General features: G+C 28.3%; 15 protein-coding genes across 15 annotated transcripts; 9 read left to right on the top strand and 6 right to left on the bottom strand.

Annotated features, from left to right (window-relative positions):
* Positions 1-7,671: 7,671 nt before the first annotated feature.
* Positions 7,672-8,802, bottom strand: GO595_001274 (uncharacterized protein; the record flags this gene model as incomplete). The annotated part of the gene is made up of 1 exon (XM_067914054.1): positions 7,672-8,802. The coding sequence occupies one exon, from the start codon at positions 8,800-8,802 to the stop codon at positions 7,672-7,674; it is 1,131 nt and encodes a 376-aa protein (XP_067778574.1).
* Positions 8,803-12,020: 3,218 nt separating this feature from the next.
* GO595_001273 (prenyltransferase alpha subunit) lies at positions 12,021-12,878 on the bottom strand (the record flags this gene model as incomplete). Its single annotated transcript, XM_067914053.1, has 1 exon — positions 12,021-12,878. The coding sequence occupies one exon, from the start codon at positions 12,876-12,878 to the stop codon at positions 12,021-12,023; it is 858 nt and encodes a 285-aa protein (XP_067778573.1).
* Positions 12,879-14,738: 1,860 nt separating this feature from the next.
* Positions 14,739-15,398, top strand: GO595_001272 (uncharacterized protein; the record flags this gene model as incomplete). Its single annotated transcript, XM_067914052.1, has 1 exon — positions 14,739-15,398. The coding sequence occupies one exon, from the start codon at positions 14,739-14,741 to the stop codon at positions 15,396-15,398; it is 660 nt and encodes a 219-aa protein (XP_067778572.1).
* Positions 15,399-15,631: 233 nt separating this feature from the next.
* On the top strand, positions 15,632-16,282 carry GO595_001271 (ribosomal protein S3; the record flags this gene model as incomplete). The annotated part of the gene is made up of 1 exon (XM_067914051.1): positions 15,632-16,282. The coding sequence occupies one exon, from the start codon at positions 15,632-15,634 to the stop codon at positions 16,280-16,282; it is 651 nt and encodes a 216-aa protein (XP_067778571.1).
* A 1,758-nt stretch (positions 16,283-18,040) lies between these two features.
* GO595_001270 (WD repeat protein) lies at positions 18,041-19,027 on the top strand (the record flags this gene model as incomplete). The annotated part of the gene is made up of 1 exon (XM_067914050.1): positions 18,041-19,027. One exon carries the CDS (start codon positions 18,041-18,043, stop codon positions 19,025-19,027), a length of 987 nt encoding a protein of 328 aa, XP_067778570.1.
* Positions 19,028-19,351: 324 nt separating this feature from the next.
* GO595_001269 (pre-mRNA-processing factor 39-like) lies at positions 19,352-20,983 on the top strand (the record flags this gene model as incomplete). The annotated part of the gene is made up of 1 exon (XM_067914049.1): positions 19,352-20,983. The coding sequence occupies one exon, from the start codon at positions 19,352-19,354 to the stop codon at positions 20,981-20,983; it is 1,632 nt and encodes a 543-aa protein (XP_067778569.1).
* Positions 20,984-26,968: 5,985 nt separating this feature from the next.
* GO595_001268 (uncharacterized protein) lies at positions 26,969-27,562 on the top strand (the record flags this gene model as incomplete). The annotated part of the gene is made up of 1 exon (XM_067914048.1): positions 26,969-27,562. One exon carries the CDS (start codon positions 26,969-26,971, stop codon positions 27,560-27,562), a length of 594 nt encoding a protein of 197 aa, XP_067778568.1.
* Positions 27,563-29,538: 1,976 nt separating this feature from the next.
* Positions 29,539-30,360, top strand: GO595_001267 (Sulfatase-modifying factor enzyme 1; the record flags this gene model as incomplete). The annotated part of the gene is made up of 1 exon (XM_067914046.1): positions 29,539-30,360. One exon carries the CDS (start codon positions 29,539-29,541, stop codon positions 30,358-30,360), a length of 822 nt encoding a protein of 273 aa, XP_067778567.1.
* A 5,058-nt stretch (positions 30,361-35,418) lies between these two features.
* GO595_001266 (iron-containing alcohol dehydrogenase) lies at positions 35,419-36,648 on the bottom strand (the record flags this gene model as incomplete). The annotated part of the gene is made up of 1 exon (XM_067914045.1): positions 35,419-36,648. One exon carries the CDS (start codon positions 36,646-36,648, stop codon positions 35,419-35,421), a length of 1,230 nt encoding a protein of 409 aa, XP_067778566.1.
* A 3,962-nt stretch (positions 36,649-40,610) lies between these two features.
* GO595_001265 (vacuolar protein sorting-associated protein 53 A) lies at positions 40,611-42,758 on the bottom strand (the record flags this gene model as incomplete). The annotated part of the gene is made up of 1 exon (XM_067914044.1): positions 40,611-42,758. One exon carries the CDS (start codon positions 42,756-42,758, stop codon positions 40,611-40,613), a length of 2,148 nt encoding a protein of 715 aa, XP_067778565.1.
* A 303-nt stretch (positions 42,759-43,061) lies between these two features.
* Positions 43,062-45,758, bottom strand: GO595_001264 (vacuolar protein sorting-associated protein 11-like; the record flags this gene model as incomplete). Its single annotated transcript, XM_067914043.1, has 1 exon — positions 43,062-45,758. One exon carries the CDS (start codon positions 45,756-45,758, stop codon positions 43,062-43,064), a length of 2,697 nt encoding a protein of 898 aa, XP_067778564.1.
* A 736-nt stretch (positions 45,759-46,494) lies between these two features.
* On the bottom strand, positions 46,495-47,067 carry GO595_001263 (uncharacterized protein; the record flags this gene model as incomplete). The annotated part of the gene is made up of 1 exon (XM_067914042.1): positions 46,495-47,067. One exon carries the CDS (start codon positions 47,065-47,067, stop codon positions 46,495-46,497), a length of 573 nt encoding a protein of 190 aa, XP_067778563.1.
* A 619-nt stretch (positions 47,068-47,686) lies between these two features.
* Positions 47,687-48,700, top strand: GO595_001262 (uncharacterized protein; the record flags this gene model as incomplete). Its single annotated transcript, XM_067914041.1, has 1 exon — positions 47,687-48,700. One exon carries the CDS (start codon positions 47,687-47,689, stop codon positions 48,698-48,700), a length of 1,014 nt encoding a protein of 337 aa, XP_067778562.1.
* Positions 48,701-52,980: 4,280 nt separating this feature from the next.
* On the top strand, positions 52,981-54,195 carry GO595_001261 (sec1 family domain-containing protein 1; the record flags this gene model as incomplete). Its single annotated transcript, XM_067914040.1, has 1 exon — positions 52,981-54,195. One exon carries the CDS (start codon positions 52,981-52,983, stop codon positions 54,193-54,195), a length of 1,215 nt encoding a protein of 404 aa, XP_067778561.1.
* A 170-nt stretch (positions 54,196-54,365) lies between these two features.
* GO595_001260 (uncharacterized protein) lies at positions 54,366-57,707 on the top strand (the record flags this gene model as incomplete). Its single annotated transcript, XM_067914039.1, has 1 exon — positions 54,366-57,707. One exon carries the CDS (start codon positions 54,366-54,368, stop codon positions 57,705-57,707), a length of 3,342 nt encoding a protein of 1,113 aa, XP_067778560.1.
* Between the last annotated feature and the right edge of the window lie 1,230 nt (positions 57,708-58,937).

The raw sequence follows: 58,937 nt of genomic DNA, 5'->3' as shown, positions 1-58,937 counted from the left end.
TGATCCATAAAATGCTGCATAATCAATTAATGAAACATATTTATTATTAACAACTTGAAATCGTTCATATAATGAAGGGACAATTTTTTGATTAAAATCAAAATTCGAATTCATTGTAATTTGTTTTAACTTGTTTTCATCATCATTACGAATTATATTTAAGATTTCTGATGGATTAATACCTAAATGTGTTAATGTTCGATGTAATTTCCAATTATTGGAAGATAAATATTGAATATTCTTAAAAAATTCTTCCCAATAAGGATCTTTTTGATATAACTTTTTGATTTCATTTAGTTTTTTATAATGCGCAAAATATAATGTGTTTTGTTTACGAACAACTTTTGGTTGAATGATGTTTTGTTCAACCATTCGTTCTAATATAAAATTGGATTCTGGCGTTTCTAATAAATAAATAATGTGTATAAAAATTTCTGTTAATTCATAATTTATAAGCTTTAACTCTTTCTCTTTTTGTTCAAGTAATTGTAAATAATGGAAATAGACTTCTGGCTCTTTCTTTCGAGTAATAGCTGCTGCATGTGTTAAATGACATATGTTAAAATTAAAAGAATAAAGATATTCAAAATCAAATAATTTGATTGTTGATTCGACTGAAGAATTTATATTAGATTCATCGAGTCCAAATATAATGTCATGAAGTGATTGCAAATTTTTTATATTGTCTTCTGTTTGCATCTGATTTGGTCAGTAAACGCAGCCTGGGATAATAAACGGTCGTTAAAAAACTTAAAACACATTTTTCTTTTTGATTACAAAAAAAAACACTTTTTTAATATCATATTTTATATTTACCTATACGAAGATAATAATATATTTTATTAACACTGTATAATATTTAAGAAATTATTCGGAGTATCACATATTTTCAGATTAATTTCTCATGCAAAAAATTAAATTTAAAATGAATTTTTGAGTTCACACTAGCTTAAAATTAACAAAGAATAAAATAATTTATGATCAAGAGAAATTGATGAGTTGTTTTAGGAATATGGAATTCCGAATGTTTTGAATAGTTTATTGAAAATTTGATGAAAGGATATGTTTGGTTCAAGAGAAACAATCATAAATTCAAAATTCCTTTGCGGTGATGTTATGTGTGATGGAGTATGCCTTCACGACGAAGAGGAATTTGAAAATGGATCAATTTCTTCGAATTATTCAACTTGTTATCCATACAAATTTTCAGTATTGTGTTATTATAACTTTATTTCACTTTTTTTTGCTAGCATCGCTATTTTTAGCATATCAAAAATATTTCTTGGTTTAATTTATTTTTATTTTCATAAGCAACAGATCCTCAAAAACATTACCTTATCCAATCTTATCATGGTTTTTATTCTTGCTTTTATTAATGCCTTTTTATTTGGTATATTATTTTCAACTATTATCTGTTATCCTTTACCAGACTTTCCACCAATGTTTTATGGCCTTTTGCCTGCTTATTTAATATTTTTCTTTATTCGACTTTTAATGCGACTCCCATTTCGCCAAGCATATAAATCAAAAATATTTCCACCCACAAATAATTTGTTTCATCCTAAAGTTATCACATATGAAAAGCTCCGTGACATTGTAACTGATGTTCGTATTTCTCCTCCAACTTTTTCGGTATATTTGGAAAATGCTTCGAGTGATACCAAAAAAAAACTTTGCGATTTAGAGTATAACACATGGCAAGAAGAAGGCCCAGACATCAAATTGCCTTCCAACGTTCCTCTTTTTGTATATTTTTCTTTGGAATATGTACCATCGAATGAAATTGAAACAATGCTTAGAAATACACATCAATTAAGATCTTCTAAAAAGTTTGAAATTGTTACCGATGTTAATGTAAAATATGAGGAAACTATGATTTTAATGAATGGAAATGATATAATATTTAAAATATTGAACAAAAAGTTTATGACTATTTTTTACATAATTTCGATGCTTTTGTCATGCGATTTATTCCTTGATTTAATGTACTGGGCACATGTCGAATTTGTTGAAATTAGATGCATAAAGAGAGCGTCGCTAAGTAATGATTTGAGAGCTAATAAGGGCGAAAAGGACCTCGATGTGCAAGTAAATATACAACATGATGAAATAATAAAAGATGAAAATGTAGATCAGATGTTAGTCGATTTAATTGTATAAAACAGTTAACCAACATTATATCATATTTTCAATAAATTCGTGATTAATGAAATATTTTTTAATAAAAAGACATACATCAAGTTACATGATTCATTTAATCTTTGTGGAAATTTTATTCTTTTTCCTTGCATAATTTTTCCAAAATTTAAACTGACCATATTTATACAAATTGTTGTTGTCCTTATATTATATTATCCTCTTTTATTTTGCTTTATTGCACAATGAACTTTAATATGCAATTTCAAAAATTGTTTTTATGTGACTTTTCCGTAACCTACTGAAAAATGTGAATTGACTGGTTAATTCAGTACAACTGTAGCCTTTTTCCTTTCAAAACTGGTTGTTAAAAAATTGAATAATTTATTTATCTCAATTTGACCGATGCGACCAAAATTTCAGAAGTTTCAATATTGTTTGATCTTATAGAACAGAAAAATAATGATTTTTTTGTTTCCATATCTTTCTTATGCAGCTTTCGAAATTATAATCGATAAAAAAATTCATGTTACATCTGAAAGTTTAAATCAAGCGTATCATGAAGCGTTAAATATTGATAATTCGACAATTTTTTCAGATATTGAAATCGTTAGTGGTGAAATTGTTTACGATGACATTGACTGCGACCAATGGGGAATGATCCGCAGTCTTTCGATTTCTAGAGATGTCAAAGATACTTTTAATCAATTATATTTAATTGCTTATTATTTAATACGGATAGAAAGAATTTATTTTGGTATTACAATAGGAGCTAATTCCTATTTGTGCTTTGCAAAGAATGAAAATTTAAAATATATTTATTTTGCAAACATTTCCCAATTTATGTCAGAAATGTTTTCAAAGTGTAGTAACTTGATTGTAGTCGAAGCTCCTACTTTGACTTATATTGATAAAAAAGCTTTTCAAATGTGTATAAGTCTTGAATCAATTTCATTCCCAAATGTTATAGAAATTTCGGATTATGCATTTTCTTATTGCACAGCACTGCAGAATGTTAGTTTTCCTCAACTTAAACTTTGTGGATCCAATGCTTTTGAGTATTGTTTTATTACAGCAATCAATTTTTCATTCCTCGATGAAATTTCTCCGTACATGTTTTCTTCGTGTAGTTATATGAAAGCTGTTTATTTACCAAATGTTACTACCATTGGTGCTTATGCTTTTTTGCGCTGCTTTAATTTATGGATGTAAACATCACAAAAGTTGAATACATTTCTGACGCATTCAATTATGCGTATAGTCTCAGAAAACTCGAATTGCCTTCTATCATAGATGCAGGCGGGCCTTTTCTTGTTGAATGTTTCAGGCTTACTAACATTTCAATGCCTAACGCAGTACGTGTTCCAGATTATATGTTTGCTAATTTGACACATACGATATATCCATACATTCCAAAAGTTGTCTCTATTGGAAAACATTCATTTGAACAATGTATTCTTACTGAGAACATTTTTGAACAATTTAAAATCAGAGAAATTGATGATTATGCATTCTCGAATCTTTATTATTTCGGTGGTGAATTAACATTTAAATATTGTGAATACGTTGGAAATTTTGCATTTACTTATACAGCAATAGATCGTATTTCATTACCAAATCTTAAATCATGTGGAAATTATACATTTTATTCACTTTTTTACGTAAAAGAATGAAGAATTATATTTTCCGAATCTTGAAAGTTGTGGTGATTATACATTTTCAAGTAATGCTGATTTAATTAATGTTACGTTTCCATCATTAACTACAATTGGTAATTCTCCATTTGAAGAATGTCCAAGATTAGAAATCATCAATTTACCAAATTTAGTTCAAGTAAATGATTATTTTATGTTTAATGTTAATATAAATAATTTTGAATTTTTAAATTTGAAATATATCGGTTCGAATGCATTTACGAAAGCATGCAACAAAGTCGAAAATATTAATTTTCCAAATGTTATATCAATTGGTGATTATTTCTTGAAAGATTGTCAACGAATTCGAAGTATTTCATTACCAAATCTTGAAAATATTGGTAAATATGGATTTTATAATTGTAGTAATTTAGTTGAAGTTTTATTACCAAAATTAAATTCTTTTGAATCCGAATTATTTTATAGTTGTGATTTAATTGAAAATATTTCATTACCAGAACTTGAAACTATTGGTAATTATTTTATAAGTTCTTGTAATAAAATAAAAAATATAAATTTACCAAAAATTCGAATCATTATAAACACAGCATTTTATAATTGTAGTTCAATCGAAGAATTAAATTTAAATAAAACAACCAAAGTAAACGAAGGACCAATCGCTAAACATTGCAAATCATTAAAAATAATTCATATGAATTCACTTGAAAGTTCACCACGATCTTTATTTGCACATATGCAAAGTCTTGAAGAAGTTTCACTAAGAAAATTAAAGAATACGAAAAGTTTTTTATTTTATAATTGTACAAGTTTACGAAAGATTAATATGCCGAATTTTGAAAATATGAATGAATCTGATTCAGGTTATGAATTTGCATATTGTTCATCACTCGAAACAATTGGATTTCATACAATAACTGATTTCTTTGGTCGAAGTACATTTCAGAATTGTACATCACTGAAATCAGTTTATTTCAATGAAACACTAAGAGTTGTGGAAAATATGTTTTTAGGTTGCATAAGTTTGATTAAAATTGAATGTCCTAAAGTTAATGCACTTCCGTCATATTGTTTTAAGGACTGTTTATCATTAAAAAATATCGAATTGAATATAAAAAACTTTGATGGAGATGGACATTTTTCGGGATGTATAAAATTAGAAAATTTAACTTTGAGTTCATTAGAAAAAGTATCTGAAAATGCAACAAAAATATTTGAGAATTGCATAAGTTTGAAAATTATTTGGTTACCAAGTAACACACCAAAAACATTTAACGAAAATATATTTTTAGATACAACAAAAGAAAATTTAAGTATTTGTTTACCATACGAAGATGATTATAAAGATTATGAAAAAGATTGTAACTCTACAAGTTATTGGAAAGGAATCAATATTATGATTGATGATGATTTAAGAAAGAAATGTAATTTCAAAACATATCACAATGCCTCTAATTTTGATACCGGTTTTATACTTTTCGCTAATTCCATCTTTTATTGTGATAATTATTACCGTTTTGTTCTTTTATTTTTATAGAAAGAATAAAAAAGAAAAAGAATCACTTGAGAATATGCCGCGTTTGAATATTTCGATAATTGATCCTCTTTAAAGAGATTCATAAAATAATTTTATTGATGATTTTCCATGAGAAATACAGTGAATATAAATTATATAATAAACAATAATATGTTATGGATAAATTTTTATAAATTTTTATTTTAAAGTGAATTTAAGGACATATACATTTTCTTTTGTGGAAGCACAAAATGATAAGCATTATGTATAGATTGAAATAACTTTGGTGATTATCAAAAAATGTAATTATCTCAATTTAAATATTGATTTAACTACTGGTAATGTTTGAAGATGTTTCCAAGCTTGTGATTGAAAGAAGTATTGATGATTTACATTATGATATTGGTTCTGGATTACCAGAACAAGACAATTTTGATTTTGGTATAGCTATAAGTAATGAATGTGGTTCTGGCAAAAGGAAATTATGTGATGTCGTTTCATCACAGTTATAAATATGTAACAGTCAAATGGTTAAATAAATCTTATATTAAAATCACTGTTTTGATTTAATTCACTTAAATTTTTTTTATCACAATCCAAAACCTTTTAATGGATGATGTTTTCATTTTCTGTTCCAAAGTAAAGATATATTTATTAGTTACTTCATGAAACAAAACCTTTTCCACATCATTTCTTATGAATTCCCAATTTCTTCATAATTTTTAATAATATTTATGTTTCTTTATTTGTTGTAAGTGCTTTAATTTACATCGAAGTAATTATGAACGAAACCTTTTGCACACCCTTTCTTATTAGTTCCCAATATTTATTTGCCATTCCTTCATCTTTCGAAGTTGCCTAAATCAGTGTAAAATTTCTCTATTTGCTGTGAATTAGAGCGCTTTCATTTACTCATGGAACGAAACATTTGCGCACTATAGGGGGGACGGAAATGTTTCATCCTAAATATAATAGAATCGAAATAAAAGATTTTAATTATTTTTTTTAGGTTTACTTATGATAGTAGTTACCTTTGTTCTTTATCACCCATTGACATCTTTCAATCCATTCTTCAAAAACTTTTGCTAAAGTATCCTTTGAAATTTCACACAAAATTTCAGTTATTTTATCGTGCAATTGTTGAAAATCATCGAATTTTTCTCCTTCTAGTTGATTTTTTATAAAACCAAATAAAAAGAAATCTGAAGGAGCAAGATCTGGTGAATATGGTGGCTGTGGAGTTATTTTAAAACCATTATCAATTAAAAATTTAGTTGAAGCATTAGAGGTATGGGGAGATGCATTATCGAAATGTAGAACATATGGGTTTTCATTGGGCTTTTTTCTTTGTGGGTATACAATTTGTTTCAAGGGTTTAATTATATTATTAATAAAATACCTTGAGTTAAATTTTTCACCATCTTTCATAATATCAACTATAAAGAATTGATCAATATTCCATAATATAGTTACCATATATTATATCGTGTCGATTTTTGTATTGATAATTTCAGGTAAATTATCTCTTGATTGTGACCACATATGCTTGTGATCATATGATAAGAAAAACCATGATTCATCCCCAGTTATGATTCTATGGAAACCTTTTCTCTTACTACTAACTTTTAAGATATCAAGAAGCTCAGTTGCTTTTCGCACTCTTTCTTCTTTCATTTCACATGTCAGTTCATATGGAACCACTCTTAAATTATAATAATGGAAGCCTAATTTATTGAGGTGATCATTTATGGTGGATCGTGGTATAGATAAGGCTTCACTTAATGTATATGTCGAATGAAATGGTTCCATTTCGAGTGCAGCCAAAATTTTTGAATCAATGAAATCAAGTACTGGTCTTCCTGGACTTTGAATGTTTGTTATTTCAGATCTCCCTAATTTAAATTGATGCACCCAATATTTTATGGTATTAATATCGAGTGCATCTTGGTGATAAACATCATCTGACTCTTGTTTAATTTGGCTGAGTTTAAAGCCTTTTCTTTTCAGGAAAAATATGACTGCTCTTTGTTCGACTTCCATAAAAATGAAAAATGTTTAAATCGAATGACAATATGAAAGTTTATTTTTGACATTTTCTTGATATATAAAATATTTCTGATCTCAAAAATTATATCATTATTATTACAGTCTTTTGTATTTTTATATATATAATTTTTATTAAAAAAAAAATAAAAGGATCATATTTAGGATAAAACATTTCCGTCCCCCCTATATTTCACATTTCAATCACTGCGACGTTTCTCCATTTGCTTTGCGCTCTAATTACTTCGTAGTAAATATTAACAAAACGTTTTCCATTTCCATAACATTTACTTATTCAACAATTTTTATTTTTATTTTTCTTAGTTACACAGTGTACAGCAGCGGCATCATACCCGACTTACGGCTCAGTATGCAGCGCCTGATTAAGAATATGATCACAATGGCCACCAATATGACCACGACCACAATCACTGCGATTTCCGTCGACGACAGCTTCTTCCCCGGCGTCTCCGGCGCGGGCGTCACAACGTTTTCCCAGCACTTCTGCGACGGCCGCACCTCTGCCGTCATATCGGCTGCTCTTTGCTCGAATTTGTTCAATGCTTCGACCGCTTTTCCATTTGCGCCGAGTTTCGATTCGCAGTAATCGAACTTGAACTCGAACATTGAGTCGCGGAAAGTGACAACTTTCGATGTCGAACTAATTATCGTTTCCGAACTATCAGAGAAAACTCCGACTTGGAACATTTGGACATCGGACGACGCTTTGATGAGCGATTTGGCAGTGTTCGAGTTGAACTTAATGACTTGGATGGCACTGTCTGCAAATTCATTTGTCGACAAAGTGATATCGAGCATTAAGTTTCCGGAGTTATTCTCGAACAAAAGGTCTCTGAGGACAACTGTGGTTGATGAAGTTGTTATTAGTGAAGAACTATGACAATTGTTTGATTTGAATTCGGAATTTGTTATTGTGACTTCTTTGGCATTGATGCTGATTGATTCGGTGCCTTCGCATGATGTAAAGAAGCACTGCGTAATCGTCAGTTGGTTTGTTTGGATTGACTGGAGTATTGAATATTTGCTTGACGATGTTGACTTGTCAAAACAATTATATGTCATTGTTAAGTTGCTGGATTTGCAGTATATTGTGCCCGCTTCTTTGGCAAAGCATTGCGTGAATCCACTTTGCGAAATATCAACTTTGGAATCTGTGTTTATGTAAAGAGCACCGCCGACTTCGTTAGTTTTCCCGCATTTATAAAACCCACATTCGATGATAGTGACAGAAACTGCGTCAAATGCTTGTCTTGAGTTATATGATTTTCCTTTAAATTCATCTGAATCTATAACAATTGCAGAGTCTAAGATTTTGGAGAATTGCGTTTTGTATATTGCGCAAGAAGATAAAAGATTTGAAGAATAAAAAATCGGATGAAACTTATTCATGAAAAAAGAGTTGCGAATGTTGATACCTTTGTTCGATGCAAACATTGGGGAGTTGAAGTTGGACGTTGCACTCGTCAAAGCTAAAATCGTTAAGTTTATTGGCATTTGGTAAAAATGGATTTGAAAACAGCGGTTAACTCAACCACTCAAAATTTTGGCTTTGGTAAACGGAAACTTAGCAAACGGTCTCCAATAAAATTTTCGGTTTATAACGTGCTTCAGTTTTGGCATATGGAACAAAACACATTGTACGCAAATAAGTTGTTTTCCTTTTGGACAATTGGCATTTCCATGAATTTGTGAAATTGTTCTTTATATGTATCAGTGATTTTTTCCTTATGACAAACTTTATTTAGTTGCCATGCAATTTTTGCAATGAGTGAAATTAGTGATGAACCGAAGTTTTGAGTGATTTCTAATAAATAATTTAAAATTCCATTGTTCAATAAATTTATAGCATTGTTATTGTTAAGAGATGCGTTTAAAATCAATTTGAGAATTAATGAATTCGTTTTTGGATCTGATAAAATTCCTTTCTTCATTATTATTTGTACAGTTTGTAATCCGATTTGATTTCTAATTGTATCAATAGAGTTCAAATTAATAAGAATTCCAATAATTGGTGTAATTAATGTTGAATCATCTGAAGTTTCTAAATAATCAAATAGAAGCTGAAGAAATTCATGATTACTATATACTTTATCAATTGTTTCAATAGTATTTGTCACACTCCATATAACATTTAGAAGAATTATTGTTGATTCTTTGTTCATTTGCCCAATTTCTCCAATGATCATATTATCCGATTCCTTTTGTTTTATAAGCTCATTTTCCATTCTTCTCAACTCTTCCTTTAAAGCATATACATCATTGAGATTATCCATTAAAATTTTAATCATCACATCAAAACTTTTGATGCTAAATAACTTTTTAAATGCATATTTGGTCAGTGAGATTCACTTAATTTTGCAAAAAAGTTTTCGAGTTCTTGTTGTAAATCAGTTTCAAGTGAATCACTTTCTTTCATATCAATAAATATTTCATTTGCAATTTCCAAAATATTGTCGTCTAAATCTTGTGAATGTAACAAAAGTTTCAAAAACACATTTCCTGCATTTAATTTAATTTGATATATAAAATCAGAATTAAATGTTTCTGCAGAAATAAAAATTAAATTTCTATCAATAAATTGCAATGAATTTGGATAATTTGATATTAAAATATTTAAAATCATCCAACAAATAGTTAAAACATCATTTAACTTTGAGCTTAAACATTGTAAAGTATTATTAACAATTGCATTCATTTGTGATTCTTCAAAACAAAAATTCTTTATGATTAAATTATGTAAAAATTTAAGCGCTAAAATTTTTGTTTTAACATTAAATGAAATTGTTAATGAAATAATAAATTCAATAATAACAAAAGGAAAATTTAAAAAATCTTTGTGAATAAAAGAATTAAATATCTCTAAAACAGAATTTAAAATAAATTCGTTTTCATTTAGTAATTCATTTGATATATTACTGAAAATAAAATTTATTATTTTCGATATTTGTTCTTCTGTTATACCAAAATAACTTTTTGTAAATTTATTGAGGAATTCAATGAAAAAGACGTTAAAAACAGAAAATTGAAATAACGCGTCAAAATATTGAACTGAAATATTAATGTTGGATGAACTAGAAGAAAAGATAGAAAGTAAAAGATTAAAAGACTGAATACCGATTTGTGATTCTCTATTATTCGATAGTTCAAAAAGACAATTGAGAAAAATATCATCAATAATAAAATCAGAAAAAGTTAGGACCTTTTCTAATAAAAGATGAAAAATAGGGATTACATAAATTAGCAAGGGTTCGTTTTTGGAAAGAAGAATATTTATAAGAATGTCAAAAAAAGGTTCTGGAAAAAAATCAAATGTATAAGAAGAAATTGATGTTTTCATAAAATTTAAAAAGTTTGCTAGTTGAATTGCTGTCAGTTGTTCATTTCCTTTAGGATAATCATTGATTAATTCTTCGATTATTTCTAAAATAATACCATTTGATATAATATCATTTGAATTAATATCTACTTTAGGAATATATTCATCAAACCGAGGTTTCAAGATGTATGCAATTTGATCTTCAATGAATTTATGATGTGAAAAAGAAAAATCCATTAAAAAAAACGTTTAAAATTATTTTTAACGGACCAAATTAAAAACATACAGAAATTAAAATAAAATACAAAACAGTTTTATGGAGTAACAAAACACGCAAAAAACACGGCTACAGTTATCATAACAACTAAAATCCCAATGCACGTTAAAATATATCCAGCAAATATTAAACGTCTAAAGAAACTTTCGACCCAAACACCTACGAACATTTGCGGCACACTCACAAAATCGTTTGGAAGGACTTTAAGATCATGAAAAATAATTTTTCTTTCTGCATTAATATTTGGAAAGCTCATACTCCCAATTACAACATCTTCGAGAGGTTCCTTCAATGAGAAGAATGAACCATATTCTCTTTTACAATACGGATCAATTTCACTGGTGACTAATGTTGAGTATGGACAATAAACACGAAAATCACCATACTCTCTAAGACTTTGTGGAAGATCAATTGGATCAAATGTTGGGTGAAGTGGCGAATCAGAATCTCCTATGTTTATATTATGTTCTTCCCCAAAGATTAGTTTGGTTTCACCTTCTTCTTGAATAGTAACATTAAAATTGTATCCCCAAAAATTATGAAGGATGTGAATATTGGATGACTGAGCAGAAAATTGTGATGAATAATTAAATAATTTAAACGGAATTATTAGATCAGTAAGGGATTCAAGTGGGTGAACAATTTGAGAAAGGGATGTGTTTATACCTATATAATATGAGAAAGCATCATCTGTGGTTGGAAAAATTGGAATTGAAATTAAAGCATATGATTGAAAATATGTTGGATTAAGTACACCAATCACCCAACAAGTGACACCGGCAAAAATAGTCAAGAATCCGCAAAAGAGAAAAATAATTCTTAGAACATGGCTTTCCACCATGGTGGAAAAAAATGGTTTAAAATGTCAGTTTGAGCCCATAATTTTTAAATGCATAAAAACTATTCTGCTTTTCATCGCTAAAACAGCAAACAATAAATGATCATAAATAAACTTTTTTGGGTTAAAATTGGATTCTTGTTGTTCAAATAATGAAACGCTTAAATTTTTTTTTGAAGATTCAATATACAAATTAATGAAAAATGTTTACCAGATACATTTCAATCAAACCTCTTTGAGTCTGATTTCATCAGTTTCCAAAAATGAGATCTCACTGTGTCTATTGAAGCCATTTTATCCGCAAGCTCATCGTATCGTTCGACGTTTCCTTTCAATTTTTCAACGTACATTAAAAGTGACAGCGCAACTTTGTTGTTTGAATTAAGCTTCAAAACAAAATTAATCGCATCGCGAACATCATTTTCAATTGACATATCCAAACCTAATAAACCACGGATGTAGTTTGCTGTTGATTCACTATCAGAAATGAGTTGGAAATATCCAAGTGTAAAATCTATATCTTCTTGAACAGAAATTTGTCCTAACTTGAGAGCTTGAAACCTCGCACTCCAAGCACTGTTGTTTTTTGGATCGTGCTGTATCAAAGGAGTTGTCATATTGTATAACCAACGTCCTTTATTGTACTCCCTAGCATACCAAACGAAGAAACTCCATGCATGGAAATTTTTTTCATCTACTTTGATAACATTTTTAAAGAAATCAGTTTCATCATATTCACCATTTAGTTGTCTTGTTAACCACTTTTTGTGTGTCCAATATTGGAAATATTTGGGGAACCTAGTGGTAAGTTCATTTTCTAAGAAAGCTTCTTCTTCAATTAAATCTTTTTTTAATTCCAATAATAATTTTTCTCGGTAATACCAAGCAACCTGATTTGGAGGTACCTTTTTATTGATGAAAGTAACCAAGTCAAATGCTCTTTCAGAAATCTCATTTGAATTGAGAATATATCTAAATTGACCCATTTTTGTTCCATAAAATTCAGAGAAATGTATTTCAAATGGGTCTCCTTCCTTTTGTGGATGAGGGATTACGCCAATTTCGTCTTCATCAATCATTTTTTATATTTAAATGTTAAAGTGGTTTGCAATAGAAAAAGTTACTTTTGGGGTATCCCATCCTACACCAAGTCGATGATTGATTTCGAAACAATCAAAGACTTATTTCAGAAGACAAATGTTTCACTTAAAATAGATGACATTTCTAAAAATCTTCAAGAAAATGAAAAAAGCAAAAAAGAATTTGATTTATATATTATTCGTGCATTACATAAACTCAATATTGAACTCATAAACTCTGCAATTTCAGACTGTCAGTGTGCTATCTCTATTGATCCAAAGTCATCAATACCATATTTTATTCAAGGCATTGCATATCTATGGAATCAAGATGATGATTCAGCAATTTTATCTTGGCAAAAAGGTTTACTTTGTAGTTACCCTATTTCAAATCATGCTTTTATGCAATATCTGATTTTAGATCACAATCTTCGAACTCATTTATATGGTCTTCGATTTGATATTATTAATTTAATTGATTTTATACAACGGTTCAATCCCAAACGCAACTTTACTGATAGTGACATTCAGTCAGCCTTTTATGAACTATTCAATAATTCTATTCAAGAATCAATTGATCATTTCAATGATATCATCAAACTCGAACCTAACAATATCCAAGCATTTCGAGGTCGAGGAATTGCGCTCTGTTTATCCGGACAATTTCGTAAATCAATTAGTGATTTAACAATGGTCATAAATTCCAAAGTTGATATTTTGACCTGTAGCAAATTCCGAGCTATTGCTTACACTGCATTAGGTTATTATTCCACAGCCATTTCTGATTATTCAATTGTCATTTCCAAAGTACCAACTGATTATGAATCACGCATTGAACGAGCGAAACTTCAAATTATTCGAAAACTTTATTCACTTGCACTTGAAGACTTTGTTCAAATCCCTGAATTTTATCGCACAACCAAAATTTATTTGATGATGGCCGAATCATATTATGCAATTGGTGACATAGCACAATCGATAAAAATGCTCAAAGTGATCGAAAATGAAGTTAAAGACCATCGCTTTTATTATTGTTCATATTTAGTTTCAAGGGATTGTAATCAATATGATCTTGCAGAAGCAAATATTAGAAACGCATTAAATTCAGATCAATCACATGTCTATTTGCGTTTTGCGATTGACTTCTTTTATGATATTGGTCAATTAGATATTTCATTAAAATATTGTCAAAAGGCATTTGAACTAAATTCTAAGGATGCTGATATATTACGATTATATGCTTTGTTATTATTCCAATGTGACAATGAATATAAAGGTTTAAATCTGATGAAAAAACTCAGTGACACATCAAACGTAGAAAATAAAGTAGTCAATTTATGTCAAAACGAATATGACGGTTTGGTCGTAAACGGACCGTTTAAAAAATTCATTGGAAATTTGAATAAATCCGTTTTACAATCTTCAAAAAGTGATTATCATTTCATGTTGCACTTAATCGAAATGGCAAAGCAACCCTATATAAATGCTATCCGAAATGAAGACAATTTTAAGAATGATGTTGAAAAAGATTATAAAGATTTTTATTTCGAAAAAATCGAATTAACAAATGTTGAAAAGAAATTAATTTTGGATGCAGATAGATTAGGTTCCAGGTGCGTTTTTGAAAAGACCGGAAACAAACATTATATTCGTTGTTTAGGATTTTGTGTTTTATCTATAGCTTTTCATCTAAAGAAAAGTAACTTTTCAAGTTCAAATCTCTCATGGAACTCAATAATCACTATTATCCAAGCTATAATGCAACTAAGTGATATAAGAAATAATATCCAATGGATTTATGATAAAGTTGTACATGAAAAACTTGCTCCAACATATTACATACAAAAAAGTGTACGAAAAATGCCACTTTTCAGTAACGTATACAAAACTTCAATCGACCGTTTGCGTAAAGTACTGAATTCTGATGACCCAAAAATTGACACATTCGATAAGATTTTTGCTGAGGCACAACAAGATGATATTACATATTTTGGAACGTGGAAAACAAACTCAGGAAGAGACCTTCCTTGCCCAACTATAACTCTTCATTTTTTAGGATCATATGGTTTTGATGTTTTCATTCGACAACCATTAGAATCTAATAACTTCAAAGTTTACTATGACATGATGGATAAAACTTGGAATTTCATGTTACAACAACATGATGGTGAGTTTTCTCCAATGCTTGCATTATTTATTCTTCTTATCTGGATAATACAGCCGATCTCACACTTCCAATGTGAGATTGGATGGATTATAATGAACGCATTCGTTTTAGCTGCAAAGAATACAGAGCTAAAAAACATCGAAATACGTGAATTATTTCCAAGTCAATTAGTCCAGCCAAACATTGAAGAAATGAACAGTATAGTTTCTGAGCATTTAGCAAACAATTCTATTGCGTCTGAGGTTGATGAAGGAAGTTTGAAATATTGGGAAAATGAACCAACAGTTGAACAAATGTTAAACTTGATAAAATATGATAATACTGCTGATGACACTAAATCACAGACAATATAACAGATATGCGAAGAAATTTAACCATATATTTACTATCTTTTCATATTTATAAATTGTATTTTTGATCTTATTTTACTTTGTTTTTCAAGCTTAGCTGTTAAATTTTAATTTTATTTTGTTTAGAAGATCATCTTTTTAAAAGAGAAAAATGGAAATTTAACTTTTTGTTTAACGTTCGCTGATATGGGGCGTCCCGAATATCAAAAAGTGACGTCTGTGGTCTTCCTTTTGCAATGAAGGCACAACGCTGCACAAAGGTACGCCGTATCATCGAAACAGGTCTTTTCTATGCAGAACTTAACGAATTGTTCACACGTGAATTAGCCGCCGATGGTTATGGTGGTTGCGAAGTTCGTACAACACCATCCCGTACAGAAATCATAATCAAAGCTTCCAACACAAAACTTTTTGTTGACAACAATGGTCGCCGTCTCCAAGAAATCCGCATGATGGTTTTAAAGAGATGGCACATCAAGGATGATCAACTTGAAATCTTCATCGATCGTATCCAACGCCGTGGTCTTTCTGCCCTCAACCAACTTGAGTCCCTTCGTTTCAAGCTTGTCAACCGTATCCCAGCTCGTCGTGCTGCTTATTCCATCATCCGTTTTGTCATGGATGCAGGCGCACGTGGTTGCGAAGTTGTTATCTCAGGTAAGATGAGGTCAGCTCGTGCTGCTGCCATGAAATTCCGTGAAGGTTATATGGTTAAGAGTGGTGATGTATCACAAAAGTACGTATTGAAGGCTGTCGGCCACATCCCAATGAAGCAAGCCGTTGTTGGTATCCGCGTTCTCATTATGTTGGCACATGATCCACAAGGAATCACTGGTCCACGTGAGCCACAACCAGATGTCATCAAAGTACACGAAGCCAAAGATTAAACATTTAAATTTAAATTTTTTTTTTGACACAAATACGAATTACATAAAACGTAAAACAAAAATAAAAAAATTCCTTTGATATAATGAAAAATATCAAAAAGCAGATAGTAAACATGGTTAAGATTTACTTATTAAATTTCGGAGTTTGCTGTTTTATTTGAGAAAATAAATTGATTATTCAGTACTGAATAAAATTTATATATTAATTCCAAAAGATACTAAAGTAATATCTTTTGTAGCTTTGTTGACAATTTTTCAATCTGTGTTTATGAATTTTTGGATAGAACACATAACTTGTTTTGGGCTGAACCAAGTCGTTAGTGTATCATTTTATCCTTAAAGTCTATTTTCTAATTTCATTTCACTCAGCTCTGTAACTTAGACTAAAGGTCAGCACTGTGCATCGTGTATGTTTTCAAATTTTAATAATTTAAACTTAAAATATCGATACTAATAACGCAATGGCTATTACATTCTAGCTCGCACACGGGTTTTTGGGTTCACATGAATATATTTGAAAAAATTAAATTTTCAAATAATTACTTTTTTTCTTTGTTTTGAAGAAAAAAAGAAAAAACATGAATAATGCATAACAAAGTACCTTTAAAGGATTCATGAATTTGTTTTGGGTGAAAATAATGAGCTGAGAGTTTGAATCCAAATTGATTTTGAAAAGATACGAATGTGATCGTCTGTTTCTTCATGTGCAGATATTGAAAGCACTGTAAATAATGGAACCCACCAAACAAAAATCATTAGGTATGAAAATACCAGAAAAAAGTTTACTTGATTTTGTTTTAAAAATGCACGAACAAATTCAACGTGAGAAAGCAATGAAAGAATTAATGGAAATAGAAAATTTAATTGAGTTAATGTTTTTGGAGGGAATTTATGATTTAAAAAGTAAAGCCATAACAAATTTGTAACAAATACTAAAAGAAAAAGGCGAAATGGAAAGCTTGAAAATGGTATTAATAATGAAAAAATCAACGAAATTAATATTATTATTTTTGTAAATTTGATAAAAAATTTCATTTTTGCTTCAAAGAAAGAAATAGAATAGTATAGAAGACAAATTGAGTTGAATAACCAAAAAATAACCAGAGCAATTAATTCCAGAAACAATTTCTTCGGTGCTCCAAAAAACAAATATTTCAATACTCTACATATTTTTCAGTTCACTTCATTTTACATCAAATTGACTTATCCAAATTTCCATAAATAATATCATAATATATATTATATTATTAGATATAATACAAAATATATTAAATCAATTCAAATGTATATTAAAATGATAATTTCATCTATCAAGATATATTTATTCTAGTTTCACCTCACAATATGTCTTCGTTCGGGGTAATTTCACATCACACATCTTGAAAACCGTTTATTTATCACTAATTGAACGTTTATTTCTCGCACGTTAAATAGTCGCACCAAATGTCGTCCCAACCAAAACTAAAATCGATGCAAGTTAGATATTATCCACCTGCACTTCAATTAAAAATTCAAGTAGGTGAGGAAATTCAGGAAAAGCAAATTGCATTACCTTTAATTACCAATTTAACAGATATTTCGGCTCTTGCACAAAAAATTATATTGGAAAACAGTGAATTTCATCAAAGGCATGTTAAGAAGCTCGAAGAAGCACTCAAAGACATCCTTCATATGCAAAACATTAACTATTCATCATATTTTCTTCAACACGTTCACAAAGTCCACAAAATGCCTCTCGTTGACTGTCAGTTCAACAAAATGGGTGAATTGTTTTTAACAGCCTCATATGATCGCACAGCTCGAGTTTGGGATACTGAAAGTGGACAATGTATTACAACTTTTAATGGACATACAAATGCGGTTTACAGTGCATGCTTTAATCTACCTTATGGCAGCCTCGTTGGAACAGGCTCTTTTGATCATAATGCAGGAATTTGGTCTGTTAAAGATGGTAATAATCTTCATATGTTAAAAGGTCACACCAAAGAAGTGGTTGTTGTGAAGTTTAGCCAAGACACCAAACTTCTTTCTAGTGCATCTATGGATTGTACAGCTCGATTATGGGATGTTGAATCTGGTCAATGTCTTCATATTCTTGAAGATCATACTGCCGAAGTCATTTCACTTGATTTCCATCCTTCAGATTCTATTCTTCTAACTTCTTCCTTTGATAAAACAGCACGTCTTTGGGATATCAGAACGGGTGATTGCGTATCGTCTCTTAACGGTCACCAATCTGACATATGCGGAGCAGTTTTTAGCTCTAACGGTCGTTACATTCTCACAGGTTCATTAGATAAGACAGCTCGTATTTGGGATTCAAGGTCACCAAAAGCTCTTCATGTTCTTAAGGGACATTCAGGGGAAGTAATTAGTGTTGCGTTTTCATTAGATTCAACAAAAGTTGCTACTTCATCAACAGATACTACAGCTAAAGTATGGTCTGCAATTAGCGGTGAATTGTTAGCTAACTGTGAAGGCCATACAAATGAAGTTGGCAAGGTGTTGTTTTCTCCACAAGGAAATAAGATATTAACAGCAAGTGATGATGCAACGGCACGTTTATGGGATGTAACAAATGGTAATTGCTTGGAAGTTCTTGAGGGACATTCTGAAGCAATTTTTACATGCGCATTTAATTATGCGGGTGATCGAATTTTAACTGCATCAAAAGATAATACTATAAGGCAATGGAAAGCGGGCGAAGTAAGTGAGAATGATGCGGATGCTTTACAATTAGAATGAAAATGTTTGAGTAATAAAGGATACATAATTATGTACATAATTTTATTTTAAAAAAGGGAAATGTTAACATATCAAAGTGAATTAATGTTAATTTTAAAATTATAATTGATATGATTTTAATTTCAATTTCTGTATATAAAATTCTTTTTCATTAAAAAATTTCATTCATATTTCAAATAGAGGAGAAAGTTTCTCTGTATTTATTGTTGAAGAAGAATATTTTTTTCGTTGATGAAAGAATAAACGTGCAAAAAATTGAAAAAAGACAAAAAGTGCTTCACAACGGTTAAGCGTAAAAATTACCCTTTGGATCAAGCCAAAAAAATGTCCGAAACGAACCTGTGGGCGTTAGTCGATAAAAATCCATACAATCCTCATTTCTGGACAGAACTTGTTCAAGTAGCCGAAAGCTCAAAAAATTATGATGGTATTGTTCGAGCATATTCTGGTTTTTTACAACGATTTCCATTAATGCACATTTACTGGAATAAATGGGCTCTTGTTGTCCAACAAAACAACCCAACAAAATCAGTACGTGACTCCATCGAGATATTCGACAGAGCTGTTGCTCATGATGTTCTTGAATCAAGTGTTGAAATGTGGCAATTTTATTGCGATTTCGTAGTGAAGTACAATTTCGATATTACAGAGGATGATATCCGTTCAGTTTTCGAGCGTGCTGTTAGCCATATTGGAAATGATTATAATAGTGATAGCATTTGGTCACTTTATATCAATTGGGAAGAAGAACATCAAAAGTATGATAATGCTTCAGCTCTTTTTGCTAGAGTTTTATCATCACCAATTCGTAATCTTGATTCATTTTGGAAATCATTTGTCGAACATTCTTCACACCATTCCATAGAAAAGGCAGCTTCTCCAGCAGAGAAATCCGAAATTGATTTTAAGTTAAATGAACTCGCAGAAAACGATGTAACATTAGGTGCAGATGATTTTTCATCAAAAATGCAACAATTAATTTTTGATCTTCGTTATCAATCATATTTAGAAGCCGCTCGAGCTGCAGCGGTCACTGTTTATTTTGAGTATAAGATAATTCGAAGTTATTTCCATTTCCAAAAACCTGGTGAACTTCAAATTGCAAATTGGTATGAATATCTTGATTACATGGAACACAATGAAGCTGATGTCTCCAAAGTTTGTCATACATATGAACGTTGTTTAATTCCATGTAATTTATGTCCAGACATTTGGATGAAATATGCGATATATCTTAATAACTTTAATCCAGCAGCAGCAGAAGATGTTCTTCGTCGTGGTGATGCATCTCCTGTTTCTCGTGATCCTGAATATCAACGTCTTCGAGGTCTTTTTGCAGAATCGACATCAAACTTTGTATTAGCCCATTCAATTTTTAACGGTCTCGCCGATAAGCCTCATATCCCCGGTGAATCAGCAATAGCAGTAGCCTCTTTTATGCTTCGTGAAGGCATTCGTGAGAACAAGACAGATGAGATGAAATCTAATGCTGTTAATTTGTTATTGAAAGTATTAGATTATGCATCACCATATGAATATTCATCAATTTCTGCATTTTTAAGAATAATGAAAGAATCAATTGATATTGATCAATTATTATCTAAATGTGGCGCAATTCCACTTGCTTTAGCAATGGTTGTTAAAGCGTTTATTGAATCAGGTGATTTAGAAAGAGCTAAAAATACTTTTAGAAGACAATTAATGTCCGAGAAATGTGAATTAAATATCAATGATCAAATAACAATGTTAAATGTTTACGCTAAATTCTTAAGAGAAAATGATGGAAACATTAAAGAAATTAGAGAAGTAGAGAAAACAATAATTGGCAAACAAAAGGAAGCAAGAATTGAATTACTTAAAGAACGAAGAGAAAAATGCAAAGACACTAATAATTTACATGAAGTATTAGATAGATGGATTCTATATTTACAAGAAACAGATTCGCTTTCTCAATAAAATAATATTTTTTTGTAAATAAATTTTTTTTTTGGTCGCATCAAAATAAACCTCAGAAAGGGGCAATTCAAAAACTTCGCTTTTGATAAAAACCGTTTTAGAAGTGAAGTTGCGAGTGAAGTAGCATCAAATTCATTTATGACTGTAATCATTCCGCCGCGTAATGCTTTTGAATTCTTAGGCTATGGGCCATCACGTAATGATCTTCGAACAAGAATTATTGAACCAAATAAGTTAAGTTTATCACAACAATCTGAAAATTATAATTTAATTTTTGATTTCTTAAGTAATCCAGAATTATGTATGAATGAAGTAGAAGTTATAAATGCATTAAATGTTCTTCAAGGAATGCTTTTTGATTATGAAGTACCAAAATATTTTGATATCCCTCAACTTTCGAATCGAATATTAACATTTTTACAAAGTGATAACATTACAATTGTTCGATATACTATTTCTTGTATTGCAAATACATTTTCATCATTTCATAATGATGAATTAAAGAAGTTATTCATATCAAATAACATTTGTCAATTGTTACAATTTGTCTTAAACAAATGGGAAACACAAATATATCCATCACTCATTATATTATTATCAAGAATATCAGCGACTTCACCAATTGGTTTAATTCTTACTAATTTTACTATTCAACAAATCTTAATAATGATTAAAGACGTAACAAAACTTATTAAATATTCATATTGTAAAATTTTATTAAAAAATATAATATTAAATATAAACAATACTAATGAAGCAATCGAATTAATACAATTAATGATTCAAATTAAACCTTTAATGCCATTTTGGTTCATGGAATACATCGGATATTGTAGTCAAAAGATATCGAATTTTCCGGAAATAATACAAAACACTGATTTATGTCAAGAAGCATTAGCACATTTACAGAGTAATCAAATTGATGAAATTCGAGCGGCAATAATATTTTTAGGTTATGCGAAATTTGATGCATCCGAGATAATCATTAATTATATAACAAATGAAAACAATGATATATCATCAGCTGCGCTATGGTATTTAAGTCGGTATTTAAAAGAATCTAAAGGTAATACACAAATAAGAATTTCAAATCCAATTTTCATCAAAATGTTAGAACTCTCTTTCGTGAACTCGTCCTATCAAAAGCAATCGGAATGTGTTTATTGTATTTGTTATTTACTTCAATATTCAAACCACGACGAAGTTATTAACAACTTAGGAATGTTGGAGAAGTTATTAAATTTCTTGTTCGCAAATTCGCAAGTGCAGTTAACTGTATTGATATTGCAGACATTAGTCATTTTATTGGCAGATAATAACGAACAGTTCCATAAGAAAATTGTGGAATATTTGGACAAATGCGACATATTTTTGGCGATTTGTGATGATGAGTTTAATGAGAATCAGCAAATAGCAATGCTTTCGTCAAACGTTTTGAACCTGATGAACCAATAAAGTAAACTTTTGAATATTTTTTGTGCACTTTTTGTAACGATTACGATCAAATTATATTGAAAAAGTCTGGTTATATAAACTATTCAAATAATTTTTTGTTTGTCAGATCACTTCTTTATAGTGAACAAATCCATAAGAGAAAGACATCAAATGTTACAATCTCTTGAACAAGTAAGCAGTATATTGAATCTGTTGCATCTTCTTTAACATATTTTAACCAAGAATTTCCATATTCATTTAATTTTATGATATGTTCTTATTTTAGCAGGATGTTCTGATGAAATATTTTTAGAATATTTAAGAGAGAACTTTAAAATGCATCATATTACATGTTTAGAGATATTTTTGCTTGTTTTTTAAACTCAATTCATTTTATCTTTTTGAAAAAATTATTGTAAACGAATTAATTGAACCAAATTTATGTGAAAACTTAACAACATCATATTTTTTTTGTACATTATATATCAAAATCAATATACCAACTATATTTATGAAGAACTATCAAAAAACATTTATTTTCATAAGCAATATATTAAAGAAGGACATAATCCAAATATGTTATCGTTTTTGATAAAATTCAATAATTTCATTTATGTTAAAAATATCATTTTCGTGATCATTTTCATTTTCAAGTTTTTCCAAATTAGCTTGGATTGCATTCATAATTATTTCATTTTTTTCTTTAATATAATCCGGATTATTATCCCAATTATAAATAATTCCTATTAACGAATGTAAGAAACATTTACTACTTGAAAACTTTAACCAAATCAAAAAATTATTTTCATTCTTTAAAGTAATTTCTGGTGAATATGATACACATGCTGCAATAGCATCAGCTAAATTAATATCATTAATATTTGTTATTAATTCTAAAAAATGAGGAAAAACATTTTTTACTTGAGGAAATTGTTTAAATCCAATGAAAATGATTTGATACATTAATATCACAGCAGAGAAATCAAAAGTTTCTTTAGAATTTTGTACAATGATATCAAATATATTCATTATAATGTTAAAACAATTATTATCATTCATTAGATTTGGTGTTTTCTTTAATATACAAAAAATAATTCTAGAAATATAAATATAATCTTCAAGAAATGTTTTGTTAATAATTCCATTTAACATAATAAAAACATTAACAAATATTTCGTTAATTATAGGTGAATCATTACAAAATTTATATAAAATCTCATAAAAATAATTTAAATCATTCGAATCTAGTTGTAAAATTAGTAAAATAATTTGTGAAATTGATGTCGAATAAAATGAAATTGATTTATTTTTCATAAATTCCGAAAAATTAATAATAGTATTCTTATATTCTTCAATACAATCATCATCATTTTGTATTATTGAACCATAAAAATGTTGTAATAACTCATTAATGATATTATCCATAAAAGGAATTAATAGCGGCATAAAGTATTCAAATATCTTTCGCATTGAAAAAGTTATATCGTCAATCTGAAAAAGTCGATCGATTTCAAAAATCTTCGAAACTAAAACATTTATATTACTTGAAACATATGAATATATTTCATTAATTTTATCTGGAAATTGATGAATTAAATTCCCAAATGAAATTAATGCAAAATATTTTTTGATTAAACTTGATGAATCATTTATAAATTCATTAAAGCAAAAGTATAAAATTTCGATATCTTTCATATAATTACTAACAAAACTAATGAACATAAAAAAAGAAGTTTTAACAATTTCATTATTTTTTTGTGCATTTAAAATTGGCATAAATGATTTCATAATTATTATAATTCCATTTTTAATTAATTCTTCATTTAAATTAAATAATGAACATCCTGCAAAATACATAGCGCCATAAATATTTAAAACATTTTGATCATTTTCATTCAGAACTTTTGTTACTTGTTGAAGCATTCCTTGATATAATTCTTGGGAAAGATGATTCGAAAAAAGATTTAAAACAATCGTTGAAAAAATAGGAAACTGCATATCATTTAGAAATGAATGTTTATTGAGTATAAAGTTTTGTGGGTTTTCATTGATCATTTGGATATCAACATTTGTTAAATTAAAAAAATCAAATAAAAAATTAAAAACTAATTCATTAATATATGGTGAAATAATCTCAAATAAAAACGGCATTCGAATCATTTGATTTAAATATCTAAAGATTAAATAATTTAATGATTCGATGATTTTATTTTCTTTCTTCTTGTTTAAAATTAAATTGAGAATAGCCAGTGAATTTTGTTGAATTTCTTTTGGATGAATTTCAATGAGTGATACACAAATTTTGAGTACATCCTTTGAATATAACTCAAAAAGTGGGTCTGTGTTAAATATTACAACAATAACTTCAATGTAATTTAATGGAAATAAATAATTACAAAGACGATTAACTAAAAGAAGTTCTGAATGAATTGTTTGTGGAGGATGAGAGAAAAAAGTGGAAAAATATTTCAGAAGAATTTGATAAATTAAAATTGATATTTGTGTTAAACTTCCAATTCCTGGTATAATTTTTATTTTGAGATTAAAGATACTACGAAGCACTGAAATACCTATCAAAGAGTTTGATGAATCTGATAATAATTTATCCACAAAAATTATTAAATCATTAAATTGATTATTGTCAATAATATACTGTATTATTTCTTTAAGGATAGGAAGCAATTGTTTTTGAATGAGTGGAATGGAAAAATTAAAAATGCAAATAAATTTTTCAAGAGCAAACTGTCTTATGAAATCATAATTCTTTGAAAGAGATTTGAGTTGAAGTGATGCTGCAAACTGAATGTGATTTGGAAATTGATTTGAAGAAAGAATTGTAATTAAAAATTGTGGAAATTCAGGATCTTTTAACTTTTCTGAAAAAAATTGGCTTGATATTAGATAGGAATTTGGATCTCCAGAAAGAGATTCTTGAAGAAAATAACAAATTTCTTCCATTCAATCGAACGACATGTGAATCGAAAATTTGAATATGCACTTTTTATTTTTGTATGATTTATCACAAAAGGAATTACAAGCATAAAAATCAATGTGTAAACTTTAATCATGAATATACAAAAGAAACATTCGAACAAAATAATTTGATACAACATATATAATTTATTATATAAAAATTTAGCTGCTGGAATAATTATGTGAAAAAAGTTGTATCATATTGTATATATAAATTTTTACTGATATACCTCTCCAAGAGCATCTCGGGGATGTAATATAGAAATACCCCTTTGCTCTCATAATTCACCCTTTTTTGTACGTTAAGCCCAATTAACCTGTTTCTTCTTTATCTCCACGCCATGAATGTATTAATGCAATTCAATCATAACAATAGAACTCATGATTTGTTTTGAAGTTATATTTTGATACATCCTAGTTTTGAACGATATTTTTGTTTTTTTTTAATTTTAAATGATTTTTAGTTTCACTATAATAGAATCAAAATGCACATTAACAATATTTAGGAAAAGTATTTTATATCAATTAAGCAAGCCAAAAACAAAATTTCATGGAAAATTAAAATTATCATAATTATGATAAACAAAATTTCAAAGTCTCAAAAATCAATAATTTTTCAAAATTGGTTTTCGAAATTTTGGGGCTTTGTTTTTTACTTATTATACTACATTTTATTATATTGCATTTTTAAAATCATCATGTAAAAAAATTTTTCCCTAAATGTACAATATTTGTTTTATGTATAATTTTCGATGTGAACAATATTAGAACTTAAAGTTTTAATAAAATTTTATTATTTATAAAAGATCCTACAAAATTTTCTTGGTAAAGCAATATTTTCTCTTCATAATATCTCTTATTATTTGGCCGGCCAATTAATAACAGTTTTTGAGTTGTTTTTATTTTTAAGTCTTCTTTGAATTTTAGTGTGCAGTCCAGAAAATCTGTCCATAGCCCTGAAGTTTCTGTCCTTTCACAGGTTTTGACAATAAATGTTATTTTTAGTTTTTTTGCAAAAATGACTGTGCTTAACAATAGTGTTCAAGAATTTATCAGTTTGGATTGACATTGTGAAATCATAAATATTTAATCAGTTATATTACGAGCTTGTTTTTATAAATCTTGTAATAAACATTCTAAATGTTTTCCAATTGGATTTTTTGAAGAATTGATCAATTATTGGAATATGGGATTAACCATTGATGACTTATCTACATTCCAAATTTAAACAAAAAACTACTTGCCATTCTTATAATTCATATTTGTTTTTTTATAACAGTTTGAGGAAATGTGGAAAATCATTTATAAAGAATTTTCAAATTTTTCATTTTCAATGATTTATCTTCATCGAAGTGTTGGCTTTTTTATTGTTGGGTGGCATTTATTCACATTCAAATATTGTAAGTGTGATTCATCTTTTTTTTTTTTTTTTTGTGAAATGCTGTTCTTATATTTCTGTATTACTCCAAGTGTTTCATGGAAATTTCTTTACCTTAGTGAAATGTATGAAACAACGATGGAAATGTATTATCGTGAGTTGCCCGACAAATATAAAGGAGATAATTATTTTCGCAAATTATGCGTGATGCTGTAGCTGCAGTTTCTAATTTTAAATACGAATATGAGGAATATCCTCCACTTAATCTAAAACTTTCTGACCTCATTAGTAATTATTCATGCATTTTTCTTGATGTTTCAAAGAAAGATGAAATTCTAGATTTAGGAAATACTCATAATAAGCTTTCATTTATATTTTCACATAGTCTTGTGAACATAACGTCAAGCGTTAATGATATCTCAAATTCACTTCCTTTTGTATATCTTGATTTTTCTTATATTGGGACAATCAATTTTCTTGGCAATATAAAGTTTAATACATTATACTTAGCTACTTCATCTTCAAGGAAGCCATCAGGTGAATTAACAGCAAATAATCTTATTATGGATGACATAGAAATATTACAAGATCCAGAAAAGCATTCACCTAAGCAATACATTGATGTTTCAGGAATTCCAAGTAACATCAAATATTCATTGGAATATGACGAAATACTTGATATTCTTCCAAAGGAAGAAGGGGGCGGTGGTGATAGTGCTGGCATAAGAATGAGAAGCATAACATCTTTCGCATTAACAATAGTTTTAATTGCAACGATATTTGCTGTTGTATAACTTCAATTGAACTAAAAATCAATTTCAACTGACTTTTTTATTTTTTATTTTAAAATTAAAAGTTCTCTCTGAATATTACTAAACTATAGTAAATGCGTATGGTGCTTTAGGGTGTAAGTCTATAATTTTTTCTAGAACAGGATTTTTGCATTTGTATGAATAAATGATTCTGAACATCTTCTTTAAAGTATGTGTATTATGTAGGTATTAATTTGATACAGGTACTGAATGTTACAGATATGAAAAATTCTGGCAATATTTTTTTTACTGATTTACCATGGAGTTTACAGGTTACTTTCTATCAATTTATGTGTCACTTTAAGGTGAGTAGCCACCCTTTCAATTCCTATTGTATAAGTACCCAAATTCCCCATCCAGAATATGTTCGAAGCTTGTAATCCCTTTTCTGAAAAAATGATATAAAATATCAACAATTCCCAACAAATACTCAAAAAATTGGATGCGGACACACATTTATAATTTTCTCGAAAAATGTCTTACAATCACTTCGTAACGTCCCCGAAATAGTTACACTTTTTGCTGCTACAGCTAACCCACTCCAGGTTGTTGTTGCCAAATCATAACAAGGCCGTGGTGTAATGGGCGTAATTGATGGTTTTGCAAAACCAAAAGGTGTTGAAACAGCTGAGGATAAGGAAGGACGTATGCAACTTCTCCGTAAATTTGGATACAAACTCCATTAAACATTTCAAAAATTACTATTTTTGTTAATATGCTTTAATTACTTTTTTTAACTTTTAAATATATCAAATATATTTAAACATTATATAATTTTATAATACTATTAAAACGTTTTTTATGTGCATTTAATTTATGATAGTTAGTGATTACATAAATTTTGTTGGGAATTGTTGATAGATCATACTTACACGAAAATATTGAACAAGCGATGAGGTTTCAACGTTGTCGTATAGTCCGGACTAACATATTTTCAACGTCACTCAAAATTTTGAGGAAATTTTCAATTCAAATTTTTTCAATACATCAAAGCAGTTGTGCAAAGTGAAATCATTTGATTTTGCTTATGACATTTCATTAATTTTTTGCGACTTGTAAATAACTATTGCGGACTTGTACAAAATGAGTTTATTTATCAGTCTGAATTATATTGTATTAAATATGAAATATCCCACTTAATTTTCTCGATCGAGAAAACTGATCAGTTTTAGAAATTATAAATGCTTTTTGTCGATCACTCTTTGATTGCAACTGAAATGCATAATGTTTTTTGAGTTATTACCAATTTTTCCTTTATGTCGTTGGAATGAAATATCATTTACAAGATTGTATCTATTAAATCTTTAAATGTTAAGCTTAACATTTAACTCATTTCTTTTTAAAAATGCTTTATATTGTATTCTTTTGAAAAATGGGAAAGTAATTAATTACAAACTTAATGTTTCACCTTATCATCAAAACATATATTTTATTTCTAAACAACTTTCTATTTTTCTTTCAGTTGAGCAAGTCTTATAAATATCAAAAATTCTTTTCTAAATTATGGTCGTTTTCCTCAAAACTGTAAGCTAGAAATTTCTAAAAAATCTGTACACAAAAACAGTTCGTATAGATTTATATATCATGGAAAAAAAAAATCGTATAAAGGGAAATCTTGAAATTACCTTAATCATGAAAAAATTATTTTTGACTCAGAGAAGTACATTGACTAATTATCGAAATTTAAGTTCAGTGTATTAATGAAGATATGATACTTATACATATGCATAATGTAATTTAGAAAATTTTCATAAAATAATTGGAGAAAATATTGATGTCAATCGTCGAAATTTCGATTTTCCATAAGGGATCAATTTTTCTAGATACTATTTCGTTTCTTTAATATAATACATTTTTTGTGTTTAAATTTTGATGAATGTAGGCTCTATGAACAAATTTGGGATAAATATAAATTCGTTTCAAAAAAATAAAGAAGTTAATTCATTTCACATTATCTGATGGAAAAAGAAAAAAACATCGATAAACTTTATCTTCCATTTTTCGAAGAAATTCCAAATGAAGACAAAGTTAATGTATTAAGGCAAGTTCTACCAAATGATTTCCAAGTCAAATATGTTGAACAACATATCCAAGTTTTTTATCAAGATAAAGTTTTTATTTTTGTTCCTGGTTGTAAGGGGGTTGAGTTAGGCTGGTCGCTAGATGACAAAATACCAGAAGTAATATTAAATCAACAAAAAGAATTAATCAAATCAGATCAAGAAGAATTTGATAGAATTGAAGAAGAAGAAGAATTTTCAGAAAGGAAATTTGCAGAAGAAGTTGATCAAAGAACATCACCTCGAAGAAGAGTTGATATTGGACCAATGTTAGTTGAACCAAAACTTAGGCCAACCTTTCGAAAAGCACGTGAACATGAAACTCAACAATATGGACCTAATCCGCTTAAAGGACTTCCAGGTGTAATTTATTATTCACCTAAAACATTGAAAGAAGAACTCAAATTCCCATTTCGTCTAATGACTGAAGATGAATGGGAATATTTTTATACAGGAAATCATCGAGAATTTTCACCTAGTGTTCCATCATGGATTGAAATTGCAAATGATCCATATAAATTTGAATTAGTCGATAGCCCTTGTCGTGTCAAAGGAGGCGACGGCGGATGTTGTGTTTGTGGTGGAGAAGGTTTTGCATATCAAAGACTTGTTTTATCCCCTTTTTATAGAGATCAATTAAATTATTTTAAAGACTTTGACGGATCTCCGAGTTCTTATAATAATTATAGACTAATGATTCGGGTTTCTGATATTATTTAATAAAAATTCACAAAGTTTTGTTTATTTTCAGTAAAAAAAAATCAAATTTTGCTATAAAAATTTAGAATTTTGTTTGAAGAAAATGGTGTTTATATTTCTTCGAAAAGGATCGAATGATGAAAACATTATTCAAACAAAATATCATTGGAACACACAAAAAAAAGCAATAAAATAAAGGGGTGCACCCCTTTTTTGACTTATAAAAATTAACATTATTGTGAATTCTGGTAAAAAATGCCGCCTTGCAATATTTCGGATAAAAATGCCGCTCACAAGTTATGGAAGTTCCAAACAATTCTCATCAAAACGAAGGAAATCAAGAAATCGATAACAATGTTGATGAAGTAAATATATATTATTTACTGTTGTTTTAATGTTTTTGACATTTTATATCAATATTTCAAGTTTATTCGAGCTTTTTCTTTCAACTCTTTTTGATGCTTGCAGTAAAGGTCAAATTAATAATGTTAAAACGATTCTATCACAAAATGATTTTAATATGAATATAAAACATGTTTCTATTTTAATTCAAGAAGTTCATAACAAACATTTGGGATATGTTCTTTTTATTTAAAACATTACTTTTTGTCGCATCTGAGCATGGTCATACAAATATTGTTCAATATCTTCTGAAACAAAATGGAATAAATGTAAATGCAAAAGATTTTTATTTTAAAATTTTAAAATTTTTTGAAACATTTTAATATCAAAAAAACAAATATGGAAATTCTTGGAATTATTTTATACACCGCTTATGATAGCATCTTCTAAAGGATATATAGAAATTGTTGAACTTCTTCTCTTTCAACGTGGAATTAATATAAATTCAAGTAGTTTTTCATTAAGTTATTTAATATTTAATGAATTTTTATGATATTTTATTTGAATATTCAATGTTTTTTTGAAATATTTTGGATACATTAATACTGTTTAATACAGCTCTAATGCTAGCAACCTCAAACAATCATGAAGAAATTGTTCAATTACTTCTTGAACAAGAAGGAATTGATGTTAATGCAAAAGACATTTATTTGTTTTGTTTAAAATTTATTTTAATAATTTGATATTTTAAAATAATATTTGGGATTTATTGAAATTGTTTTTGACGGCACTTGATGTTGCGCTTCTTCATGAAAATATTATAATTGTTAAATTGCTTCTTGAAAATAAGAATATTGATGTAAATATTAAAATTTATGGAATTTTTTAAAAAATCAAATTTTTGGGGTACCACTTTCATATGCAGTGTATAAGAATAATATTGATCTTGTTAAATTACTTATTTATAAAAGTAAAATTAATATTAATGCTAAAGATATTTATTTGTTTTATTTAGAATTTATTTTAATAATTTCTTATTTCAAAATAATATTTGGAAATTATTTAAATTATCTAGAACAGCACTTATGAATGCATCTGAAAATGGTCATACAGAAATAGTTAAATTACTTCTTGAACAAAAAGGAATTGATATTAATGATAAAGATAAAATAAATTTAAATAATTTTATATTTCAAAATAATATTTGGAAATTATTTAAATTATTTCAAACAGCACTTATTAGAGCATCTGAAAATGGTCATACAGAAATAGTTAAATTACTTCTTGAACAAGAAGGAATTGATATTAATGCTAAAGATATTTATTTGTTTTATTTAATATTTATTATAATAATTTTGGTTTTCAAAATAATATTTGGAAATTATTTAATTTATTTTGGACAGTATTTATGCGTGCATCTGAAAATGGTCATACAGAAATATTTAAATTACTTCTTAAGCAAGAAGGAATTGATATTAATGCTAAAGATATATATTTATTTTATTTGATATTTATTTTAATAATTTTATATTTCAAAATAATATTTGGAAATTACAAAAAATATTTAAAACAGCACTTATGAATGCATCTTCAAAAGGTCATACAGAAATAGTTAAATTACTTCTTGAACAAAAAGGAATTGATGTTAATGCTAAAAGTATTTATTTGTTATATTTAGAATTTATTTTAATAATTTTGGATTTCAAAATAATATTTGGAAATTATTTAAATTATTTCTAACAGCACTTATGTATGCATCTAATAATGGTAATATAGAAATAGTTAAATTACTTCTTGAACAAGAAGGAATTGATATTAATGCTAAAAATATTTACTTGTTTTATTTAGTATTTATTTTAATAATTTGATATTTCAAAATAATATTTGGAAATTATTTAATTTATTTTGGACAGCACTTATTTATCCATCTTATAATGGTTATACAGAAATAGTTAAATTACTTCTTGAACAAAAAGGAATTGATGTTAATGCGAAAGATATTTATTTGGTTTATTTAAAATTTATTTTAATAATTTGATATTTCAAAATAATATTTGGAAATTATTTATATTGCATGAAACACTACTTATTATTGAAGAAAAAAATGGCCACTTTGATATTGTTAAATTACTTCTTAAACGAAAAGGAATTGATATTAATGCTAAAGATATCTATTTGTTTTATTTAAAATTCTTTTTTATAATTTGATATTTTAAAATAATATTTGGAAATTGTTAAAATTATTTAAAACAGCACTTATGATAGCATCTCAAGAAGGTAAATTAGAAATAGTTGAATCACTTCTTGAACAAGAAGGAATTGATATTAATGCTAAAGATATTTATTTGATTTATTCAAAATTTATTTTTATAATTTGATATTTTAAAATAATATTTGGAAATTATTTAAATTATTTAGAACAGCACTTATTTATGCATATGCAGATTTATATCACAATATTAATATAATAAGATTACTGGAATATAAAAAAATTGATATCAAAGGAAAAATTTTTTTATCTAATTTAATATAATTTTCAACAATTTCTTATTTCAAAATAATATCTGGAAATTATTTCAATTATATCGCACACCACTTATTATTGCAACTGAAGAAGGTAAAATAGAAACAGTTAAAACACTTCTTAAACAAGAAGGAATTGATATTAATGCTAAAGATATTTATTTGTTTTATTTAGTATCTATTTTAATATTTCATTAATTCAAAATAATATTTGGAAATTATTTAATTTGTTTTGGACAGCACTTATGGAAGCATCATTAAATGGTCACTTTGATATTATTAAATTACTTCTTGAACAAGAAGGAATTGATGTTAATGCTAAAGGTGTTTATTTTTTTTATTTGTTAATTATTTTAATAATTTTGGATTTCAAAATAATATTTGGAAATTATTTAATTTGTTTTGGACAGCACTTTTTTTGGCATCTTTAAAAGGTCATAAAGAAATAGTTAAATTACTTCTTGAACAAGAAGGAATTGATATTAACACTAAAAATTATGTTTATTTTAATAATTTTATATTTCAAAATAATATTCGGAAATTATTTAAAATATTTGAAACAGCACTTATTAAAGCAACTTATGAAGGTTATACAGAAATAGTTAAATTACTTCTTGAACAAGAAGGAATTGATATTAATGCTAAAGATATTTATTTGTTTTATTTAATATTTATTTTAATAATTTTGGATTTCAAAATAATATTTGGAAATTACAAAAAATATTTAAAACAGCACTTATGAATGCATCTTCAAAAGGTCATACAGAAATAGTTAAATTACTTCTTGAACAAAAAGGAATTGATGTTAATGCTAAAAGTATTTATTTGTTATATTTAGAATTTATTTTAATAATTTTGGATTTCAAAATAATATTTGGAAATTATTTAAATTATTTCAAACAGCACTTATGTATGCATCTAATAATGGTAATATAGAAATAGTTAAATTACTTCTTGAACAAGAAGGAATTGATATTAATGATAAAGATATATATTTATTTTATTTGATATTTATTTTAATAATTTTATATTTCAAAATAATATTTGGAAATTATTTAAATTATTTTGGACAGCACTTATGAATGCATCTTCAAAAGGTCATACAGAAATAGTTAAATTACTTCTTGAACAAAAAGGAATTGATGTTAATGCTAAAAGTATTTATTTGTTATATTTAGAATTTATTTTAATAATTTTGGATTTCAAAAATAATATTTGGAAATTATTTAAATTATTTCTAACAGCACTTATGTATGCATCTAATAATGGTAATATAGAAATAGTTAAATTACTTCTTGAACAAGAAGGAATTGATATTAATGCTAAAAATATTTACTTGTTTTATTTAGTATTTATTTTAATAATTTGATATTTCAAAATAATATTTGGAAATTATTTAATTTATTTTGGACAGCACTTATTTATCCATCTTATAATGGTTATACAGAAATAGTTAAATTACTTCTTGAACAAAAAGGAATTGATGTTAATGCGAAAGATATTTATTTGGTTTATTTAAAATTTATTTTAATAATTTGATATTTTAAAATAATATTTGGAAATTATTTAAATTATTTAAAACAGCACTTATGCATGCAAGAGAAAAAGGCAAAATAGAAATAGTTAATCATATTAAAGAAATGTTAGACAATTTTTCATCAACTCAATGCAGTTTATGTGAAGGGATTATCATAAAAGATTCTTAAAATCATTCAAATAAAAAATATAAACAATTTTTCATTATATATATTTGTAGGTGAATATTAATTTTTTGATGTGATTTCGACTTTATGATTGTAAATATTTGAAATTATCCTTTTCTTTAAATTTTTAACTCTTTTTTTAAATTTCTTCTTGAAGTCCTTATGAAGGACGGGTATTTTTTTTTTTTTTTTGGTATACATAAATTTGTTATAAATCAGGTGATGAAGAAAATGATGTAAGCAGTATAACTTCAAAGACAAACTCATCAAAACCTATAAAACAATTCCTTTTTGACAAACAAGCTTCATAAAATGAGCAACATTAATGTATAAAAGCCATATAAATTCAAGCAAATTTGGGTCCATTGTCCTCCTTTTAAAAATAAACATTATGTAAGATTCGAAAAAAAATTGCAAAATTTCCAACTCCACAATGTGTCTTCTTCTCACCAGTTTTTAAAATATTCACTTGTTTATTTGCAAAATCTTATTTCAAATAATACAAATGTCATTAACACATTATTTTTTTAACTATTGACTCGCAGTCTTTCCTGTTCATTATTTTCGGAACAGGATAAAGTGGATTACCTTCAGCCAACGCTCTATCCACTATATGTTTCACGTCCTCCGGCTTTATGAAGTCAAACTTTTCCGGGATTTCCATTTTCTTATTTAATTTTCTAATTTCTTCAATGAAAGCTTTTGCTTTCTCTTCAGCATCGTTACGATTACATTTAATTCCAATGATGTCCGAAAGTTTTGCTAAACTTTCATAAACACTGTCACCATAATACTCCAGTACATTCGGTAATATTACAGCATTCGCTAACCCATGTCCTGTGTTATACATTCCGCCAAGTGCATGTGCAATTGCATGAACATAGCCGACATATGCTTGCGTGAATGCAAGCCCTGCTTTAAAGGATGCCTTTAACATGTTCATTCGTAACTCAATGTCATTGCCATTGTCATAACATTTTCCAAGATTTTCAAATATTAATTTGATCGCATCTTCGGAATATTCTCTTGTTTTGCCCATGTTCCCGCGTCCAATGTACGCTTCAACTGCATGAGTAAGTGCATCCATTCCAGTTTCGGCTGTTACATGTTTTGGTAAGGTTAATGTTAAACATGGATCTAAGATTGCATATGGTGGACGTAAACGTGGATCAATTACTAACCCTTTCTTTTTACTAGAATGGTCAACAACAATCCCAGCAATGGTGGCTTCTGATCCAGTGCCTGCTGTAGTTGGAACAGCTATAACGGGAGGTAATTTGACAATAACTCGAATGACTCCAACAAGCCACCTGAGCGGGGTTCGTGGTCTGGCTATCCGACAGGCTGCAAGTTTGGTACAATCCATTGTTGAACCGCCGCCAACCGCTATAAATGAATCACATTTTTCTTTGAGATACATTTCTTTTGCTTCTTCAATGTTTTCGATATAAGGATTTGGTTGAGCTTCACTAAAATATGCATAATCAAATCCTTCTTCTTGAAGCTTTTCAAAAAGATCATTACACACACCAAGTCTTTTTAAACTTCTACCAGTAACAACGAGTGGCTTCTTGAGATCCATCTTTTTTAGGAGTTTTGGAATCTCCAAGATTGAATTTGGACCTTCAATTGTTTGAGGTGGATCCCAGTTAAGAATGTGTGCAAAAGTAAACATGATGAATTGAAAAATGCGACAATAGATCTTGTAAAAGAACTCGAAAATAGAAGACAGCAACTTCATGAAAAAAGGAGTGACTCATTCGTTGTAAAACAACCGAAATTGTTTCTCAAATTTGATAATCAATTTATTTTAACTATAAAATATCAATATCTCAATACAAACCAAAAAACATTATATAATACTGTGTAATTAGTTTTATCTACTATTCTTAAACACATGTTTTTCTGTTGTAATTCTAATAATAATGATAAAGAAAATTTTCTGCCTGTTTTCTCCACAACGAATAATTTATCGTTCAAAATTGAAACAATTTGACAACCCTTTCTGAGAAGACGTTTCATCGGTATGGCAAAAAGTGAGATGAGGTGACTTTTTATTGTCAAACTGTAAATAAACGATCATAATTCTGCGGTTTTGGCGAATTTTGTGTCTCGTAAACAAAAAAGTGATTATACGATACAAACAATAGAGAACGTTAAAATAAAAAAATCAAAAAACATGAATTCGACAGAAAATCAAGCAAATACAAATTCTTTAAACATACTACTACTTATTGAAAAAACTATCTATGAATTGACTGAAAACAATATTGAACCTTCAGTTCAAAAAATTGTATCATCGTTTGATGGAAACAACATATTTTCTTTTTGTTTTGTTATTTGTAGAATCACTTTTTCTTTTTGTTTCTCTCGAAGGTATGATGTAAATTTAATATTTCGCTTCTTATCAGAAGTTGAAAAACATTTCAACAAAAATAACATAAATATCTTTGAAATTTTTTCAATAATTTTAAATAATTTTCATTCACATGATGGAATAAATTATCTTCTTGAAATGATGCATGAAAAAGGTTTAATTTCTTCTAAAATAATTGAAAATAAGCATTCGTTATATTTTGTTCATTATCAAACAGAAAATGAAATCAATAAATTAAAACTTTCACCTCCAAACAAAGATGATATTGTTAATAAAGAAAACATTAAACTAATTTGGATAAATCTTATTAAAAACTATGAAGAACTTTCAAAGAATAATTGGGAACTTCATAAGCAATTAATTAAAGAAGGAATTAATCCAAATGAAGTTTCAAAAATAATTCGAAATGATGAAATCGAAAAACTTCAAGAAATAACATCACAAGCAAAATTTGATTTTAATCAAACAATTAAACCATCACTTTATGAAAGATGTGATTTTATTAATAATGGTGAAGTTTCATTAATTGATTATGCAGCATTTTTCGGATCAATTAAATGTTTTAAATATTTACTTATGAATGGTGCGAATTCAATAAAATCTTTTCTCTATTCTATCGCTGGAGGAAATATTGAAATTCTTCATATGTGTGAAAAAAATCAAAAAATTTTTGAAGGATTGTGTGAAGTTGCGATTATGTTTCATCATAATGATATATTTCATTATATTTATGATAAATGTAATGTCCAAAACTTAACTAAATTAGGAAATTCATGTATTTTATATGATAACTATGAAATTTTTTCGTTTTTGTTAAAAGAAGGTATGAAAATGAATAATTCTTTGATTTGTAAAATAGCATCAATTGGTAATTTTCTTCTTATTAAAGATTTTATTAAGGAAATAAATTATCCAAAAGATATTTTAGTATCTGTAGGTGCATCAAGAAACATTGAACTTATGAAATATTTTCTTGATCAAAAAGATATTGCCATAAATATTAAACAAACTGATTTAATTTTTTTGGTTTAATTGGAAATTATTAATAATATTTTATACAGCACTTATGATGGTTTCTGAAAATGGTGATGCTGAAATTGCTAAATTACTTCTTGAACAAAAAGGAATAGATGTTAATGCTATTAATAATATTATTTTTGATGATATAAAGTTTTATAAAAATATTTGGAATTTATTTAAAATATTTTATACTGCACTTATTATTGCTTCTTTAAATAATAGTATTGAAATTGTTAAATTACTTCTTAAACATGAAAAAATTGATATTAATGCTAAAAATATTTATTTGTTTTGTTTAATTTTTATTATAATTTTATAATATTTTAATATAATATTTGGTATTTATTGATATTATTTTGGACTGCACTTTTTATTGCTGCAGGAAATGGTCATACTGAAATTGTTAAATTACTTCTTGAGCAAAAAGGAATTGAAATCAATATTAAAGAAATAAATTTATTTCGTTTATTATTTATATTAATCTATTAATATTTCTAAAAAGTATTTAATGTTTTGTTAGTTGTTATGTGACGCCACTTATAATTGCATCTTGTAATGAATATCCTGAAATAGTTCAATTACTTCTTCAGCAAGAAGGAATTGATGTTAATGCCAAAGATGTTTATATGTTTTATTTCGAGTTTTTCCCAATAATTCGAAATTTCAAAATGATATATGGAAAATATTTAAATTATTTAAAACAGCTCTCGCTTATGCTACTCGAAGTAAAAATATAGAAATAGTTAAATTACTTCTTAAACAAAAAGGAATTGATGTTAATGCTAAAGATATTTATTTGTTTTATTTAAAATTTATTTTAATAATTTAATGTTTGAAAATAATGTTTGGAAATCGTTCAAAATATTTGCAACAGAATTTATCAAAGCAGTTGCAACAGGTTTCACAGAAGTAATTAATTTGCTTTTAGAACACGAAGAAATTAATATTAATGCAAAAGATATTTAAATATTTTGTTTGGTATTTATTTGAATGACTTGATGTTTCGAAATAATGTTTGGAAATTGTTTTAATTGTTTATGACAGCACTAATAGTTGCCTCTGCTATTAATCAAATAAAAATGGTAGAATTCCTTCTTACATTAAAAGGAATTGATATTAATGCTAAAGATATATAATTATTTTGTTTAATATTTACTTTAATGATTTAAATTTTCGAAATGATATTTGGAATTTATTAGAATTATTTATGACGGCACTTATAATGGCTTCAAGTAATAACAATTTTGTTATTGTTGAATTACTTCTTAAACAAGAAGGAATTGATATTAATGCTAAAAACATTTATTTGTTTTAGAAAATGTTAAATTTAATGATTTGAAATCTCAAAATAATATTTGGAAATTGTTTATAATTTTTCTAACAGCACTTATGTCTGCAGCTGGAAATGGTTTTGTAGAAGAAGTAAAATTGCTTCTTAAACAAGAAGGAATTGATATTAATGCTCAAGATATTGTTTATTGCAATAATTTAATGTTTAAATATAATATCTGGAATTTATTCAAATTTTTTTACTACAGCACTTATGTATGCAGTTTTGAATGGAGATGTTGAAATAGTTCAAATACTTCTTGATCAAGAAGGAATTGATTTAAATGCCGAAAATATTTTATTATTTTATTTGAAATTTGTTTTGATAATTTTTGATTTCAAAATAATATTTGGTAATTATTTAAAGCATATTGGAATGCTCTTGTTTTTGCTGCACAAACACGTAATTTGAAGATAATCAAATTAATTGCCGAAAAACAAGGAATTGATTTAAATCAGTTGTTTTAAATTTTAACATGATGAATTGATAAAATAACATACGAAAATTTTCCAAATGAAATAATTAGTAAAAATCAAGTATCAATGGAATTTATGTTAATTAGGTCTAATGTTTGAAATCATTTTGATTTAATATGAATTTAATAATTTTGGAACTCTATGGAGAGAATCTATTTTCACTTATTCCTATCGATTTACATAAATAGGGAAATTTCCTTTATGTGTATTTTGAAAAATTAAGTCAAAAAATTAATTGATAGATAAGAATGGTTCAAATTGACACAATTCCTTTTTATAAAGATCTTCATGAAAATTATAATGACTTTGTAATCATATTATCCAAACACATAAATTCTAATTCTAGGATTTCTAATTCATTAAATAATTCATAAACTTATTTTTGAGTTATAATTTGAAAATAAACCGATCATTTTACTTTTAAAATATCAGCCATCGTCCTATCGGCATAGAATTCAAAAATTCGATTTTTCCTTTATTGAATACTATATGAAATGTTATCATTTCTTATCAAGTTGTTGCACCATTTCGTCGTACTGGTCGCCAAACCTCTTCAAATCATCAGCTGAAGTTCGGCCCCTCAATCTCATTATTTTCATGAAGTCGTTCTTTGAAGGCTTTTGACTCTTTGTGACGTATATAGCTGCAAGCGCATTCTCTTCAGGACAGAAAAGAACAGTTAAATCGGCTTCGAGTTGTGAAAATTCAAATTCGATACGACGACGAGAAAGAACAGAGTCGGCCTTAGTGATATGTGTTAGAAATGTCTTTAAATCGCGAATAGTTTGCATGACTTGTGGCGATGAATTTATTTGTCGATTATTGAATATGGCATCGTTGAGTACTTTGACAATTTTCTGGGAGAGCGGTGATCGGAACCTGTTGAAGTTGTCTGTGGTTAACCATTTGCTTATTATGTCAAATCGATTATCAAATAATTCTATCAATGGCTCAGGGAGTTTGTTGGTGGTATCATCAGTTCTCCAGCTATTGTTAGCGATTTGGACAAGGTACATTTCGCATTCCTTAACAAATACGTCGACTAAATAAAACATTTGTTTCTTAAGTTCATTACTAATATTTTCTTTGGCATCAATGACAATAATTGCTCGTTTCATATCTCCTGGCACAAGGCCTTCGACTTTAACTGCAAGAGAATCCACAACAGAAAGAAGAAGAGATGATGTATTAACAATTGAGCAAATAAGTTTCAAATGTTCTTCCTTCTTTGGTCTCGAAGGAAGAACTTTAGTAAGCATTTCTGCATATTGCACAAGAAGTTCCTTCAGTATAAGGAACAAGTCAAGTAACGATTGGGGAACGTTAAAACTAGCGGTTTTTTCTATCGTCTTTTTCATGAGTGAAACTAAAGTCGCTGAGCTTGAGAATGTGTGTGTTTCTTCATCTAAGTTACCCAGTGGATCTTTCTGAGCTCCCGTTATTATATTCCCTAAGTTCTTTCGTTCAACTTCGAAATATAATTCCATATAAGGAGAAAATGCATTCGCAATAATTCCATTAAATTCTTTAGCAGGAATTATCTTCTCTTCGCCAATACCATTTTCTTTACGGTTAAGCCATTCATATTTCTTCTTAATACCTTCAACAGAATTGTCAAATTGCGGCATTTCGGCATCTTGTGAAATATAAACGGTTTCTATCGTCGCGAAATTTTCTGACATTTTCTTCTCAAATTTGACTGTGTACTCAAACGCATTCAAATACTCTTTCACTTTTGGTGTAGAGCTCTTAAGAATTTGAGCTAAATCTGATGCGGTTCGCTTGCAAAAATCAATCGTAAGATGATATTGCATCCTCCATTCCTTTGGAAAGGCCGTGGAGTATTGGGAATTATAAAACTCTGCTCTTTGTTTGAACCATTGATATCTTGTATTGATTTCTTTAAGTGGTGTATTGGAATATGAATCACTATAAGGAGACATAAACTTCTCACAAAATGTTTGTATGATGGCTTCACGAAAACCATCATTAAAAGAGTCAACAGCTGCACAAAGTGGTAAATTGGATTCATCTGCAGATCCACGAAACATTTTATCTTCAAACTCCGTGTTAATCTTGTTTTTGAGTATGCGCTTTAGGTCTAAAAATTTGTTGAGGAATGGTTTAAGTTGTGGCTTATTTGAATATTTTTTGAAATAATCTGTAAGTGAAGTTAAAGCGAGAATATTCTCAGCACACTTTGAGTAATCGAGATTTGAGACATTTTCCTCAAGGGAAGAAACTGTTTGAACAATCATTTTCAATCTGCGGAGTGAAGTTACTGATAATGTCAAATTCTTTTTAGCATTATCAAGTGGCTTGATTCCAACACATATTTTGGAAACAATAGATTCTGTTTCAGTTACCTTATCATGCATGTCAGTAATTCTTTGTGATAAGTCAACAATTGAATTTCGTGTTTCCTTAAGAATAGCTTCACTTGAATCACCTAGAATAGAATACGAGCGAACAGCTTCTCGAGTACTTGCTGAAAGACGACGAGATCTTGTTTGAAGTTGACTTATGTATTTAGGTAAATTCGCAAGTGCAGGTTCATTAGGTAGTATTTTGTCTACAAATTTGAGTGCGTCAAAGTTATTGGATGCTAATTCTTGATCGATATCATCAATGTAAAAGTCGTCATCCATTCCAGTTTCTTTTAGGGCGCCCCATGTAATCTATAAAAAAGTGGAAATGTTGAATCGTTTTGGGTTTTATGGTGAAGATATCCAAACAATGAATTCAAAAAATAATTAATTTGATACGATTTTACATTATTTTTCCTATTGCTTTTATATTATGAGCATTTTCCAAAAGATCTTTAGGAATCATTCGATTCGCACATAATGATTAAATATTATGGAAATGTTAATGTTTAAGAGGTAAAATTAGTGTTAGATTAGAGTGCGCGTATTCCTTAAAATATATTAAAATTTTCACATGTTTGATTTTTACTGCAATGTATATTGTTTGAGTAATTCGTCTGCCTCTTTCAGCTTTGTTTCATCTTCGTCATCTGGATACATTACGTCTGTCGTAAACAGAGATGAGAGTGAAGCAAAGTTATCTTGTGCATTACTAACAATATCCAAGAAGCGGTACTTGTTCTTCTCGGTTGGGAGGTTCTTAGTGAGGTAGTTAGCTGAATTCTTCAAAGAATCAACTTTCGCCTGAACAATTTTTTCTTGTCTTTCTTTACAGACCGGACATTTTGTTAGATCTTCACCTAAACATCTTAAATGGAATGAATGACCGCATAAGAAATGTTTAACTGGGAGATCGATTGCATTTTTACATCCATCACATCTCATTTGCTTTGCTATGAAATGGTTATATGTTAACTCCAATGTAAGATCTTCTTTTTGCACTACATATTCTTCTAAAGCATTGTATTCTTGGTAAAGCTCTTTGATGTTTTCTTGGCGGGTCCTAAACGTCTTCTGAGCCAACACTTTCAATGTTTTGAATGTAGCGAATTCAAATTTTCTGAGGATTTGGAAAACCGCCAAGAACGGTAGTGCGTCTGTATCGGTAATAATTTGAACCAATCTTTCCAGTTGTTTTGAATTTTTGTGTACCGATAGAATCTCCAAACCTAATCGATAAACGTTCTCGTCGTAAGGTCCATATTTTGCACAATTATCAGGAATTTGTTCATCACTTGAAATCAAAATAATTTCTTGATAATATTTCAAATGATCATATAACAACAATAATCCATAAGTACATTTTTCAGCCTTAAACATTAACAATAATTGTTCAGAATCGAAACGACCGTTAGCCATAGCGAAATAACGTTCAACTTCTTCGGGGTGGTTCAAAGTAACCGCCAACTCAATAACGGTATTCCAAGTGTTTTGTGTAACCAATTCAATTTGTTCGGTTGTTTTGAATTTTGCGATTAATTTTGTCAAAAACGTATACAAATATTCAGGGAATGTGATGAAAACTCTTACAATGTCATCCGGGTTAATTCTTTTCTTTTCATTTGAGTCCGGTTTTGCTCTTAAACCAGTATGACAACACATTATTAAGAATTCTATTAACTCATTTCTCATTTCCTCATTAAAGAATTGCATCAAATCACTTCCATATTTCTTCAATATCATCAAAGCGATGTTTGTTTCGACTGTTTGTAAGTATTCGAATATTCCTTGGTAGTCATGTTTCTCCCATAACATTCTTGTATACGTCGAGTGCATTTTATATGCGCGCGCAATCTTCAACGCGTCTTCATTAAAGTCCGCTAAACACAAAACTTGTACAGCCGTCTCCAAGTCGAACGAAGGCTCTTTTCTTTCTTCTGCGTCACGAAGGCATTGATCGATGATCGCACGTAACTTATCTTGTTTCCTTAACTTTGTGTAGCAATTAAATCGTAATGTTGTGTGTTGTTTTGTTTCGAGATGTTTCTCACTTAACGCTTCTAAATAGTCAACAAGATATTCGGCATGTTGCGGATCAATGAATCGTGTGATGACATACGAAGCTTCAAGTTGTCCGATCGTAAGTTTATACTCTTCAATCGCTTCGTGATACATTCGCTTCGCAAAGTATGAATCGCCTCTTTGGCGATGGATTTCGCAGATTAAACTCGAGCCGAGTTGTTGTGATGAAGCAACAACTAACGCGACATCGAATTGTTCATTGTTTATAAGTTGTTGAATCTTTTCTTGCATGTTGGACTCTGTGAGTTTAGTTGCAGAGCCGTCGTCCAACATTAAGATAACTGAGTTCCATTCGATAAGAATTTGTTGGACATGATCACCATCTGAACATCGGCCAAATGTCGCATGTGTTTCAGGATTATAAATTCGGACACTAGAGGTCGAATTAGGGACATTAAAACAACAGATTAAATAAGAATTCTTCATCCAGCGCATTAGACGTGGAACTTGGTCGATCTGAAATGAGGTATAAAATGAATTGTCCTTGTAGATACTAACAATGGTCTCGCGAATAACAATTAGGCGGCCGTCACTCGCTGTGGAACAAAAGCCTGGGCGACATCCTTTCTCATCAAGAATGTATGGCTTGGAAATCTTCTTACGGGCAAGACGATAATAGGCAAGGACTTGCGCAGTGGTGGTGACATAGATTATACGTTGTAGTTGATAATCGGAGACCATAAGATGATTGGTTATAATATCTGGTGTTGTAATTAGTGTTCCAGTACTCTTCTTGGTATAAGGAAGTTCATAAAGACAAAGAGTACGGTCGTTTTCTTTGATGGCAAAACGTTTGATCTTGGGTGAAACTGAGATATAATCAATGACTGGGATTTTGGAGGTTTTAATGCTAATCATACCTCTTTGTTGAATAGGATCATTCGTAGTATAAAGATAAAAGTTGTGTGAATTCTCTGTTTTGCAATAGGCAAGTAATACATTGAGGTATGTGGCAACACGAATTAGTTTTATCTTAGATTTCTTTGGAATGGTAATGGTGGGTGGGTCCTCAGTTTGACCATCATATAAAACTATAAGAGGAAATCCTTCCTCAGAATCATTTCCATAACAGATTAAACCATGACCTGAATCAATACAGGTATGGTCTTCAATTGGGTTGTCGGAAAAAGCATCAGGTTTTACATTGAAGAAACGGTATGCTGTCCAGGGTCGGAATTCGGAATCTGTGTTAGGTTCCATTTTCTTTGTCAGAAAACTGCTAATTTTCAATGGTTTTCCGATAGTTGTATGAAAAGTGTTGAAGGGATTCAGCGTAAACGTGCAACATAAGCATTTATGCAAAATTAAAATTTAATATTTTTTTTCCTTACATGAATGATGAAACCTGATGAAGCTTATGTTAAGGTTATCTCAGTTAATACAAAAAATGAAAAATTATTCAGAAACGATCAAATTTAAAATTGAAATTATTCAAAAAATCATAAATAATTAAATCTAAAATACGTACTTGATTTAAGCGAATGTTTGCACATGAGCAAAAATACCATAGAACTCGAATTCTTAAGGTTTTCCCAAAACAACGCTGAATGATATAAACTATTTAAAATTTATGTAACCATAAAGAGAAACAAATAATTTCCATGGATCGAAACGTAACTCTTCACGTTTATCAACCATCATATATTTTTGTTGATTGACAAATGAATCGATAAACATCAAAATCAATTCTGAAAATTTCTTCAACTCGATATCTTTTGAGCATGCTCATCAAGATGGAATTTAAATCTCTTATCAACAAAGTGTTTTAATATTTAATAATAATCCAAGGATTATTGAATTCAATATTTCTAGAAATATCGTATTATCTGTATGCTTTAATAAGGAAAAAATCTATTTCATTTTGTTGAAATTTGAACATAATATGATTTACTTAAGTAAAAAATAAATTGACGTTTACTAAAAAAAAAATATAATTTTATTGCGGACTAATTTGCGCAATGTTGGGAGAAATTTCCATTTGATCATTTGTTAACATTGTGTTTGGTAAAATTCCTTCTATTCTGTTTTTGGCGGGAAGATATTGTACAATTTTGTTTGCCTTTAAAAAAGAATATAATTTTGATGTTGGTGGTATTGTCCGAATTGTCCAATTTCGTGCATCTGCACGTGTAACAAGTGGTTCTAAAATTGCATATTTTTGAGGATTTGGCGTAGCAACAACATTCCACCCTATACGCTTTAACGAATTATTGACACGGGAACGACATGAGCAGATATATGGACAAAGAAAGTTACAATTAATACAAATATGATCATCAAAGGCAATTAAACCAACCTTCCGTAATGATTCAATAGGATTTGAAACTGCAACCATCATATATTTGAAGATAATTAAAATTTCGATATCAAGAGGAGAGGCGTCAGGATTATTTCCTTTTTCCTTCCTTAAAACATCGAAATATTGCCCCATTGCAAGGACAGCTACATCATCAGCAGATATCATATTAAGATCTGTTTGGGAAACGCCAACTTGTTCATTCAACTCCATGAAATTAGCCAGAGTTCTCAATTTTGAGAGAAAAAGTGTCATTGGTTTCTTTTGGCGGTCTAAAAGACGTTACTTGGTTTTTAACGGTCACCCGAACCCAAAAAATTATAAACGAACTCAAAATGAATGGAAGAAGAAATAATGCATACCCTAAAAAATCATATGCAGATCTTTATACCGAAGCATCACAAAAATTTTGGGAATTACAACAAATTCCACAAACTCCTGAAGAAAAAGAATTTGAAAATTTAATTCGACAATTAGAAAAAATGTTAAGTGAATTTAGAAGTGAAATTGAAGACCTTGAAAATGAAAATGCAAAGCTGCAAGAAAGAGTTGAAAATATTGATCCTATTAAAGATGAATGGAATAATTTAAGGTCTGAAGAAACATATCTCAAACAGCTTAAGGCTGAGTTAGAATCGGCAAGCAGAATGTATAATTAAATAATAATTTTAGTATTAAATTTTATCATAATAATGAATTATTAAATGTTAATACTTAATGTTTTTGCTATTAAGAAACATTATCAACAGCTTTGGTAACAATATTTTTTTTTATTGATTTTCTCATTTGTCGCAAGAAACACAAAAAATGACATTTGACATGAAACTTTAAAATGCGATCACACAAAGCTTCTGCTTCGAATCTTTACACAATAGATTTTTCTGATTCAAGTGAGGAAGAAAGCGAGGAAGAAACAGAATATGAAAGTGAGGAAGAAGAAGATGACATTATTCAAGTAAATATCAAAAGAGCAAATATATTTAGACCTTCACCAATTGTTAAAAAAAAGCAACCTATTGGAGATATAATAGAAATTTCGGATTCTTACTCAACAAGTTCTTCTTCGTCATCAGAAAAGTCAGATCCAAAAATACAAATCACAAAGAAAAAAGTAACAATACAAGAAAATGTTCAACACAAAAATGATTCTGTTACTCCTAAAGAAGAGAAATCAGAACCAAAACCACCATCACAGGTGATTCCCAATAATTCTATTGAAAAACAACAAAAACAACCAGAGCCCAATAACAATCTCCAAAAAAGGCGTTTTGTTAACTGGCCTGTCTATTTAGTCAAACGGAAAAAAGTCACTTCCATCAAAGGAACAAGAATTTTTTTTACGTTCGAAGAAAATTCACAAGCATTATTTTCTGCAAAATGTAAATCCAGTTCACCTTCCAAAATTCTTATTGACAAAGGTACTGATGTTCATTTATCGTCTAAGCCAGATGCTGAAATAAATGTTGAAAATAATGTAAAAGACTTTTTCTTAGAAAACAAGAGCACCGGCGAAATGGAGGTTGCAGCGCGCTTTTCTCCACCGAAATGGCCCGCTGATACAGCGAGAAAACTGGAAATCGAATTTTTGAAACCGAAACAGGGCACCCCGGAAAAGATGGAATCACAAAATCCTCCATTAAGTCCAAATGGTAAGCCAATATATGACTTTGGTGGCCACTTTGCATTTGATTCAGTGAAAAACGCTGTTTTATATGGGAGTGATAAAAATCAAAAATTGATGATCAGAAAAGTGGGCGATAATGAAATCGAAATTGAGGCTTGGTTTGAAAACGAACCCATTTGGTTGTTTGCAATTGGCATTGGTTCATTTCTTGCAGATGCATAATGCAAACTAACTTTGCATTTAGCAGACGGATTAAATGTTTTTTCATTTATTTATTATTAATGCCAGTAAATTATATCTGTAATATATCATTTGTATTGTCGAATTTTTAACTAAGAAATTTAGAACAACAAACTAGAAAAATTATAATCAGATTATAATGAAAAACTAAATACATTAATAAGTATATTCTATTTTCATATTTTCCTATAATATTTTTCGTATAAATTTTTTCATTAATTAATTGCTTATTTATGGGAAATTTAGAATTGGTTGCAACCAATTTTGCTATGATGATGATCGTTATTAATCTTTGATAAATTTGAACGCTCATTTAACCATAAAGATGGGGGATTTAAATTAATAGGAAGAAATGGAGATATGCTATGGCAGAATCAATCTTATCATTAAACATAGTTAGAAATTCTTCTTCTAACCCAATGTGTTCAGCCTCTTTCACTTAAAACATATTTCAGTGATTTTTTTCCAAAAACGAATTCATATGATATAGCTATATTGAATTTTTCTCTCAGCATTTAGCCCAACGTAATGTTAATTGAAAAATTTGACCAACGCATAAAAAAGACGTTAATTCGCATTTTTATTTTTTTATCAAAATCATGAAAAACAAAAAATATATGTTTTTAAATTCAATAGAGCGTATTATATTCGAATTGAATGAATCCAATGTCCAGGCATCTGTAGATTCTACAATGAATTTTTTTGACAAAAGCTCACCATATTCATTTAATATGATAGTTATCACTTTAGTGATTGCTGCATTTGAATCTAGCATGAAAGAAGTAAATTTGTATATAGACTATTTAAAAACGATTCAAACCAAAGAAGAATTGATTGGGAAAAATAATCCTAACATAATTGATATTTTGCACAATTGCCTTCTCCATATTAGGCAACCCAACTACTTTCTTGGTAAGCTTCTTGAACAAAATTTGATGGAAGTAAACTGTGATAATAATGATCAATCTTCATATTTTATCCACTATCAAACAAAAGAAGAAATTCGGCCAACTTATAATTTTAACAAAAGGTCTTATGACGATTTTATTATTGATAATTATGATGAACTTTCAAAAAATGATTGGGAACTTCATAAGCAATTAATTAAAGAAGGAATTAATCCAAATGAAATATCAAAAATAATTCGAAATGATGAAATCGAAAAACTTCAAGAAATTGCATCACAAACAGAATTTGATTTTAACCAGAAAATTAAGCCATCACTTTATGAAAGATGTTCATTCATTAATGAAGAATATGTTACATTAATTGATTATGCTGCATTTTTTGGATCTGTTAAATGTTTTAAATATTTACTTATAAATGGTGCAAATATGATAAACACAGGTAAATATGCAGTTGCTGGAGCTAATACTGAAATCATTCATTTATGTGAACAAAATCATTCATCATTGAAATATATATATGAAACAGCAATTAGACTTCATAGAAATTATATTTTTCATTATTTTTATGATAATAAAATTATTGAAATTAATGATTTAGGTGAGTTAATAAATAAATGTATTCAATATAGTAATTATGAAATTTTATCATTTTTAGAAGAATCTTTAGAAGATGAAGATATTGAAATTACTAATTCTAGAATTAATACTTGTATTATTCATGGTAATCTTTATTTGTTACAAAAATATTATAAAAATAATTACAACTTCGATAAAATATTTTCTTACATTAAATTCGAAAATCCAGAAATAATTGAATTTCTTTTCCAACAAAAATGTATAAAATCATCAACCACAACAAAAATTTTTTTGTAAAATTTGAACTATTTTTTGATGCAGTTGGTAATAATCGATCTGAAATTGTTGATATACTACTTAATAGAAAAATGATTGATGTTAATTCGTTCGACTTTTCTTTATTTTATATAAATATATTTATTTTAATGATTTAAGATTTCTTTATAATATTTCAAACACCACTTATTATTGCATCTATCTGTGGTGGCTTAGAAACTATTAAAGTGCTTCTTAAACAAAAAGATATTGATGTAAATGCTAAAAATGTTTGTGTGATTAAATCAAAATTTTTTTGGTAAATTTTTTGTTTTTATTAAAAATTTGGTTTTAAATCAAATTATTTATGACTGCATTAATGTATGCTTGTATATATAATAATTTTAGTATAGTTAAATTATTACTTCAACATAAAGAAATTAATGTTAATGCAAAACATGTAAATTTGATTTTTTAAGTGTTTTTTTCATTTCTTTTATGTTCCAATTTCTTACATAAAATTTATATCATTTATTTTATTCTGATTCTGACTATAAGCATGATTTCGATCACACGTTAATTTGTGAAAAAATTCATACTCAAAATGATGGTAAATTCTTTTATAAAGATGTTTTCCCTATTTTTCGGAAGTTTTTTATCTTTAAAATTTGTATTTTTTCAATTTTTGGAATTTTTTTCTTTCATATGCAACAGCTCTTATGTTATCATGTATTTATGACTCAATAAAATCAATTAAATTACTACTTGAGCATAAAAAAATTGATGTTAATATTCAAGATTTTATTATAAAAATTTTGGTGTTTAATAATTTTTTTTGATGCTTTATCAAAATAGTTGGTTTTTCCTTAAAGTTTATTATACAGCTCTAATATGTGCATGCAAAAATTTTAACATAGATGCTGTTAAATTACTTGTCAATCATAAAGGAATTGAACTTAATATTCAAAATATTTTTTTGCTTGTCTCAATGTATATTATTACATTCTTTTGTTAAAAATTTTTAATTGGTGTTTACTTGAAAAATTCAAAACAGCTCTAATGTATTCAGCTGGAATTTTTGTAAATACTGAAATTGTTAAAATCTTAGTTGAACAAAAAGGAATTGATTTAAATATAAAAGATATTCATACTTTATAAAAAAAGTTTTTTTAAATTATACAAATTTTTAATTAATTTTTTGGAATTTCTTTTGATATTTTAATACAGCTCTTAAGTTAGCATCTTCATTGGATTGTCCTGATGTTGTTAAAATTCTTATCGATTGTGAAAATTTTAAAAAGGATAAGGGTGCTCATCGTGCTAATGATAATAACCACAATTGTTTATTTTACTAGAAAATGTTTATTTTCATTTTATTAATATTCTCTTGTACTGTCTAAATGAATTTAAAAATGAAATTGAAATGAGGATATTATTCTATAATAATATAATGAATTTTAAACTTACTATTTTGGAAAAATTATCAAGTTTATGATTAATAAATGAATTCCATCAAGGAAAAACAATAATATGCTGATTATCGTTTACTAATAAATATATTTTCAAATTCAATATCACACACTAAATGATATCTATGATTTAAAAATGGAATTCCAATTAAAAATCAATATCTTTTTCTTATGAAGCTAATTTTATAAATGAATTTATTATGGTACAATTGTTTTTATAATTAAATTTAAAAAGAATTAAATATGTGTAACAATGTTTTTCTTTTTTAATAAGCCTATTATTGTTATAAGCTTATAACAATCGCTATGATTGAATCAAATAATTTGAATTATTTTATTCATATAATAAATAAAACATTTACATAAATTCGTATTCATTGTTAAATTAATATGCGATTTAACATTTTATTTAACATAAATATTTAAGATTAAATAATTAGCAAATGATTTGTAATCCTTTTGTAATTTTTTAAGAATCAAGCAACTTCGGAAAATTGAAATTTCTTTTTTCATAAATGAATAAAAATGTTTATGTACATATCAGTGTGTTCTTTTACTCATTTATTGGTCAGTTGGTCAAAATAAACGAACAGAGATAGTCAAAACCAAAAATATGCTAAGAACTAGACAAAGAGAGTTAATCCAAAAAATTCTAAATTCAAATGAAGAATTTTCTCTTACAGATCATCGAGTTTCTCTTGGGTGGAAAGTTCTAATTTATGATGATCATGGACTTTATATATTAACAACACTTATGAAAGTAGCACGACTTCTTGAAGTAGGGGTATGTTATTTTGCACATATAAAAGCAAAAAGAGAACCAATTCCCGATATTTCAGCTATTTACTTTGTTGAACCGACTGAAGAAAATCTTGATCTAATTTCGGAAGATTGTGAAACCCCAAAATATAGCAAAATCGATGTAAACTTTATTTCACCAATTTCCTCAGATTCTCTTGAATTATTTGCATCAAAAGTATCCAAAAAAAGTAATGGTGATTGTATTAATTCAATTTTTGATCAATTCATAGACTTTTCCTCAACTGATCCAAATATGTTCACACTATTTGAGAAAGATAATTCCATGCTTGATATATTTGGTTATCGTACAACTGATGAAAGAGCTCAAAGTTCACTCAAACAAATCAGTAATGGTCTTGTTTCTGTTTTCCTTACATTTGGTGAGATTCCACGCGTTCTTTACCCAAAAGAAAACGAAATTTCGCGTATCGTCGCTGACACTTTTTGCGTCCAAATTGAACCGCTCGCGAAAAACTTCGAACTTTGGGGCAGTAGGAGAAGTAAAACCACTAATGTCAAGCCTCCGTTACTTATAATTCTTGATCGTTCTCTTGATTATGCTGGTCCCCTTTTACATCCAAGTACTTATCAAGCATTAATTCATGACAATTTCGGAATTACCAAAAATGAAGTTAATATAGATGGGAAGATGTATGACCTTGATTGTGATCTTGATAAGTTTTGGAATGAAAATAGAATGGAAGTATTTGGTACAGTTGCAGAAAGAATTGGACAAGAAGTTAAAGGATTTATTAATCGATATGGTGCTATTGAAGATGACCTTAGTGGCGCTATTTCAAACCTACCAGAACTTTCACATCAACAGTTATCCTTAAAATCTCATACAAAAATTGGAGATTCGTTACTTAACAAAATTAAAGCCCGTAAAGCAGATACTCTTTTTAAGATCGAAGAAGACATGATTTCTAATGCCGGTGTTACTCTTGATAAATTAATTGAAACACTTCAAAGTATTCCAGAAAAATCAGATCGTCTTCGTTGTGCTTCTATTGCATTCCTTTGTGACGTTATACCACATAATGAACTTCAACGAGTAGAAGAAATTGTTGGTGAATCATTAGAATTTTTGAATAATTATTTTGAACGATCTAAGATCATTCAACATCAAAATAAAGGATATGTTGGTAGACTCTTAAATAAAGTTGGTGAATTTGGCTCACAATTTGATTCTAGTGCAGTTGCAGAAAAACTTCCAATTGTTGAAAAAGTACGAAAAATTATCGAAGAATCTATTGAAGGGTATATCCTAAGGAATCCTTTAACAGGTAAAACGGAGCCCAGCCCTATTGGAAGTGTTTTTGTTTTTGTAATTGGTCCTGGAAGTTATGTAGAATATAATGGGTTACAAAATTTAGGGAAAAGAAATAACTTAGAGATAACGTATGGATGTACCTCTCTAGTTCGACCTGATGATTTCATGGAAATGATGAAAAAGCTCGGCAATTAATGTTGAATTTTTTCGATTGTCCACAAATAGAATTACAGTTACTTGATGTAAAAAATAAACTATACAAAACATCCTAAACCATTCAAAGCTATTCCAACTTTTATGTGGTTTACAACACCTAGAATTGTTCAAATTTTGATAAAAAACCGTCGGCATCCACATTCCAAGAAATGGCAGCTTCGGGGAGAACTGATGATTTAGAAATCCTTTACAGTCATATAGATCTACTGACCTCGAAACTAGAGATCTTTCATTCTATGACAGCTCCTGGTACTACTATTGGAAATGCTTTTGAATCAAGTTCTGGGAAAACATGGGTTAAATTCCTTGATTCATATTGTGATGCTTATACTACTAACCCAGCTGGTGTACCAAAGCCACCATCAGGAAGTTCAATTCAAACCTTTTTAAAGTCAATTCAAAATGATTTAGTCGTACCAATGCAACTTATTAAGTATGCATATCAATTTTGTACGTTTACTGAGCATCAACTTAAGTTAATGTTATCATATGTTAAAGATTTAGATATGCGTTGGAATCAATATTTAACAGTTAGATGTTGTCAAATCTTTGTACAATTTTGTAAGACAGTAGTTTTTATTAAAGCTCATCCAATTATAAAATATATTACAGCAACAATTAATACTCAAACAAATGTCAAACAATTTGAACAATTTAAATCCGACATGCAAAAGACAACTCAATTCATGATCTTATGTTCTCAAGATCCATTTAAATTTATTCATGATCGTATGCCATTACTTTCAGGCAAAATGGCCCGTTTATCAAGTGCAGTTGGCACTTTTATCGCCCGTTTATTCGGCACTTTTCCACTTATTGATTGGGACTCATTATCTATCTTTAGTCGACCATCATCATCCCCAGAATCGACCTTAGTTAGTGATGAATATATTATATTACAACATATTTCATTATTGAAGGAAGTCTTATTTTTCTTTTTATTTGCATTTCCTGAGAACACCAAATCCAATCAATGTTTTGAACTTATAGTTGAAGCAGTAATTACAGAATCACCATATGTCTATATCACACGAACATTTAAGATGCCATTACAACAATTTGTATCATTATCAAAACAAAACATTATTCCATCACGAGTTATTGATAATGCATCAGAGAATGCACGACAAAAGTTTACTACATCACATATCCAACGTATGATGCATGTAACCTTTTTATTACAAGATTGTTTAAACATAGCTTCATTTGATCCTAATCAATTACCATTTATCATGAATCATGTTATAGCTTTATCAAGTTTAGCATATTATGAATTAGATATTTATTTTGCTAATGCAGAAGAAGAGAAGAATAAAGATGACATTCAAACAGAAGGAATGGAATTATTATGTGTGTTAATGGAAGTCATTGATTTAATTGATCGTTATGAAGAAGATTTACGAAGATTTTATGTCTTTAACTTAGCTACAATTGATTTACAATTCTTACAAAAACAATTAAACCCTTCAATCTTTAGTCAAATTGGTAAATCTAAAGAACATGACTTAGCTAAACTTATTGATGATTTAGCATTAGGTTTAGAAGGTATTGATTTAGAAGATTATGATAAAGGTATTCGATATGAATTCACTGGATTCTTATTAACGCATGGACGATACTTAAGAATATTTAATGATATTAAAACTCGAGAAAGAGTATCATTTATTGATCCGATCTTTGAACATTTAACTACAATTAGAATGCATTGTATGTTTGCACAATCACCGATTAATACATTTTTAAATTATTGTCCATTACAAACATTATGGAATCATTCTGGAGTCTTTTTAACAATAGTTAAAAGTCCGAAGATACCATTATCATTAGGACCAAGTTTATTACATTTATTTACATTCTTTAGTCGTGATTTATTATGTTTACGTCAATTATTATTAGAAGTTCGACGACTTAATGAATTATTTGCTAAATTACGATCACAATTATATCAACGATTAAATGATTTCTTATGTTCACGATTTAATTCTAATTCATCCGCAATTTATATTGGGTTACAAACACATGATTATAGTAATAATGAAAACACTACAAGTAAACTTAAATCATTAGCTATTCATGGAGGTATGTCACGTAATTTAGCTGAGAAACAAACGTTATCATTATTTGAAGTTAATCAAGTTAAACAATTTTGTAGTCGTATACCACAACATGTCGTTTTATTTGATAAAATTGATCGAACAGCGGATTACTTTAGTAATTGTATCACGAAGAATTTAGCATCATTTTTATTCCCATTAGAAGCACCTGATCCATCATCATTAGATATGTCATTTTCAGCAGCTACACAACATTTATGGACGTTCTTTGCATCATTAGGTTCATCATTTCCACGACAAATGTTTCAATGTCGAATCTTAGAATCATTTTCACAAGAAGATAGTCATTTATTTAATGAACAAGTCCGATATTTAGATGGAACCAATAAATTTATCATGCCCAAAGAAAACAAGAATCAAAGCACATTAGAAGCAAAGAATCAACATTTAATCACAAAATTAGAACAAAAACTTGGTACATTCTTAAAAGAAGGATGGGAACATAGTTTATATTTACCTACGTTACATGGTTTTTGGAATAATAATCCAGATGTTAATAATGATATTTCATTATTCTTTTCACAAAAAGCATTTTATTATATGATCCATAACTTAGGTTTACATGGTGGATATCGATTAGATCGAATATTAACACATCGATCAGCTAAAGCTATGATGAAAATCTTTAAAGTATTTACTGATATGAAGAACATTGAACAATTATTAGATGACTTTAATAAACGTGATGCATTACCACAAGATATGCCCACAAATAAAGGTGGTATTGAAACGTCATGTAAAGAGTTATTAATATTAGGGATATGTTTACAATTACGAAGTTTATTACGTGAAGAAATGAGTAAAGCATCAAATGAATCATCGCCAGGTATTAAGAATATCATTGATGCATCAGTATATCGAATTAAACAATTCCAATCTGCAGAACAAGCATTAATCTGTGAAATGATATCAGGTGACACAAATGATTTAACTTTCATCGAAGAAATTATTTGTAAAAATAATTATAACCCTTTAAGAAACGTAAACCAATTCTTCTTCTTCTTGGGGTTAAACTTTATAAGCAAAAGATGGGACCGTTGTAAATATATTTCGAATTATGATACAATAACTGGTAATATGCATTTGTTACCTTTGGCTACAAAGGCTTTGATTCATGAGTTGCAATTGTTCTTCGAGCCAACTGTGCTAACAACACAGAACATTCACAACGGATATTTGCTCTTCTTCTCAGTAATGGCGCAAATTGTAACAATGAGGAAAAATAAGAAGCTGAATGACTCTGCTAGGGCTATGACAATTCTCGCGGATATGTACCCGAGGGTGATGAAGATGGAATACGCAATCGTAGAGGACTCGTTCCCAACAAGATCGGTCAACTACGCATACAGCCAACTCAACGCGGACGGAACGTCGTAAGTAAACAATTGAATTGGAACCGTTTTATATGTTTATTTAAATGTGCAACAGCACTTTGATTAATGCTATGAAATTTCGTATTCATCGCATTCATTTCGGAATGTGTTTCATCAGTGAAAAAGGATCGAAGATAAACGATAGAATCAAATGAATGAAAAGTCATCGGATTTATATTCAAAAAACTGAAGTTTGTTTCACACTTTCTTCAACTTTATTTTTTTTTTTTTTTATTATGAGACAATGAGATGTAAGTATCATTTTTTTAAAATTAAAATAATTGGTGAAACATACTCTCTTCTCTCAATTATTTTTGTTGAAAAAAATAATTCTAATTTTTTCTATTTGCCCGTTAAAAAAACAAGATAACTGAAAAGTGTTTGAATTTGTATACAAAGTGATCGAAAACCGCTAATTTGAACCAAATATGTTCTCAATTTAGGCACCGATCAAGGTGCATTGAAACGAAATGATTCTTGTATAGAACGGTGTTGGTACTTGTCAGCTATACACAACATGGTGTCTACTAATGATTATTTTTTTATCCGAGCGGAACACCAATTAAATTTCAACTTTTTCAACGGGAACCCCTTTAAAGGGGTTTATCTAGCGTGTAAAAACATAAACTTTATTTCAAAGAAAGTTATATAATTATGTTACGTTAAACATATCTTTAAAGATATTGAATATATTTATTTAAAAATCTAATGTGTATATAAACAATAAAAATGTTATGTATTTTTTTTCCCCCTAAATTCTTCATTGATTAAAGCTCAAAAGATAATTTTAGAAATTGCTGGTATAAATTAATAGTTATTTTATAAGTGTATAAAAATATTTTATAAAAAACATTAAGCCATATTCAAAAATCATATAAGTTTGATTAATTAAAATTTTATTTAAGGTTGATTATTTTTACTATATATAATTATATAAAGAAACGATAAATATCAAATTGAAAAATTCAATTGATTTTATTTTTTGAATTTATTTTTCTTATATCACTTTCGATGTTTGTTTTGTTTGCCATGGGATTATGTCAAAGAACTGCTATAAATGTTTCTCAAAAATTTATTACGAAAAGAGATATTATGTTAAAGGAAAATAATTCTTATGAAGATCTTGTAATACATCGTAATAAAACAAAGAATGAAAAGGTTCTTGCTCTAAAAATTAATAATTCAGTAATATTACTGCGTAAATTAAGATATATTTCAATTAATCCTTTTTATT

This window comes from Histomonas meleagridis (genome assembly GCF_020186115.1).
Source record: "Histomonas meleagridis strain 2922-C6/04-10x chromosome Unknown contig_123, whole genome shotgun sequence".
In the NCBI taxonomy this organism is placed as follows: Eukaryota; Parabasalia; order Tritrichomonadida; family Dientamoebidae; genus Histomonas; species Histomonas meleagridis.
Note: the sequence above shows the minus strand (reverse complement) of the source record. Positions and strands in the feature narration are given on the sequence as shown.